At 49.8% G+C, this 71848-nt stretch overlaps 1 protein-coding gene, 1 long non-coding RNA gene and 1 other non-coding gene across 3 annotated transcripts; 2 read left to right on the top strand and 1 right to left on the bottom strand.

The window, feature by feature from the left end:
- Positions 1 to 18215: 18215 nt before the first annotated feature.
- On the bottom strand, positions 18216 to 20205 carry LOC117834148 (uncharacterized). Its single transcript, XR_011898993.1, has 3 exons — positions 19534 to 20205; positions 19256 to 19382; positions 18216 to 19152 (listed from the first exon to the last, which is right to left on the bottom strand). It is a non-coding gene; the product is annotated as an uncharacterized lncRNA (long non-coding RNA).
- Positions 20206 to 25800: 5595 nt separating this feature from the next.
- LOC117833462 (uncharacterized) lies at positions 25801 to 29363 on the top strand. The gene is made up of 5 exons (XM_034712966.2): positions 25801 to 26483; positions 26918 to 27024; positions 27489 to 28337; positions 28467 to 28619; positions 28753 to 29363. The coding sequence occupies exons 1-5, from the start codon at positions 26420 to 26422 to the stop codon at positions 29125 to 29127; spliced, it is 1548 nt and encodes a 515-aa protein (XP_034568857.1). The 5' UTR covers positions 25801 to 26419; the 3' UTR covers positions 29128 to 29363.
- Positions 29364 to 66053: 36690 nt separating this feature from the next.
- On the top strand, positions 66054 to 69188 carry LOC117866693 (uncharacterized). The gene is made up of 5 exons (XR_011899093.1): positions 66054 to 66383; positions 66818 to 66924; positions 67391 to 68238; positions 68368 to 68520; positions 68654 to 69188. It is a non-coding gene; the product is annotated as an uncharacterized protein (transcript).
- Positions 69189 to 71848: the final 2660 nt, after the last annotated feature.

The following is a 71848-nucleotide window of genomic DNA, read 5'->3' as shown; positions in this document are numbered from 1 at the left end:
TACTTCCCAGTTCCTGTTCCAGAAATATCAGCGTCAACATGAACGCTCAAGATCCCGGGAAGAAGCTATGCGGCGGCACGAAGATCACTGGAGGTGCCCATTCTTCATCCACTGTTGGGAAAGCAACCTCAGGCTACCTTCGGCCGATAATTGCCCAGAATGCAACGGCCCGTATCGTGGTAATCGGCCGTTCAACAGGTCTCGCTCCAGAGACGGAAGACCAGAACCGATCAGCAGGAACTGGCGCGACCAAGATGACCATTGCCCTCCCGTGCGTGATTGGCTGGGGGGCAGAAGTGACCGATATGACCGGTCAGAAGACAGACGCCGTGACAGACCGGGGGGCAAATTTGATCGACACGACCGGCCAGAAAACAGGGCCAACGTTCATAGTCGGCTTGAAGAGATGGCCGACGCTCGGGTGACAGACGAGAACCCTTTAGGACGCGAACCGGAGTGGGAACGCGCCAAGTCAGGAGCCAAACCAATAAACCCCAGGTGGTGTCCCGATGGATTGACCAAATCTCAAAAACGAAGGATCCAACGTCTCCGCCAATGGGAACAGCAGGAAGAGGAACAACAGAGCACAACGGACAAGGAAGGCAGGCCTCGGGTATGGCGCCCCAAAAGAAACAATAAAGGGGGCGATGAATCGGCGGGTGATGAATCGGCAGCCGATATCGGCATGGTTTTCATACTGCCGATGGAATTCATGACTCCTGCCGATCGACAGGATATGTCGGCGATAGAAGAGCAGATGGCACAGTTGGCTTTGGAGCCAATGACAGCCACGTTCGAGAAGCCCGAGGATGACAAACGACAACATCTGAAAGCATTGTTCCTCAAAGGGCATGTCAACGGTCGCCCCCTCACCAGATTAATGGTAGATGGAGGAGCTGCAGTCAATATCATGCCATATGTCATGCTCCGGAAGCTTGGAAAGAGCGATGATGACTTAACCAAGACAGACATGATGCTCAAAGACTTCGAAGGCAACGTGTCAAACGCTCACGGCGCTCTCTGCGTCGACCTCACCATCGGCAGTAAGACCCTTCCCACCACCTTCTTTATTATTAATGGCAAGGGATCCTACAACATGCTACTCGGCCGGGACTGGATACACGCAAATTGCTGCATCCCGTCAACAATGCATCAATGTCTTGTGCAATGGGTTGGCGACAACATCGAGGTAGTCAACGCCGATTCCGCATACAGCATCGCAGCAGCCGACACGCAGCAATGGAGCTGCGAAACTGTTAGGTGCATATCCGGCAGAGTATGGGAGACCGATTTCCTGAAGGTGACCAATTTTGGCCTACAGCTGATCCAAGCAGTCGGTTCTGAAGACTCAGAATAAATGGATCAGTTCGCCCGAGAAGATGGGAAGCTAGGGCACGGGTTCACGTCGGCCGATTCACTAGAGATGATAGACTTAGGCGATGGTACCAAACCAAGATCGACTTATATTAGTGCAAATTTAGACCCAGAATACAAATGTAATTGACAAACTTGTTAAGAGAATTTAAGGATTGTTTTGCTTGGGAGTATCATGAGATGCCCGGTTTAGATCGATCTATTGTTGAACATCGGCTACCCATAAAACCAGGGTATCGGCCGTACCAACAGCCCGCTCGGCGCTGCAATCCTAAAATTCTACCAGACATAAAAGCCGAAATAACTCAGCTAATCGAAGCGAAATTTATTCGGCAATGCCGTTATGCTGAATGGATCTCCAACATCGTACCAGTGTACAAAAAGAACAGAAAGTTACGCGTGTGCGTTGATTTCAGGAATCTTAATCAGGCCACACCGATGGACGGATACCCCATGCCGACGGCCGATGTGCTGATAGACGCTGCCGTGGGACACAAGATTATTAGCTTCATGGACGGAAATGTTGGGTACAATCAAATACTTATGGTCGAAGAGGACATACCCAAAACAGCCTTCAGATGCCCGGGCCACCTTGGTTTATTCGAGTGGGTGGTAATGACTTTTGGCTTGAAGAACGCTGGCGCTGCGTATCAGAGAGCCATGAACTACATATTTCACAAACTCATCGGCATTCTGGTAGAGATCTACATCGACGACGTCGTAGTCAAATCCAAAGGACACGAAGACCATCTGGCCGATTTGCGAAGAGTGCTGGAATGCACCAAGAAACATGGGCTGAAGATGAACCCCAATAAATGCGCCTTCGGCATGTCCGCCGGACAGTTCTTAGGATTCATGGTGCACAAGCGGGGAATAGAAATCAATCGGAAGACCATAGCGGCTATCAACAAAGTCGTGGCCCCGCAGAATAAAACTGAATTACAGTCTTTAATCAGTAAAGTGAATTTCATCAGAAGATTCATATCTAATCTGTCCGGGCGGATTCAGGCGTTCACGCCACTGTTGAAGTTGAAGCCTGACCAGGAGTTCATATGGGGGGAAGAACAACACAAAGCATTGGAGGATATCAAACAGTACTTGGTCTCACCACCGGTATTGGTTCCTCCTCAAACTGGTAAGCCATTTAAACTATACTTATCAGCCGATGAAAAGGCTATTGGGTCGGCTCTAGTCCAGGATTCGAAGGAAAGGAACGAGTGATTTATTATGTCAGTAGAAGACTTCTGGACGCTGAAATAAGATATCCTCCAGTGGAGCGGTTGTGCCTATGTCTTTACTTCTCATGCACCAAACTCAGGCACTATTTACTGTCGGCGGAGTGCGTAGTCGTATGCAAAGATGACGTAGTAAAATACATGCTATCACTGCCGATCTTGAAAGGACGAATCGGTAAACGGATCTTAGCTTTGTCAGAGTTTGACCTGCGGTATGAATCGGCAAAAGCCGTCAAAGGTCAGGTCATGGCCGATTTCGTCGCCCAACACTGCGGACCAGAGATTACCCTCGTAGAGCCGGCGCCTTGGACGTTATACTTTGATGGGTCGTCATGTGGGATCGGATCAGGAATCGGCATCGTTCTCATATCGCCTCGGGGGGCAAGCTATGATTTTTCTCTACCGATAGAAGCCACCGCCACTAACAATCAAGCGGAGTACCGAGCTGTGTTGAAGGCTTACAACTACTAAGAGAAGTCAAGGCCGATTCTGTCAAAGTCTTCGGGGATTCCATGCTCATTGTGGATCAATTAACCGGGAGGTCCGAATGCAAAGACAATGTACTAAGAATTTACTACGAAGATTGCCTGCAGCTCTTAAAAGAGTTTAAATCAACGATAATCGAGCACATCCCAAGGGATCACAACGAGGATGCCAACAAGCTCGCCCAGCATGCATCTGGATATCGACCAATTCTAGGCGCTATGGCTCTGGAACTCGCGGCCGATGATTGGCGGAAAGAAATTGCCGACTACTTAAAAAATCCGTCTAAGAAGGTGGAACGGCGAGTGCGTTTTCATGCTACTAAGTATGTACTGCTCGAAGATGACCTGTTCTACCGAACGATCGACGGTGTCCTACTCAAATGCCTGGGAACAGAGGAGGCTAAGACTCTAATGGGAGAAATCCATGAAGGGGTATGTGGAGCACACCAATCGGCCCATAAGATGAAATGGATGATCAGGAATAATGGGTATTACTGGCCAACGATCCTCGAAGATTGCTTCAAATATTATAAGGGATGCCAGGATTGTCAGAAGTTCGGAAATGTCCAACGTGCGCCTGCGTCGGCCATGAATCCCATTATCAAGCCATGGCTGTTCAGAGCATGGGGAATAGACCTTATCGGCCAAATTTACCCACCGTCAAGCAAGGGGCACAAATTTATTCTGGTGGCCACCGATTACTTTACCAAATGGGTGGAAGCAATCCCATTAAAAGCCGTAACATCGGCTATCATGGCCGACATTGTAAGGGATCATATCGTCTACCGATTCGGCATTCCCCAGACTATTACAACCGATCAGGGAACAATGTTCACATCGGGGGAATTCGAAGAATTTACAGCCGATATGGGGATCAAATTGTTAAACTCCTCTCCGTACTACGCCCAAGCCAATGGCCAGGCCGAATCTTCCAACAAAGGGATAATCAAGTTAATCAAAAGAAAAATAGAGGAGCAGCCGAAGAAATGGCACCTATGTTTAACCGAAGCCCTATGGGCGTACAGGATGGCTTGTCATGGGGCCACCAAGTTATCCCCTTATCAGTTGGTGTACGGTCACGATGCAGTACTACCATGGGAATCAAGGGCAGGATCAAGGCGCATTTCGCTCCAAGACCAGCTAACGGCCGATGACTATTCGTCACTCATGAAAAGGGAACTTGATGACTTGGCTGGCCAGCGATTGAGAGCTTTGATAAGCATTGAGGAAAACAAAAAGAAAGTAGCCAGGTGGTACGATAAGAAGGTCAGAGTTAAACAATTTTCCCCTGGGGACTTGGTTTGGAAGTTAGTATTGCCGATTGGGTCGAAAGATCCTAAATTCGGAAAGTGGTCCCCTACATGGGAAGGGCCGTATAAAATCGGCAAATGTGCTCCAGGAAATGCTTATATTTTGGAAACAATCGAAGGAGAAGAGTTTACTAGGGCTCTGAACAGAAGGTACTTAAAAAGATACAACCCTAGTATATGGGTCGGAGCATAAAAGAGTAGCCACAATACAATGCCCCAAGAAACACGTAATCGTCCAAATTGGCCGATGTATTCATTCGGTACGGACGGTGGGATTACACGGCCGACAAGGTACAAGTCGCCCTTAGAACAAAAATAATAATTAACCATTCTTCTTCTTGCGCTCTCTCTCAGCCCGGCCTAATTCTATCATGAGACGGATGTACTCTTCGTCCATCTCCTCCATTGGAGCCTCGCCACTCTTTTTCTTACGCTCTCTCTCCGCCCGACCTAACTCTATCATACGACGAATGTACTCCTCTTCTGTCTCTTTCATCGAAGCCTCTGCTTCGACTTGATGGGGGAGAGGGTGGCTTCGATCCATGGCCGGGCGCGAAGTTCCTGCCGCCGCATCTTCAAGGATGACCCGTGGAGGAAGCGGGTGACTTCTGTCGGCTTGAGGTCGTCGGCGGGTGTTGTCAGTCAAAAACTCCAAGACCCGACGGGCGTCTGCGAAGACATGGTCTTGAAGTTCGTCACGATGAGCCCTGATGAAATCCTTATCCTCTGACGACAACGGGTCATCAGAGTGCATGAGCTCGATGGCGCGTTCGAGCTCGGGGCTAAGACGCCGTGGCTGAAAGAAATAAAGATTAAAAAGGGGGGTCCTCTTCCAAAGGATTAAAAAGAAAAGAGAATCAAGGCCAGGGCTACACCTGGTTGACAGAGGAGGAGGAAGACGACGAAGACATGATGGAAAGTCGCGCCGATGAGAACGGGTTGAGAAAATAAAACCGAAGCCAAACTGGTGCTCTCGAAAAGGGGAGTCTAGGCCGGTATTTATAAGAGAAAGAGGCGAGGATATTTGGTAAGGGTGCAACCCATCGGAAGTAAGAAGGGCAACAAAAAAAAGGGGCGTCGCGAAGGACGGTCAAAGCAGTTATTAAATGTTCGTACAAAATAGTCAGTGCTTTTACAGATTACCCAGAAGGGTATCTGTTGGAGGTATGCCCTAGAGGCAATCATAGAGATGATGATATTCCATTTGTATCCATGATTTGTATGTTGTGTTCATTGAATATCCATTGAAGGCTACTTGAATTGATTTGCAATTATGTGAATTGTATGTGAAACTCTTTACTTGTATGGTTATTCTAAAGTTGTCCCTAGTCGGAGTTCATGTGTGGACACACATGAATATTAGACTAGCACATGTATTAGTTGATGACTATGTTTCACAAGTCATGGACATGGAGATGTTGAACTAATAATGTGGACACATGTGGAGACATGTGCTAGGACTAACCCAACACGAGAAGTAGTTCTGTCTTTAAACAACATATACGCTTTGTCCTTAGACCTGAGATTGTCGCATGTATTCTAGATGTGGATCGACCTACTTAGGGACTATCAAACGCTACGCCGTAACAGGGTAGTTATAAAGGTAGTTTTCGGGTTTGTCAAGAAGCATGCTATGAGACATGGTCAATCAAGATGGGATTTGCCCCTCTCTGATTGAGAGTGATATCTCTGGGCCCCTCGAGTGATCGGATCCGAAAATGCATGGCCATGCTACGTACGGTTAAGAGTTAACCTACAAAGGGATTCCGAATCACAGGATCGAGAAAGAGCGGTCGGCTTGAAGCTAGACCAAATATCGTGAGGCAAAAGGAATAGCATGTATATTATGTTGTGATGGTTCGTCTGATATGATCTTCGTGTGCGTATAGGAGTTGGCACGTCTTGCTAGAGGCCGCTACCGACTATTGGACCGAGTAGGAGTACTCGGGCCATGTCTATACGTATCCGAACCCATAGGGTCACACACTTAAGGGGCTAGAAGCCCAATTCGGATCAGATCCGAGTTGGATTAGGTTTAGAAGTACTAATGGGCCTCGGATCCAGAGGCCCATCAGGAACCTCTATAAATAGAGGGGTGGGGGCGCCCTAGGGTTTACACCTTTTTGGCGAAACACACCTGCCGCGCCTCCCACGCCCTCGCCTATTGCAACTCGCGGATCTAGCAGTCCGGCTTGCGACGCTTCCTCCCTGCACGTGTGGATTCCTTGGAGGTGTTGCGCCTGCAGCACTTGGACGAGCCGCCGACGAGCCACCGACGAGCCACGACGAGCCGACGACGAGCCGCGGCACCGGAGGCGATCTTGCTGGACGAGCTGCTGAGGAGCTGCTGGACGTGATCGACTACGTACGACTACGTTGATCGACTACGTACGACTACGTGATCGTCTTCACTGCATCAACGCATATCTACATCTTCCGCACCAGTAGTGCGTCGAGTGGTAATCCCGTGATCCTTATACGGCAGTTCTTCCTGGTTATACGCGGTAGAAATTTTGAATTGCGCTAGTGTAGCCTACCTCGTATCCCAACAGTATCGATAGCCGCAATCGCCCGACGCCGGATCTGATCGGCAGAGTCCAGGACCCGTTGGTCTTCATCCGCCGATCCGGGGACTTCTGACGCGCTACGGTGGAGCTTCAGGGCTTCATGGGCCAAGTGCTGCCTCTCTTGTTTCAAATCGGCAATGACAGAAGGGAGTTCTTGGAGCCTTTTCTCTTCGGCGCTGATTGCCTTGGTCACCTGCTCCATTTCCTTGGAAAGCTCTGCCCTTTGGCGTTTGAGGTGGTCTATCTCACTGACAATCCCTGGGCGGGAGTCCTCCAAAAAATGGATATGTTGGTGCACCTCTTGAGCTTGGCGTTTGAATGCATCCTCCTCTTCACGAGTCTTGGCCAGCTTGGCACGATCGGCCATGTGACGAAGGGCTCTGAAGACCGGGATCCTCATGGACTCGATAAATGCGGCCGACGCCAATGCTTCCTCCGCTTCTTCGGGCACTCGTCCGCTGACGTCGCCAAAGAGCTGCCGAATCGGCGAGGCATCTTCTACCAATCGGCCGATATCTCCTTGAAGAAGGGATCGGATGTTGGTAAGCTTGGCTCGGACGTCGTCAGGGATGGAGCTCAGGGCGATCTGGCGGGAGGCGACTTCTTCATCGTCAGAGAGGGCAACCGCAAAGGAGAAGAGACTGTTGTCAGGGGTGTCCTGTTCCTGGAAATAGTAAAGAAATAAATCGGCTGATGGTGAAAGCATATCGGCTAAATGAAGTTGAAAGATGTCTTACCTCTTTGAATCGAATCTCTTCAAGTTGCATTCGGGAAGCCGTTGTGCTCGGCTCAGGGGTTGGTACCATGGGTTCATCAGAAGAGGAGGACTCCACGATGATCGGCGCTGTACTTGGACCAGCTTCCCGTGAGGGAGCTAATGGTTGAGGAGCGCTTGGCATACCGATGACCTGTGTCAGAAGTTTGAGTAAGCATATTATTCAAATACTAAGGGAATCGGTGAAATTGTATTGTACCTCGACGGATGGAAGCGAGGGCGCGTTGATGGCCGATTGGGTTGCTGCCGATTGTTGTATGTCCATGGGGGCACTCTGTGCAGTCTAAGATAAGAAGGATTAATATCAAAACGACAATCGGAAGGATTAAACATAAGTTTACCTGTACGACCTCTAACAGCAGTGACGCGGCGGCTGCCCCAGCTTGTGCGACGACTTGAGTATCGATATCTCTGGTAGCCTGAGGGGGTGGCGCGGCCGAAGTCTCTGCCGATACAAGCATGGGAGGATCCGCCGATTCTATACGGGCCCGGACTCGGCGGCTGGTCTTCTTGGTAACTTTCTTTTGTGTCTACTTCGATCGGCCAGCAATCACGTCTACAGACGGAGCATCATAGCCGATGAGAGGGTAGGCGGTGTATGGATGATGATCTTCTATTAACCGACCACTCCGGCTATGTGTAGGAGGTACACGATTCTCAGCCTGAAGAAAAAGTAAAACATTAGTGTTCAACCGCGTTGAAAAAAGAGTAAAAATCGGCTAAGGAAAATACCTCGGCATTCGGGTCGATGTTGGCTGGATCCAGGAGATTGCAGTATGCCGATGCCGAATTGCAGAAGAGGAATTGTTTCCATTCGGCCCACCAAAGTTTGAATGGCTGGACAGCGAAGGGGGCTACTATCTAGTTGTTCAGATCAATAGTGTTGGAGTCCGGGATCCGGTCTCGTACCCGACTGTAGTCCAGGCCTGTTGTGAGCCCATCTCTGAACTTGACTCGGCCAACGAAATATACCTGAATCGGTAGCTGACCCATGCCGAGTTGGCGCGCTGCAGCAGAGGGATTGTAGAACTCGTACGTGGGGGCATCATTCCCCGAAAAGAAGTTGGCTGGCAGGATTCCTGGCTTGATTAACTCATCGGTGAGTTCTTCGTCGAATCGGCCAGTGGTCGAGTCGAAGCAGGTTGGGAGTTCAAAGATTGGGTCGTCCCGCTGATAAGGAAACCAGATGGTTGCATCTTCATTAAAGCCGTTGTAAAAGCATCGGAAGTACTCGGCCACTTTTGTAGCAGAGTACGTGCAACCTGGAAAGGCCGATGCCGCTTCGCCATAAGAGGTGCATCGGCGACGAGCGGTAGGATCTTCTGCCGATTCAATGTTGGGGAACATCATATGATCCACCCTCTGCTGAGTGATCTTGCTCATATAAAGGTTCAGCCATAAATTGATGAACCACCAGGGTCCGCCTGGATTTCCAATCGGCTCCCCCTTGGATAGTTTGATGCCGATTTGGTGGAGCATGTGGTACGCCGCCCCTAGCAAGTGTTTCCCGAGGGGAACAGGGGTTCCTGCCGATAGTGCTTCGGCTAAAGACTGGGTGTTGGTTGATGGGCCGGCTGCTCTTCCGCAAAAGAAATGTTTTTCTAACCACATCATTAAAAAAGCCGTGTGCTCCCTATTCTCAACAGACCCGGCTCTTTTGTTGCATCTGATGAATCCTTTCCACCCGCCGATTCCTCTTGTGTCCAGCCGATGTGACGTTGCGGCTAAGAGGCGGAAAGGTGTGTCCGAAGAGGAAATGTCAAGGCCGGTCAATAGGACCACATCGGCCAGTGTGGGAGTCATAGGTCCATGCCCAAACAAGAAAGCATTGAGGGCATCAGACCAAAAGTAAGAGGCCGCTATCACCAACGGTTCATTTCGCTCCATCTAGGACAAAGACAGGTTGATACACTGACCGATTTTGAGCTCGTCCCATAGGACCCTCTTCGGTTCGGCTATCCGTTGGTACCACTCCCTCCAACCTGGAATTTCATTCGACCAGGACCTAAAGGTACCCAACCAGTGATCCAGGTCCATGTTGGATTGTTTGAAGGGGATTCTGTGGGTTTCTAAATTGATGAGCTTTATTGGATCTGGGTTCCCCATGGGTCCGAGACAGATAAGGCCAGGATTTCCCGTAAGGTGGATGGTGATGCGATGTCTAACCGCCTAAAAAGGAAAGGGGGGTGCAAAAGTAAGAAATAGATCTAAAGTAAATGCATTGCCGATAGAGGAAGGATTCGGTAATAACCTCTGGGATGAAGTTCCTGGTAGTCAGCGTGACCGCCGGTGCAGCTGCGGAGGATGAGGCCGCAATGGGGATCGCCATTGGGATCTCCGATGAAGCTCCTTCTTCTGATGACGGCGCGACCGCTGTCGTCACTTCCGCCGGGGGCGCCGTTTCTGGAGCGTTGCGCGCGGGCGAGTTGCCTGAAGGTGCCGCCATTGGAGGGGAAAAAGAAGAAGCAACAGGAAGATGGCGATGAGGAGCTTCGGAGCTAAGGGAAAGTGCTGAGGGAAGAAGAAGGCGCGCGCGCTGAGGAAGAAGGACGTGAGCTTGAAGGTGAAGTGCGGGGTGAACTGCTATTTAAAGGGCGCCTGAAGAGGGGTAAAAATGGAATTTTTACCGCGCCGGCGTTTCGAGTTTTTCGGGAATAGTGGTTGTCGTGGGCGTCCGTTTCGAAAAGATTGCAATCATCAGCTGGAAGACCGCGAAACGGAAGGATATTTTCATTACGGCTGTTTCGGAGGAGAAGTTTAAAAGAATTTCGAAGTAAAAGACTATGTTTTACTCCGAAACTGGGGGGCATGTGTTGACGCCAGATTTCGTCACCAGTGGAATCGGCATCAAGAGAAGAGGAAATTGGAAAAGTACAGTTGGGAATCGACCGAATGGCGCTACAGTTCTAGATCGGTTGGTTGACCCTATAGTCCAAGATCGGCCAATGCTACAGTACGGGATCGGCCGATGACTTCTGCCTCGCTTAACCCCTGGGGTTCGGATCGGACACGCCAGGTTCCCGATCGGTTACCTTTTGCTGATAAGGAATCGGCCGATTAGAAGGATGGGATAATTGGGCCGGTATGGGCTTGGAAAGAAATAGAAGGATGAAGGGGAGATCAGCTCGTGAAGCGTATAATAACCAACCTAGTACGAATCGTGCTTGTAAATATTCGTTTTCTATTTGAATTAGGGATAGAGTTCTAGTCAGTTAAGGAGTCACCTGTGCGGGGCTATAAATAGCTACCTTTGTAAATCTGTAATCATCAACAAATCAATACAACCAACTACTTTTTCCTCGTACTTACTTTCAAGCAGGCGGCTTCGCCAAATACTTTCTCCTTTTTCACGAGTTCGTACGGGTTGGCAGGGCTGCATCAACTTGATCTCCGGCCGATCTTGTAAGTTCCGTTTACCGAGTAATTTCTAAGCTTTAACTTCGGGCGCATCGCTGTCGTTTCGTTTAGATTTATTCACTAGTTATCGATATTTACTAGAATCATAGGTTTTACCTGTCTTTCTAGTTTTATCACCAGTTATCCAGCTAGGAATCGGCAGATTCGGCTTTCTTTACATTCTGCTATTAAATTCGCTTATTTTACATATTGCCGATTAGATCTATTCCTAGTGTTGTTACTATAGCATTGTGTCGATTACTCCAATATTTTCTTGTCTACACGGCTACAGTGATCGGCTGCTTCATAGCCGATTTCTTTATTACGGCAAATCGGCCGATTCGCTGATAAGCTCCCTCGAGATCGGAAATTTAGCCGATCGTGATTTCTAGACCTGACACGTATTCTTCCTTGCCAATCAACAGGTCAGATTGGCTGGCACGCCGCGCGAACCGCACCAGGGCGATCACCCGAACAGGAGTTAAGCAGATTCTCCCGGGTCGTGTGTCAGACGCTGGGGATTCGGTTGACCGATTTCTAGCGCCAACATGTTGGATCATTTTCACTTCCTTAAATTTTGGGATTAAAGTTATTATCCTAAAATTTAAGCTGTATAATGGTAGATTACCTTTATGGAATTCTTCAAACATGGCCATCAGGTCATCTTTAATGAGACTTCAGAATACTTGGTAGAACTCCACAGGGATCCCGGAGCTTTTTTATGCTTCATTTGGAAAATAGCTTCTTTGACCTCCTTTTCTGTGAACTTTTTAGTCAGGATTTCATTTTCTTCTCTTGTTACTTGAGGAATGTCCTCTGTCAAGGATTCATTCATATAACAGATACTCCTTGATTGAGACCCAAATAAGCCTTTATAATACTTAGTTATGTACTTTTTGAGGTTATCATCCCCTTCTATGATGCCCTCTTCCTGTTCTAGTCTGAAAATTCTGGTTTCCCTGTGCTTGCCATTAGCTACCATATGAAAATATTTAGTATTATTATCTCCATTTAGTATCTTGTTGCTTTTAGCCCTTTGATACCATTTTATTTCTTCTTCTCTCAGCAGCTGAACTAGTCTGTCTTGAATGCACTACTTTAAATCACTTTCTTGCTGACTTAGCAGCTGTGATTCTGCCTTTTTATCTAATTCATTTGCCTTTGCAAGTAGTTCTTGTTTTTCTTTTTTGTACTCCCCATTTATATTTTTTGCCCATCCTCTCAGGAATTGCCTTAGCCTTCTGATCTTGTTTTGCCATTTCTGAAGGGAAGTGGACCCTTTTCATTCCTTGCTCCACACATCAGATACTAACTCAAAGAAGTATTTTCTCAATAGCCATCTTACTTCAAACTTGAACATGGGTTGCTTCCTGTTCCTCCCTTCCTGTCTAGTATTAAGCAGCAGAGGTGTATGATCTGAAATTTCCCTACTCAATGCATCAATCGTGGGTAAAGAAAATTTTTCTTCCCATTCTGTGCTGACCAAAATTCTATCCAGTCTCTCATATGTTGGGGTTTTTAAGGAATTAGCCCATGTATATTTCCTTCCTGACATATGTATCTCTTTTAAATTTAAGCTATCTATGATAGCATTAAAAAGAAAAGGCTATTTATCCTCGTACCTTTCATTATTTTTTTCACTTGGGTTTCTTATGATATTAAAATCACCCCAAGCACAATGGGTAAGTCCTCTTTACTGCATGTGTGAACTAGTTCAGTAAGGAAGGCTTCCTTAAATTCTGGTTGTGCTGCCCCATAGACAGCCACCAGGATGAAATGAAAATTATCTTTTCTTGTCCTTACTCTAAACTTCACATAGAAATCTCCTTCATCAATACTTCCTATGTCTAACTCGTCAAGGTCTACTCCTAGTAGGATACCCCCTGATCTTCCATGTGGTTCAGTCCAGTGCCATATGAAATTTTTCCCCCCACATAACTTATTTAGTGTGTCTTGGGTAAAATCCCTTTTTCCTGTCTCTAGAAGAGCAATGAAAGCTAAGTTCTGCTCTTTAGATGTTTCAGAGAGAAATCTTGTTTTAGCCAAGTGACTTAGACCTCTGCTGTTCCAGAAGATTCCTCTCATTTGGAAACAATTCTAATATTAGGTTTGGGAATTTTGACCTTACAAGTCTTTTTCTTTTGTGACTTAGCACCAGACTTGTGTTTTCCAAACTTAGAATAAAGTTCTAAATAGCTATTATCCTCATCAAAGATCTCTTCCATCCTGAAGCTCCAGTTCAGAGCAACTGATAAAAAAACCATTCGAATGCAGCAGCAAAATGGACTGAACAGAGCATGTTGTTTTTAGAAATGGCTTGTTAGTTTTTAGAAATTTAACAATAGCAGCAGCAACAATAACAAAAATGAACCTCAAAGTACTGCATGTTTATACACAAATCAGTAACTTGACTGCTCATTTCAGCAATACACATTTCATTCCTTGATACAAGCATATGAACAAAGGAGCTGATGAACATTTTAAAAACAATTGAGAAAAGTGCAACTGATCAATCATCAGAAAGGCAGCAAGCCTTGATCCTATTAAATAGTAGGAGATGATTCATTACACACTTTGCATCTGCATGATACTGGGTCACACTGATATGGTTGGTTATGATGGGGGGAGATGGATTGCAAAAAGGCCTCCCAAATCTTTGCCTCCGCCTGTCTTTTCTGCTACTTAACTGCTGTTACTGCAGCTGGAAGCATGAAATCAGCCAAGAAATACCCCCACTATATTCATCAAGAAAGAAAAGTATTTCCATATATCTAGTTCAATCCTTGGATCTGCGATAGGCGATGGCTCCCCCCTGCAACCTTCCCCCTCCCCTCCTCCCTACCAGCGCCTTCCTTCCCACCAGCCCCACGCCGGCTCCTGTTCCGGGTATGGCGGCCACCCTCACGGTCGTGGTAACTCCATGCCTGGTCGTCCACTCCCACCCAAAGCGTCGGTAGGAACCTCACGGACCTCTCTAGTGGTGGGGCGGTCCAAGGCCCAAAGGTGGAGCGATAGCTCCCCAGCTTCCTCAACTCCCGCTGGCGACGCGCGTCCCTCCTTCAAGGAAGCTCTCCTCGCTGGAACAACCTCGGCGGCGGCCTCGCAGGAAGTACCACGCAGAGAAACCCGGATTGTTCTTCGCCACGGTGAATGACGTGCGCTGGAGGCAGACCGAATTCCAAGCGCCGACGGCTGGACAAAAGTGGAGGGACATCGCACTCGCCAGGAATGTCGCCGCCTCGAGTTCCAACGCAGAAGGCTGGTTCCAGTGGACCTTAGGGGGTGCTATTTCAATTGCTTCGCTTCAGGTCATCGCGCCGCTGCCTGCCGGTCCAATCCTCGGTGTTTCCATTGCCAGGCTCTGGGGCACCGCAGCTACACCTGCCCCTGTCACCCTGCTCCACGACCGGCTGCCCCCCGTCCCTGGGAATTGGTTTAACGGCGAGTGTCTTCTTCACCCCGGTTCCCCTGGAGACCATGACAGGCCGCTCTGACCCTCCTGGTGAGGCTGTCGGGCGGAAGAAGCGGCGCCGGACTCACCGGCAACGTGTTCGGCGCCCTGTTCAATCTTCGGTTCCTAATCCTGAAGGAAAGGCGGGTGAGGGGACTGATGGCCCCTTTGCCATGCCGCCCAGCGAGGAGGATACGCCGGCTCCTGCTGTTCTTCCCCGGAAGCCCCGGTGTATCATGGACCGCTTGGCCAGTATTGCTCAGCGGGAAGATGATCTTGCTCGCGCCGTGGTCATCTCCGTGATCAATGGCACAGCTGATTCTGTCCTCTCCACCATTGCTGACCGGTTTGAGATCGAGGAATCGTCTCTGGTCCTGCAACCCTTTGGGCCATCTCGGTTCCTCTTGATCTTGCCGAGCATCGCAATGATGGAGCAACTCTACAATGGCGGCCGATCAATCATCACTTCATCCCACAGACTACATGTTATGCATTGGACACGCTTCCTTCAATCCTCAGAGGCTTCTCTATCTTCCTTGATTGAGGTTGATCTGCGGGGCATTCCGGCTCACACCTGGGACTTAGCAATGGCGGAGCAGCTCCTCAACGAGTACTGCTCGATCAGTGGCGTCCATCCGAACATGGCTGATCAGCGAGAGCCGAGAACTTTTTTGGGTGGCGGCTTGGTGCTCTGAACCTTCGTCGTTTCCGCCGGAGATTGAACTGGAGTTCGTCGAGCCGGCGGTGGTCGTGGAGGATCATCCAGTGAAGCGCACTGTAACCTACAACATCACAATCTCTGTCGTTCCCTTCATCGGGGGTTTTGGGCCGGAGGATCCTCCCTCCCCGCCTCCTGATGGTAAGGATCGGGGACGCCGTCGACAACCGCCGAGACAGGACTCGTCTTCCTCCTCCCCGGCGGTTGATGGGGCTGCTGCGGCGAACTTGCATTGGGTCCCCGCGCTTCGGTGCGTACGCAGCTGTGCCCACGTTCATGCTCGTCCGGCCACGTGACGCTGCTGTCCAAGATCCCACCGCCCCCGCCCCCCCACCCCACCCACCTTGGCGCGCTCCCCTGCGCGTGACACCTCGGCTTCGGCGGCGGAGTGCACGGTTGAACACAACTTCTCGGCTTCGGCAACGGGACTTGAAGGAGCGGCGGCTCCTGTGGGTTCTGAGCCGTTCCCCTGCCCGGTTTTCCTACGGAATGCAGGCGTCGCTGGCTTGACTGGAGAGCTGCCGAGCCCGGAGGGATTCGGTGCGTTGGCGGCGGCGGTGGCGCCCTGCTTGGCCCCTCGGGCTGCTGAGTCCTTAGGCCACGTTGTTTCTAATGGCCCAGATATGCATGTGGTCCCTGTTCCTTCCTCGCAGGCCGAGGTTGAGTTGCTGGATGCGGCCCCGGTGCGCAAGGATAATCAAGATGCTGATAGGCTTCCTACCGAGGCTAGTGCTTGGTCCCCAACACTTGAAGCCGTGTGGACATCTGAGGGCCCAGTCGCTCCTGCTACTCCCGTCCGCGCGCTGGCAGAATTAGGCAACGAGCCCGCACGCCCGCGTCGCAGTCGCCGCATTGCTGGGATTCACCGGAATCTCCAAGAACGGTGGCTCCCACAAGAGCCAAAAAGAAAGTGATGAGGGCCTTAAATGTCATTAGAGAATCAGAAGGGATTGATTAGGAAGCTCTGGATGAATATGGCAGCATGTTTGCCCGCTCTTCCTCACTTCACTACGGGAAAGCTAAAAATTGCCAAGTATATTTTTTTTGCCGAGTGTTTTTTTTCAAGCACTTGGCAAACAAGCTCTTCGCCGAGTGCCAAGCTAAAAACACTCAGCAAAAAAAATACACTCGGCAAATCGGGGCTTTGCCGAGTGTCAAATAAAAAACACTCGGTAAACTACCCTCTTTGCTTTGCCGAGTGTCAAAAAAGACACTCGGCAAAGAGGGGGGTTTGCCGAGTGTTTTTTTTGACACTCGGCAAAAAAATAATTTTTTTCTCTTTTCACCATGAAATTTTTTCTACTCCCCACATACAACATGTGGTACTCCATGTTAAAATTTGGTATATTTTTGGATTTATTTGCTATATTTATTTAATTAATTGCATTTCAAGGAAATTTTTGGTATAAGTCAAATTTGAACTGCAAGTGATTCAAATTATGGAACAAAATAAGTAGAAAAATGATATTCATGTTATTTGGCCCAATTTGAGACATGACCCATGAAATGAAAAGAAAATTTCGAACATCTTGTTCAGGAAACACGACCATGAACGTGTGGCAGTAGTATTTTTAAATTGTAAAAAAACAAGCAAAGTCTGAAAATCATGAGATTTGTCATGATGTGATGATATAATACGTGGAGGCTGTGGAAAAAAATTGGGAAGGTTTTGCACATTTCATCATGTACAATGATTACAAACCGAAGCATCTCAGAAGAAGAATAGTAACTTTGAGAGGATTCAATAAGATTTAGAGTCAAAGTGACGGTCGAGTTTGGTTTGACTACAAAACTTTTTGTATAGTCAATAGAGAACATATATTGGTTCGTGTGAAAATTTGGTATTTTTTTTGAAACTGTTGGATATTTTTAAATTTTTTTCAAAAAAAGTTTGCCGAGTGTCCTACGTGGGACACTCGGCAAAGGGCCAAACCCACCCGCGCCGAATAACAATTAAGACCCCCCACCCGTCCTCCGGCCCGCACCAGCCGCCCCCACACCCTCCCTCCGTGCGCACCCCCGGCCCCTCCCTCCGCGCGCACCCCCGGCCGACACCCCCCTCCCCCACCTTCCTCTCCCGCCGCCGGCTAGCCGCCGCCGCTGCCGCCCCTTCCTTCCCTCCCTCCCTCTCCCTCTCCTACCGGCGCCCCTCCCCCTCCTCTCCCCTCCTTCCTCCCTCGCGTGGCCGTCCCGCCTCTCTCCCCATATCCGGCCGGATCCGGCGGGGAATCTGCCCCTCCTCCCTGGATCCAGCGGGGACTCGCGTCGGGGGCCCCGGATCCGGCGGGGACTCGCGTCGGGGGTCCCGGATCCGGCGGGCGTGGATGGTGGCGGCGGGCGTGGATGGTGGCCGCCGGCGGCGGCGTGGACGGTGGCGGCGGCGTGGATGGTGGGCGGCGCCCCTCCACTCCCTCTCCTCCGGCCCTTCCCCTCCCGGCTGGCGGTGGTGGTGGTGCTGGCGGCTGGTGGCTGGTGGTGGTGGCTGGCGGTGGCGGCCGGTGGTGGTGCTGGCGGTGGTGGTGGCCGGTGGTGCTGGCGGTGGTGGCCGGTGGTGGCGGCGGCGGTGGAACAGGATTTTTTTATTTTTTAAAAAAATTGGATGCCAAGTGTTTTCTGGCCACTCGGCAAAAACTTTGCCGAGTGCGCGACACAAAACACTCGGCAAATACGTGTTTGCCGACTCAAAGTTTGCCATGTGCGGTTTCGCCGAGTGTTACACTCGGCAAATGGTTCGCGAGTGTATTTTGCCCTTCGCCGAGTGCCCGTGGCACTCGGCAATTTTCCTGTGTCCCGTAGTGCTTGCAGCTAATCATGTGCAGGCTATGGCTGCTCTCTTCGGATGGGCAACACTTGATGATGCAGCGATGGAAGATTGTGTGGAGACAATGGCGGGCATGTGATCTGTACTGTGCCACTCTCTGTTACTTGGTCGAAATCTGAAATAGTTTACCATGAATCCTTCAAACATTCTTTGTTGGAACGTGCGGGGCCTCAATTCGAAGGCTCGGGCTCAATTCGAAGGCTCGGCAAGATTCCGTCCGCACCCTGGTTAATTCCTCGAAGGTTGATGTGGTTTGCCTACAGGAAACAAAAATGACAGTGATGTCTCGTGAACCATCCTGTCCATGCTAGGATCTGATTTTTCCTATTATGTTGACTTGCCGTCTGTGGGAGCAAGCGGGGGGCTGCTTATTGCTTGGCATCATTGTCTTGGCCCTGCTACTGCCACTCGCGAGGATAATTACAGCGTCTCTGTCCAATTTAGCCCGGCTATTGGTCAAGCATGGTGGCTCACATGTGTGTACGGGCCTCAGGGAGGTGATAACAAATTACTGTTTTTACAAGAGTTAAGGGAAATAAAGTTGGGCTGTCAAGGACCATGGCTGACGCTGGGTGACTACAACCTCATAACAAATGATGAAGACAAAAACCAATGGGAATCTGAACCGAGCAATGATGGGCAGGTTTCGCCGCCTGATCAATGACTTGGGTCTAAAGGAGCTGCCGCTTCACGGGAGAAAATTCACATGGTCCAATCAGCAGGATTCACCAACTTTGGTCAAGCTTGATAGAGTCCTTTGCTCGGCAGACTGGGAACATCTTTTTTCCAAATTGTCAACTCCCAGAGCAGCGCTATAGAGGGGTCCGATCACCATCCGCTCCTACTTGACCTGCATGATGTTAAACCTGGTAAAGCTCGCTTCCATTTTGAATCTTTCTGGACCAATCTAGATGGTTTTCAGGAGGCAGTTGAGATGGCCTGGAATTCTTTTCTAGCAACCTCCTGCCCGTTTGACACCCTTGCTAAGAAGTTCAAAGCCACACTCAAGAGCCTGCAAAGCTGGAGCCAAAAAAAAATTGGGCATGTTAACTCTTAGCTGGAACAAGCTAGAGAAATACTACACCAGCTGGAAATTGCTCAAGATATGAGACCCCTTTCAAACCTGGAGACCTGGCTGTGTAACCAGCTCAAGATGCACTCCTTGGCCTCTTCACTGCAGAGGACAATTGCAAGAAGTCGGTCCAGGATATCCTGGCTATGCGAGGGATGCCAACACTTCCTTGTTCCACCTGCACAAAAGGCATCGCAAGAGGAAGAACTTCATCAGTAAGCTTCTAGCAGAAGATGGGCTAATTCTCACAAGCCATGAAGAGAAGGAAATTTTATTTTGACTTCTACAGTCTCTTTGGGGAAAGCTTGGAAAGATATGTCACAGTTAACCTTGATGAGTTGGCCATCCCAAGTTCTGATCTGTCAGACTTGGATGCCCCTTTCTCCTGAAGATGAAGTGTGGAAGACTATCAACATGTTGACATCTGACAAAGCCCCAGGGTCTGATGGCTTCACAGGAAGGTTCTATAAAACCTGCTGGCCAATTATCAAAGTGGATATTATGGCAGCCATTTCAGCTATGTGGAGCAGGAAGATGGGACATCTTGAGGTGCTGAATTCTGCTTACATCACCCTCCTACCAAAGAAAGAAGCCACAAACATCAGAGATTTCAGGCCAATAAGTTTGGTACACTCCTTTGCTAAACTTTTAACTAAAATACTAGCCAACATACTGGCGGGCAGGCTGGACCAGATGGTTTCCCTAACCAAAGCTCCTTCATAAAAGGTCACTTCATCGAAGACAACTTCACGTTGGTTCAGCAGACAGCAAGGTTCCTACATCAACAAAAACAGCCCCGCATCTTATTGAAATTGGATATCACTAAGGTATTTGATTCTGTATCATGGCCTTTTCTGTTGGAAGTCATGAAAAAGTTGGGGTTTGGGCCCATCTTGTGTGACATCTTGAGCGGGCTGCTAGCTTCCTCCTCCACTCATATTTTGCTCAATGGTATTCCCGGGGAAACAATTTTGCATCGGCGCGGACTTCGCCAAGGCAACCCTCTGTCCCCGATGCTATTCATTTTGGTGATGGATGTGTTATGCCTCATGGTTAAAAAAGCAGTGGAGGAAGATATGTTGCAACCCCTTGCTAGACAGGCTCTCCAACATCGAATTTCCCTATATGCTGATGATGTGGTTATTTTCCTGCACCCTTCAGCCTCTGATTTGGAAGTCATGCTTGATCTTTTAGAGCTCTTTGGTGAAGCTTCTGGGCTGAAAACGAATATGCATAAAAGTAGTGTTCTAACCATACAATGCTTGGAAGAAGACAAGGCAGTCATTCAGGAACAACTTCCCTATCAACTTTTGGAATTTCCTTGCAAGTATCTTGGAGTGCCTCTCTCTATCCACAAACTGACTAAAGCTCAGATTCAGCCAATCATTGATAGAATAGTAGATCAACTTCCAGGATGGAAAGCTGACTTGCTAACAAGGGCAGGGAGAAAAATTCTTGTACAGTTCGTGCTCACATCCATGCTGATTTACCTGATCATGGCCATGGACCTCCTAGCTTGGGCCCTCAAAGCCGTTGATAAAATCCGAAGAGCTTTCCTTTGGAGAGGTAGGAAGGAGATGAAGGGAGGCATTTCTTACTGGCTTGGCCCAAAGTTACAAGACCACCGGAGCTGGGGGGGTCTGTGTATTTCTAGCTTGCAACAGCTAGGTTGGGCCCTGCGAATGCACTGGCTTTGGTTGCAAAAAACGGAACCAGACAAACCTTGGGCTTCTTCCCCATCTAAGTCCAATCCTCAGTTAAAGCTTTCTTTTCAACTGCCATTAAAACAGAGGTTGAAAATGGAATGAATACTCTTTTCTGGACAGATAGGTGGCTTCATGGGCAGCGGCTGGACCAACTAGTACCTCACTTGTTTGGTGCTATCTCTGCTAGAGCAAAGAAGTGGACAGTTCATGATGCACTCACTGATCGGAGATGGGTTACTGATATTAGAGGGGCCCTTACGTTGGCTATTTTGACAGAATACATTAAGCTCCTTTCAGATGTTGTGCTCCAACCAGAGGCTGAAGATCTTCACGTGTGGCAATTCTCCTCATCTGGAATATATTCGGCAAAATCTGCTTATGAGTCCATGTTCATTGGAGCCATCTCCTTCTGTCCCTGGGAGAGAATTTGGAAAATTTTGGCTCCTGGCAAATGCAAATTCTTTATGTGGTTGGTTGCTCATAACAGATGTTGGACGGCTGACCGGCTTGCTAAGAGAAGTCTGCCCCATCCGAAGCGCTGTCCTTTATGTGATCAACATGAGGAAACAATTGACCATTTGCTAATATCTTACATCTTCACCCGACAGGTCAGGTTCAGCTTACTACAAAAAGTAGGGTTGCAAGCCCTAACTCCACAAGTGAGAGGTGTCTTTGATGATTGGTGGGAGGCAGCAAGCAAGAGAGTCGAAGGTCAAGAAAAAAGTCTAAACTCCATTATCATCCTAGGTGCTTGGTCAATTTGGAAACATCGAAATAGATGCATTTTTTACAGGATTTGTCCAAGCCTAAAGGAAGTTTTGTCAATTTTGAAAGAGGAAATGCAGCTGTCATTACATGTTTTTCTCAGAAATATAAAAAGTACAATGTTGAATCAGATAGTGCATCTCAGTATCTCGTGATTCTGGAAGCAGAGGAAAGGACAACTTTGGCCGAGAGAGATGGTCCCAAGTTTCACCAGGAAAAAATGGTCACGGCGTTACAATTGTGTTCCGCTGTAATCATGAACAGTAGTTAAATCATTGGCATAAGTTACTTGTGTCACACCCGGTTTTGAAACAAAACCAAGTGCAACCTATATGTATGATAGGATCTAGTTTCATGTATATAGTAACATCATCAGTGAATAACTGTAACAGTATCACGTAAATGAATATAAATAATGACTTACGAGTCTTTCAGAGATATATAGCTCAATCCTGAAAACGAAGGCTCCAAACTTCACAAGCAATCAACTGGGGGTTGCGTACGCCTAGAACTCAGCATCATCTTTAGAAAACTTCACACACCTTTCTCTTCTGAGCAGTAAGTAAGGATGAGTACATTTATGGTTGGTACTTAGCAAGGTCACAAGAAATAACCAGAATAACAATTTAAATCCATCTTCAAGTTTATTAATCATGTGAGGTCCAAGCCGCTCTTGACCGTAAGCACGGCTGATATATCAGTTTTACGCTCTGCAGAGGTTCTACACTTTCACCACAAGTCGCGTAAAAGTTCAAAAAAACATTAGACCCAACCATGCTGTGCTGATTAGGCACTCATCATACTACCGAGGTGTGACTGCATAGGGACGCTATGAGACCTTTACAAAGATTCCCTAGTAAATAGTAACCTTAGACCCTAGTAAATAGTAACCCACTAAGGTCCAAGCAGAGCATAAACCTCTCTCAAGACTGCGAAGTTACCATAGAGCAAATCAGCCTGAGGGCCGGGCTATACCCCATCAACACCTCCACTCTTGCCATTTTGATAAGATTACCACATACTAGAGTCTCTAACTAATTAGCCAAGATCAGAGACATGTAGTCCTTGTGGTTGCACTATTTTCCTGGGTGGTTCTCCATGTTCCAATTAATACATAGTATTCTTGTAAATAGGCATAGATAGAAGGATGGTTAGGGACACTTGCCTTTCTCCAAACGAAAAGTTACTCTTACTGCTTATCAGCTCTTGCTCTCTTGAAACTCTTAATCTTCAAAGCTTTCGAACAGCAATCCTTCTACTCGAAGCAATCATCGGCACGAGCATACAAAGCAAACAAACAAGTACAACTAAGAACAATACAACAATCAAACAAAAGCTTTAAAAGAGCGTACGAGAGGATAAGGCTTGAATCGGATAAGGCTTGAATCTAAGGTCATGCGAACACAAAAAACACCAGAAACAAAACTATGGTTGAAAAGAAACAATGTATTTTAATAAAGAAAAATATGTAAAGATATTTTAGATAAACATCCTTAGCAAGCTATATTTATATATGAAAAGATGATGTAGAACTTAGTCAAATTTTATTTATAAACATTCAAGTACAATTTATGCAAATTAAACATTTAATTTGAAAATAAAGTATACGTAAACATCTAAGCGCATAGTTTTATGATTCGGGTTGAAGTAACCAAATATAATTAAATACACATTTATATTCATATTAGTCAAATTAACATTTAATTATGAAAACCCGAGATATAACTTATGTAGCTTTTATTTAGAAAACAAATTGAATAAATATTAATCTATTTGAGTTTACTTATGAACAACCGTGGTGTAGCACTTAATTAGATTTTATTAATTAAAACTAGTTTAATATGTATTAAACAAATTAATATTTAATTATAAAAGTGAAATAAAGGTCTAATTAGCTTTTAATTAGAAACAAGTGCATAAGCAATTAATCATATTAATATTTTAAATAAATTTGAGAAACACAGAACATGATTAACATTCCTTCTAATACTTAGTTTAAGTCTACGTTGATATGAACCTAACGGAACAAGAACGAGCTCTACAGGAGCAAAGACGTGGAGCTTGGGGACTAAACAAGATTGAAAGGACCTAAATAGAATTAAGTATAGATCTGAAGGGTTAGCAAAGAAGGTATGCAAGACATAGTTAATAGTGCTTGCAAAAAGCCCAAAGGACAGGGTTAGATCTGTTAAAGATCATGGCTTGGGCTAGGTTGAAAGGATCTAATCTATTCAGGGGCAAGATATTACAGACTAGCTCAAGGTTCTACTTGCAAAAGCATAGGGGCTTGAAAAAGCTCTGGGAGCTTGCTCCCATGGCGGATGGTGGCTCGGCCGGCCAAAATAGGTGGCGCTCCGGCCGGCTATGGCGAGGCGGAAGCGGTGCGGTAGATAGAGGAGGTCGAGAGGGTGCTGGGGGTATGCTCACCGGTGGCGGGGCTGGATGCAGATGGTCGGAATTTGGTTGGTGGCGGCTGGTTCGGGTGTTCATGCGGCAGAGCTCCTCCGGCTGGCTTCATGATGCTCGCCGCGCCCTCCTTGTGCTCCGACGGGCGGCAACCTGGGCAAATCGGCCAGTTAAGATGGAGAACGGAGGAGGCGACGGCCGGCGTGATCTCCTCCGAGACGGGCGGCGCTTTGGCGAGGGCGGTGCTGCGCTAGACAAACGAGGGACGATGCGTGGTGGCAGCACGAGCAGCAGAGACCCTAGGGCTCGGGCGGTGGCTTTATATAGGGGCATGGGGGCGCAGCTAACTCGGCACAGAAGCCAAGGTTGGTTGGCGGCAGCGGCGCAGCTGCTGGCTGCCGGGCCTAGATAGGCCTGCCTAGGCCGACTAGTGGGCTAGCAGTGGACAGGTCGAAGCGAGATGATGCGGGTCGAGCCCACGGGCTTGGCCAAAAAAAAGATAGGCTTTGATTATTTTCAGAAATAATTTCTCGTGAAAGGAAAAATCCAGAAAAATCTAGATAGTTCGATTAAATCATGAAAAATACTTTTGAAAATCTCAAAAATTCAAGGAAAAATCCCAGAGATAGATTGGGATACGAGGAATCCAAATAAAGTACTTAGAGATGATGAAAAAGATTTTAGAGCCTTCTAATAAAAATATTTAGCTCAGGAAAAAATGAGAATAAATTTCAGAAAAAGCTGGAAAATTCTCAAAAGAACTAGTCATCTCTAAACGCATTGTAAACCTTTTTGCACTCATGAAACACCAGAATGCATCGGCAAGATGCAACACACAAAAAACAATTTTATTTAATTTAAAAAACAACCAATTGTTTCCCTATACTAAATTTTCTGTTAAGAAAATAAATGTTGGGAAAATTTTATCATGAAATCCAAAAATTTCAGATCGTGACTTGGCTACTACACGTTAATTAAACACCATCATTATATGAGCATGACATATCAATGCGGTTGTTTGCATTGATATGTTATAAAATTGAGCTTTCCATTTTTCCATATAAATTCAGCTTTCCTGAGGTGCTAGCTTTCTGGAAGGTATATGAGAAGTTTACTGTTTGTTTGAGCTTATGACTTTTCACGCTGAAAAGCTGCTAGAAAGCTCAAACAAACAGGCTATAGGCTAGCGCCAACGATGCTTGGGCGAAGATGTTAGAGTGTGGACACAGAACCTGTTTGCTACAAGGAGCAGAGTTGGAGTGGGTATGCTGCAGCTTGCTCATCGTCGGCGGCTCGGCGCTATCGATATCCTCCTATGTGAGATACTTGAGATCGCTTGCTTTGGCTTAAGGTTGGCACTTTTACATGGTTTGAGACTTTTGTTTGAGCTTCTTGGCAGTTTCTTATTGTAAAAAGTCACTAGCTTAAACAAACCGTAAACTTCTTGTGCAGCTTCTGAAAAGCTAGAAGCTCAGAAAAACTGAGTTTATATGGAAAGTTGGAAGCTCAGTTTTCTCAGCTTTTCGTAGCTTTTTGAGTCTAGAAAGCTAAACACAAAAGTTAGTATTACCTTTCTAAAATTAAAAAGCCAAGCCAACAGTATCTTTAAAAGTTCAAAAAGCTGCAGCTAAGGCAGGAGCCTTGAAGGTTGGATCGACTTCTGACTTCTCCATGCCGAGCCAGCTCGTTAACTTTACGCCGAGCCGAACCGGCTCGACTTCCAGCCGAGTCGGCTACTCGTCGCCTTCCCAAATCCCAACCCGATCCGATCCCCTCCCTGTCCGTCGCATTTCATCTCCCTCCCGCCGCCGCGAAATCCGTCGCCGCAAACGCAACTCCGCACTCCCAACCGCGGGTGGAGCCTAGATCCTTTGCCGCTCGTGCTCCGTGGCCTCCCTGCACTCCCAACCGCCGCCGGTGCTCTGCCGTCGCCATATCTGAGAGAGACGGCCGGACGAGGCCCTCCTCCGCGACATCTCGACGTCGAGAGGTCGATTCGGTGGCGGCCGCTGGTCCGCGGCTTCCAGCCAGGGCGGCGGTTTCCAGGGAAGGCTCATATTTTTTTTAATTTACTCGGTTCGATTGCTCTAGTGCCTAAATCGAACCTTTACTTGTTTATTATCCCCTCGGTTCGTTTTGCATCCACATTGGAGCTGCCGTTCTGGCACCGGACTCGGTAACCGAGCACCACAAAGATTCACCCAGCTCCACATATCCCTGCTACCGTGGCGTACCGATTCTCACGGCAGAAACCTGACCCGTGATTGCTGCACGAGCGGCAGAGGGGGCGAGGGGCCATAGGGTGCAGAGACTTGGCTTGGTTGTTGGGGCGACGGACATGGGGATACTGGAGCAGATGAAGGCTCTGTCCGCCGAGGGGCAGCCTCAAGTCCAGATAACTCGTAAGCATCCTGGTGTCTGTTTGCTCGCGTTACTTATCTGCATGATTAGTGAGTGCTGTCATATGAGATATCAATTATTATTTACAATTTTTCTACATCTGTTTCTGGGATAGAAGTAGCCACGGGACTGGTCGAATTAAGTAGATTCATGTGGCCTGGCTAGGTTTCGAACAAAGATCCCTCTACGCTGATGATTTTGTGCAGAGACATATGTTTGAGGTGATTGTGCGCATAAAGATATAATTTTTAGGTAACTTTGCGTATAAAGGATGTTCTTAACCCAACTCTTGGAACCTAGGTTCTGTCTGCTCAACTGTTCTCGAGCAGAAGTTTAAGCATCATCTAAGCCAAGTGCTGCGCATGTGCAATTGTGTTCGTGTTTGCTGTTTTCCTTGCCATTGTCCCTTCTGTCTCATGACATTCCTGATTTGCAGGTCATGGATCAAATTGTTCGGCATCTCAAATAATGGTATCGCCTAGTCTAGAAGGAGATATTTCGCATTGCGTCGAAACAATGGGATCACAGGTCCAGCTTCCAGAGGTATGAGATAATATCGTGTAAGTTATTAGGATGAATCAGTTTTTTCTCAGAGCACTATATAGCAAGTGATAGAACTAACCACCCCCACTGTCATTACTGCTAGCTTGGTGGTGGCATTTTGGATATAAGAACTTGGTAGTGCATCTGACATTCACACTATGAGGTCCAGGGTTGTACAATGGTCCATGGTTGATGTTTTTGAATTGTCGTTACCTTGCCTTATCATCTTATGATGGTTGTTGCTTGTGAATTTTTTTTTATGTTATACCTGCTGAAAATGAGGATACCCCCAGGATAGCACAATTCAATACTGTATTTTTTAAAACAGAACACATTTAGCTAATTCGATCGTAATTTGTCCATACTGCTCACTTCAGACAAGCATTATTACCACAACCATCTTGAGATTTTCGTTATTTTTCTCATGCTTTTTTTTGAAAAATTTCCCATGCTTATTTTCACAGGACATTCTTCATCAAATACACGCCCTCATGCCATTGCGAGATGCTGCTCAGGCCGCCTGCGTGTCTCGTGGTTTTCTGCGTTCTTGGAGATGCTTTCCAAATCTCATTATTTCTGTTGGTTCTCTAGGGATTAATGAAAACACATCTAATGATGATGAAATAAAAAGGGATTTCATATGTAGAGTTGACCACATTATGCAGAATCACTCTAGCATGGGAGTGAAGAGGTTTGTAATGGAAACCTACCCTTGTTCGAATCTCCAACCTAGTTATGTTGACCGCTGGCTTCAATGTGCCATTACACCTGGGATCAAAGAAATCTATCTATCAGTGTTTAGTTGTGGGATAAAGTACAACTTCCCAGGATTACTTTTATTTAGTAGGGAGATAAGAAGCTCCATCCAGACTTTTGTGCTTGGGGATTGTTCTTTTCGCTGTGCAGCCCAAGTTGGTTATATGAGTAGCCTGACAAATTTGGCATTGCATTCAGTACACATTACTGGAGAGGAACTATATGGTTTTCTATCCAATTCTTGTGCTGTGGAGCAACTAAGGCTTACCAACTGCAATGATATAATTTGCTTGAAGATACCTTGTCTGCTGCAGAAGCTTGATATCCTGCATTTGGTGGGTTGCAGTAAGCTGGAAATGATTGACAGCAATGCCCCTAACCTCTCCACTTTCTTCTTTGCTGGGCGCCCAATACATATCTTGCTTGGCGAAGCATTGCAAGTGAGAAAAATAAGTTTTTTCCGTGACTTTTCACCTGATGCGCTATATTATGCTAGTACCAAATTTCCATTCATCGCGCCAAATCTCCAAACTCTTGTGCTATCAACAAGTGATGAGGTCAGTTTTATCCATCCCAATAAGTTCATTGTTCTGGAAATGAAACTGATGGTAGAATAATAGTTTTATGTTTACAATACTCAATTACTCAGTCCACAATTAATCTTCGGGGGACATTTATTTCTTCAGACAGTCAATACACCAAAGGTGTTTGGCAAATTCATCCAGCTCAAGTACTTGGAGATAGTGGTCTCTACATTAAAGTTTTCCCAAGACTATGATCTCTGCTCTCTTATTTCTTTTCTTGATGCTTCTCCTGCCTTGGAGTCTCTTATTGTACGGGTATGACATCACTCTGACAAGTTACCATCTTAAAAACTTCATATTTAGGGTGAAAATCAGTATATTCAGTATAGTTGAAACTTTATGATTATTATTGAATATACACTCTGACATATCATGTATACCTATGCAGATTGCGCAGCCGACAATAAGGCGAGATTCAGTTATTGAAGACTCAAATGGCTACTCACGTCCACAGTGCCTTCAAGAACAGTGCCATGACAACCTCAAGAATGTGATGATAACCGGCTTTTGCTCTGCGAAGAGCATGATTGAGCTCACGATCTGTATTATCGAGAAAACAAAGGCACTGGCGTGCCTTACACTAGACACTACCCGTGGGTACGATAGGAGGCTTGTCAAGTTTGATAAGTGCCTGCAGCTGGGTAAGGAGGCACTTGTGGAGGCTAAAAGGGCCCGCGTTGCCATTCAGAGATACATCGAGGGGAGAGTGCCCCCAGCTGTGAACCTGAAAGTCATCGAGCCATGTAGCAAGTGTATATGGTGACAAATGTTAGGTGTTTTTCCTTTTCTTAAGCTATGATTCACATAGCTTTGCTACTCTCCCTCGTTTAGCTAGTGCTAATCTCCGTAATTCTGCCAGAAAGTATGGTTGTCAAATCTTTTTTTTTAATTTAGCATGTTGGAGAAGTTTTCCAAATAACCAAGTTCGGGGGGGAAATCTGCAATATTTCAATATTTTGTGGGTCCGATAAATCTATCTCATGTGTTAAAGTTGTGGTATATCGTCTTTTTTTTGTAACTTATGCAATAATTACGATGTGTGATGGATTAGGGATAGTTTCTAGTGAAATCCTGGCGTGCCAAAAAAAATTAGCAGTGATTGTAGTTGCCATTTTTATCATGGCCTGGAAGTTTACTACTCGGATGGGGTGGTATTACCGTTATGTTTCAGTGTTTCATCCGACTCTCTCCACCGAAATCGCTACCGAGTACCGGACACCTCCGTCGCTGCCCACCTCCTCCGTCATCCTCTTCCTCTCTTGGATTCCTATTTCGGATTTGTTCAATTAATCCCCTTCCCATGAGGATCGGAGGGGATTGAGGGGGATTTTGACTTGATTTAATCCCTCCGAATCCCTTTCAACCCTCTCCAATCCCCTTCAAATCGAAAGGTCTTCTTATTTATTCGATTACGTGCCACTAGACAAAACGGATTCGCAAGCGATGGGTCGGCTTGTTCCATCACTGGAATAGATGTTTCACCTCGTCAAGTGTATTGAAGGGACCATGGCACCCTAAGAGCTCGTTTGGCAGCTCATGCCAGAGCTACCTGGGCAGCACAACCCTCTCCGATAAATTAACGGAGCTGGGCACCCCCCCACCCCGTTTGGAGCTAGGACCTCCCACCCAAATCTTGTGTAAAAAGAATAGTCCACAATTCACAAATACTAAAAAAATCCAGAAAAATAGCAATGATAAATAAGGTCCGTAACATGTCTAAAAGATCAACAAGCAATATCAATCACCAAGTATTAAGGCACTGCAAGTTAAATAAATTCAGCATAGCACATCCAAGTCGCAGGCACCGCTGATTAAGGCACCAGATAATTATTGATCCATCAATTATTCTGTAGAAAATTTAGGTATATAGTTAAAATCTTGCATATAACATATGATCAGATAATTCAAAGATATGTATAGCTCGTAATATATGAATGCCAACTGAATAGGAATGGGGTCTACATAATGAGCAAAACATTTGTACATAATATAAAAAATTAAATGATCAAATATATACATATGCACATAGATATTCACATGAATACTCTTTTTGCTATTATTACTGGAAAGCCTGACCATTACATGCCACCATCTTAGAAGTTACAGTATAGTGGATGGTGTAATACTAGTATTGACAAGGTTAAAATTACTGTCAAGATATATTGCATATATCTGTCAAGATATATTACAGACAAGAGATGTGACAAGATATGTATTGCATAGACAAATGGCATGTATCCTACTGAAATGATAATTGATAAAAGAATACTTACAGGAACCATAACTAGGAATAGCTCGTTATCCTCTTCTTCCTCTAGCATGAATCTCCTAACTTCATCCTCCCAAGATTCCATTATCTCCTAACTCCTATAATATGCATATTCAAGGACAATAAAAATTGGACATGCATCAGAGTTTACTTAATACCGAGACATAAATGTACATGCACCAAATTTTTTTATTTTATTCCCAAGCACACCAGCAAGAGCAGGCAGCAATAGATGCAGCAGACAAGACAGTAGAGAGTCTAGTGGGTGAGGAAACAGCAATGTCACCTTCCTGATGACCAGCAAATGCTGAAGCAACTGAGATCCTCCCGTCCTTGGACTCCACAACTACAATAGAGGGGAAGATCATATATTGATTGTAAATGCAAGATTGAGATGTCAACTAGAATACACGAATTGATATAACATCAGGTTCGTTAAACAAAAAAAATTCAAGCACCACTGACAACGACTAATGCGAGCACTGACTAAAACAAATGTGCATATAGCCGTTCTTGTTCTCAATGCCTGTGTGCATTAGCTATGCAGATATGCGCAACAGCTATGCAGCACCGTTTTGATTGCAGCACACTAATTATTCAGAATTAGTCACAGTTTTGAATGGCTGTGTGCAACAGCTATGCAGCTATGGACAGTACAGGCGCACAGGGGCGGATCTAGGGCCCAGGCTGCCTGGGCTGCAGCCCGGGGCGAGCCCATGTAGTCCCTTTAACATATGTGGTATTTAGCTTAACAAAAGGAGGTTTACGAGGTAAGATTAGACTGTTTTGGCTGTGATTCAGCAACTTAGCCCGGGTGCATCTCCGTTTTGGATCCGCCCCTGCAGGCGCATACTTGCATACTTGCATACTAGCATCCTCATACCAGTAGTGTAGGATACTATAAAATCCCTCAAAAGTAAACTTGTTAAAAGTTGTAATTTTGAAGCTTTGTATTCTCTCCGGGATCACTTGTACTGAAAAGCTTAGTCAGCCATGAGTCGGAGAGATTTAGCAAGCACTTGTCTGAACTTGTTGTGCTAGATGATGTGAGACATATATTCAGTGCATCTTGATATACAAGATTTTATACTATGTTCAAATGTTTAGACTACACACAATGTTCAGACTACACACACCAAACATGTAGATGCATATATGACATAATTTGGCCAAGCTACCTGTACCTATCTGCTTGCTCGTGTTTAGGAGGAACCCAGGACAAGTAAACAACACTAGTTCTGAACAGTGCTGAGTGCACATTGTAATAGGGACAACACTAGTTGAAGAAACCAGAAATCTACAGTTCCCTGGGAGCTGGACCTACAGAAGCATGACTCAAATTTTTGAGCGAGAGAATTGGTAATCTTGGCACATAATTGATCACAGGACTGCAGGAAAGCAATAATCATATTTGGCAGTTCTTGAAAAGAATTGTTTGACAGGGCTGGGTCGCCAGGAAGAAAAGGCAGCGAGGACGTTCACAGGGGTGAGCAACGAGAGATGTGAACCGGGGAGACGGAGGGAGGATGAGTGGGAGACGGGGCGCAGCCGCGGCGGTCGCTAGAGTCCGGGGAGAGAGACAGATGAAAGGGACTAATAATGTTAAACGTTACATAAAATAGCACCCGGTTAGAATTTGGCATCAATAATGTTAATTTGGACTAAAATGTCCGTGGTCAGCACACGCACCAGTCATCAGAACAAACGCTAGCTTCTCCAATCTTTCCTTGGTCCAGACACCCAGCGGGCATGTCCCAGCCTCCCATGCTCCTAGCACGCGAGGAGCACATGCATGTAGAGCGCAAGAACCAGCATGGTGGCATACGCATGGCGAGCGCGGCCACCAGCAACACACAGCGCATCCCTGGACAAACGCGCGCAACAGCAGCACAGGTGTGCCCCGCCACGACCATCTCGTGGGCGGCCATGCGGCGGCTGGGCTGCAGAGGGGCGGGCTGAGCTCAAGGATGCGGCGCAGCTGGCCTTGCCTCGCGTGTGCGTTGAAGGAGACAAGCGCGGCCGACGGCGCGACGGAGAGCACGGTGACGGCCCTCGCGAGGACCACGGCTGTGAAGTTCGCGCCGCCAGCGATGGGAGGAGCCAACCTCGAGCGCCTCGGCGACCTAGCATGGCCTGCTACTGTAACAGGAGAGATGGAGAACGGTAAGGAAGAAGATAAGGAGTAGAAACGACAATGCACTTTGCGCTGTAGACAGAAAAAGGTTCCTGTTAGCCATAAAAGGTAACCCAATGGTATTTTCAGGAACGGTTCACCACTTTTTAATGGTGTTTTATGGAAGTAGTGATCTTTGAGGGCTATGAAACCAATTTTTCTAAGATAGAATTGGGAGAGGACGGCAGCTCAAGGCCGGGCACGCATTAGGGTTCTTCGCAAAATGGTCGGCCGACGGTTTTTTTTTTTAAAAACGGCGCAAAATCAGGATTTTCTCTTTTGATATTGAAATATTCTGAAACCTAGGGGCGTGTTGCAAATAAATCGAACATGTTTACTATAGGAGGAGGGCCTCCGTGGACCCCAAGACGATTAATGAAAAATTGGAGAGCTTTTTTGCAAAAAAATCACATGCCTACCTACTGCGTGCCTACCTACCTGCTCACGGAAGGACGGATTTACACGATCGGACAGATACGAATTCAGGCCGACATGGCCCGTGCGGTTGGGCGTGGCAGGACTGCCAGAAGAAGTGGTGTTGACTTTTAGAAATCTTACTTGTGAAGAGGATCAGTTGTTTGTTACATCCTGTTACATCCTTTGGCACATTTGGAAAGCAAGAAATGATCATAGGTTTCAACGTAAAGACTGCTCTGTGCACACTATCATTTACCAAGCAAAGGCTTCTCAAAAAGCTCAATATGAAGCGTATCGTATTGACCAAAGCATGAACATTCTGACCACATCACATTACTTACAAGATGATATTTATTTTTCACATCTTTTATCTAGCAACCTTTGCTGCAGGATTGACGCATCATATGTAAATCAAAAGGCTGGCTTGGGAATTCTCTTTACCAATGCTACAACGCACAAGCCACCCTTCTTGGTCTCTTCAAATCAGAGCCAAATGCTCAGCCATTTCTCCCTTGCAGGCAGAGGCGCACAGCCTCCTCTTAGCGATGAATGTTGCTTCCATCTTGTAGGTGCGTGGCTGTTACTTTCTATCTCCCTCTTGGAAATGGGAAGACATCAGCATGGACTTCATTGTTGGACTGCCCCTTATATCGCAGTGACATGATTCCATTTGGGTGATTGTGGATCGTCTTACCAAGACTGCCCACTTCCTTCCGGTTCACACCACCTACACGGCCAAGAAATATGCAGAGTTGTATCTTGACCGTATTGTTTCCCTGCACGGTGTGCCTAGGACGATCATATCTGATCGAGGTGTTCAGTTTGTAGCGCGTTTTTGGGAGCAGCTACAAGCATCACTTGGCACCAAGCTCTTTTGTAGATTTACTTATCACCCTCAAACCGATGGTCAGACCGAAAGAGTGAATCAGATCCTTGAAGATATGTTGAGAGCATGTGTCATCCACTATGGCAAGAATTGGGATAAGTGCTTACCGTTGGCAGAGTTCTCTTATAACAACAGCTATCAGACTAGCTTGAAGATGGCACCGTTTGAAGCCCTATATGGTCGGAAATGTCGCACACCGTTGAATTGGTCACAAGTTGGCGAAAGACAGACCTACGGCTGTGACTTAGTAGTAGAAGCAGAAGAACAAGTGAAGATAATTCAAGCAAATCTCAAGGCCGCCCAATCCTGACTGAAAAGTTACTCCGACAGGAGAAGGAGACCCCTGCAGTTTGATATTGGTGATCACGTATATCTTTGAGTCTCCCCGACTAAAGGAGTGCAACGGTTTGGAGTAAAAGGAAAATTGGCTTCCCGTTACGTTGGCCCTTATGAGATTGTGGAAATTTGTGGACCCGTTGTGTACCGGATCCAACTCCCAGAATAGCTCTCGGCCATTCATGATGTTTTCCATGTCTCCCAACTGAAGAAATGTGTCCAAGTCCCAACTGAGATCTTGGGATAGGAGCAACTTCAAATCGAGCCCGACCTAACTTACACTGAGTATCCAGCCAAGGTCCTCGACCGAAAGTAAAGACATACCCGACGGCAAACAGTCAAAATGTACAAGATACTATGGAACAACCACACAGAGGAAGAAGTAACCTGGGAAACAGAAGAGTATCTGAACAAACACTTCCGAGGTTTTCTTTTCACCCAAGGAGGTAAGGACTGCACACCCCCACTGGTTACCATTACACCCGAATCTCGGGATGAGATTCTTTTTAAGGGGGGTAGGCTGTAACGACCCTGGTTAAATCATCCGAGTTAATCCTAATCCAAGTCTCTAATTCCACTGACTCAGCTCCCCTGAGCTTAAGCGCTCAACATGCAGTTTCCGACCCCAACCCCTAAAGAACCCAACCAACCCCGTCGGTTCCTTCTGAATCCCAAAGGCTGTTGGAGGTATGCCCTAGAGGCAATCATAGAGATGATGATATTCCATTTGTATCCATGATTTATATTGTGTTCATTGAATATCCATTAAAGGCTACTTGAATTGATTTGCAATTATGTGAATTGTATGTGAAACTCTTTACTTGTATGGTTATTCTAAAGTTGTCCCTAGTCGGAGTTCAGGTGAGGACACACATGAATATTAGACTAGCACATGCATTAGTTGATGACTATGTTTGACAAGTCATAGACATGGAGATGTTGAACTAATAATGTGGGCACATGTGGAGACATGTGCTAGGACTGACCCAACACGAGAAGTAGTTCTCTCTTTAAACAACATATACTCTTTGTCCTTAGACCAGAGATTGTCACATGTATTCAAGATGTGGATCGACCTACTTAGGGGCTATCAAACGCTACGCCGTAACAGGGTAGTTATAAAGGTAGCTTTCGGGTTTGTCAAGAAGCATGCTGTGAGACATGGTCAATCAAGATGGGATTTGCCCCTCTCTGATTGAGAGTGATATCTCTGGGCCCCTCGAGTGATTGGATCCGAAAATGCATGGCCATGCTACGTACGGTTAAGAGTTAACCTACAAAGGGATTCCGAATCACAGGATCGAGAAAGAGCGGTCGGTTTGGAGCTAGACCAAATATCGTGAGGCAAAGGGAATAGCATGTATATTATGTTGTGATGGTTCGTCTGATATGATCTTCGTGTGCGTATAGGAGTTGGCACGTCTTGCTAGAGGCCGCTACCGACTATTGGGCCGAGTAGGAGTACTCGGGCCATGTCTATACGTATCCGAACCCATAGGGTCACACACTTAAGGGGCTGGAAGCCCAATTCGGATGTGATCCGAGTTGGATTAGGTTTAGAAGTACTAATGGGCCTCGGACCCAGAGGCTCGTTAGGAACCTCTATAAATAGAGGGGTGGGGGCGCCCTAGGGTTTACACCTTTTGGCGAAACACATCTGCCGTGCCTCCTACGCCCTCGCCTGTTGCACCTCGCGGATCTAGCAGTCCGGCTTGCAATGCTTCCTCCCTGCACGTGTGGATACCTTGGAGGTGTTGCACCTGCAGCACTTGGACGAGCCGCCGACAAGCCACGACGAGCCGACGATGAGCCGCGGCACGAGGGCGATCTTGCTGCACGTGGACGAGCTGCTGAGGAGCTGCTGGACGTTGACGTGATCGACTACGTACGACTACGTTGATCGACTACGTACGACTACGTTGATCGTCTTCGCTGCATCGACGCAAATCTACATCTTCCGCACCAGTAGTGCGTCAAGTGGTAATCCCGTGATCCTTATACGGCAGTTCTTCCTGGTTTTACGTGGTAGAAATTTTGATTTACGCTAGTGTAGCCTACCTCGTATCCCAACAAAGGCAGTGTTCCTTTCCATCTTGAGCAGAGGAAAAACCGAGACTGACTGGTGGACCCGCAAATCTCTTCCTCGGATCTACCGAGGCAGACGCGCTCGAGCAGCATGTGCCCGCTTTAGAGCTTCTCTGCCGCGTGGCTTGATCTCTCTGACGCTTGCCGCTTTGCCCAGTCGCCGACCGCGATAGGATGGATTCCCGCGCCCTCCTCCCCAATCGTAGCGGAAGCCCCTCTGCAACCCTTTCTGCATCGCCTCGTCTCACTCGCGCCCTCACCGGCCGCGCCATGGTGCCCCGTCGCCGCCGTGGCAGAGCTTTGCCGCTGCTGCGTCAGACCGCCTCGCAACGAGCGCCCATCATCATCTCACCGGATCCTTGGCTGCAAGACCCGATGCCTTCCGGTTTTTTTGCCGCCTCTCCACAGTCACGCCGCCCACGAACTCGCTACGCGACGATTCCTCCCTCGCCAACCCCGACTCCGGCAGCGACAGCTCCTTTTCTCGCCCCACCAGTGCCGTGCTCCGGCAATGCCACTGTTTCGTGCTCGACCGCGACGCCATTCGCCCTGTCTTCTCACCTGTTGCAACCTCGCTTGTAGCGCCTTTCTCCCTGTCACACCAATCAAATCCGCTGCTCGACGATGCCCGCCTCTGCCAAATCTAAACCCCGGCAAAACCGCGCCTGCGCCGCCTTGTCTCCAGTGCCCAATGACTGAAGACGCTATCTTCGAAGCCCTGTTCCGCCGCCCATCGCCGCTCAATCTCCGCCATGGCAGCGCACTCCATGTTTTTCTTCCCAGTCATCGTGCTGCTCGAAATCTCTCTCTTCCACGCCGCTATAAAAGGGAATGCCAGAGTTCCACCGGAGTTCCTTCGCCTTTGCTGTTTCGCCGCCCCTACTTTGAGCACACTTGAGCAATCCCACTGAAACTCTTGAGAAGTTCCCCTCTCCGCTCAAGTCCGCTTCTCCCCAATCCACCCAGCCGTTTGCTCCTCCGTGCTGTGCTAGAGCTTCCTTGTTGCCCACAAGAAGCTCCGCCACCGCCGGAGCACCACCGGACATCGCCGCCGCCCAAGCCTTAGTGCTTAAGACCTCCGCCCAAAGTTTGCTCCTTCCCGACCCCAAGCCTTCACCAGTAGACCTAAAGGTAAGCTGCCGACCCCCTTCTGGTTCGCCCGACCCCTTTTTCCGTCTCGCCCGACCCTGTCTGTTTCGCCCAGCCCCTTTTTCCGTCTCGCCCGACCCTGTCTGTTTCGCCCAACCCCTTTTTCCGTCTCGCCCGACTCTGTCTGTTTCGTCCAACCCCTTTTTCCATCTCGCCCGACCCTATCTATTTAGCCGACCCTTATCTGCCTCGCCCGAGGACTCGGTTGTATCCTTTTCCTTCACCCGAGAGTTTTTGTGTAAAAGATCGGGATTTCTCTGAGTTAAGTCTGAGGACCCCGAACACAGTTATCCCTTAAGGTTTAAGGGTTAGATCACAAGTTTATCCCCATCTGACCCTTTTATCTTGCTCTCCACCAACTAAAGTAAACTTCCCCCACTTTTTCTGTAGCTTTGCTACAAGTGTCCGAGCTTAAACTGCAAGTGTTGTTGAAATAACCGTATAAACACTAACTCCTGCATTGCATTCGTGTAGAGTTACATCTCACTGATGGCATCTACGAGCTACACCCGGCGCTCGAAGATGGAGTTGTAGCTGAGCGCTAGTTCCAGAAGCCGAAGCCGCCCTAGCTGAAGACCAGTTCTCCTCCCCTCCGCTTGAAGGCAAGCCCCGGAGCATGAACCCCAAATTTCTAAACTTGCACATGCCTTCCTTCTCGTGTTTGTGCATTTACGTATAGGAGTTGTTTGCAACCATAGATGCATGACATAGTTCCTTTGATTTGAACACTAGTTTGTTGGGCCGAGTAGTTGCTATGCTTAAATAGGAATCGGTAAAAGTCAAGTAATTTCCTATCACTCGCGAGTTATAGGAGTTGGTTGTTTCTGTTGGGATACGAGGTAGGCTACACTAGCGCAATTCAAAAATTCTACCGCGTATAACCAGGAAGTACTGCCGTATAAGGATCACGGGATTACCACTCGACGCACTACTGGTGCGGAAGATGTAGATATGCGTCGATGCAGTGAAGACAATCACGTAGTCGTACGTAGTCGATCAACGTAGTCGTACGTAGTCGATCACGTCCAGCAGCTCGTCTATGTGCAACAAGATCGCCTCCGGTGCCGCGGCTCGTCGTCGGCTCGTCGTGGCTCGTCGGCGGCTCGTCCAAGTGCTGCAGGCGCAACACCTCCAAGGTATCCACACGTGCAGGGAGGAAGCGTCGCAAGCCGGACTGCTAGAGGTTCCTTATACCCATAGCACTAGAGTCAATCTAGAAGGTACCTAATACCCATAGCTCTTACATGCGCATCATGCTTAGCCTGCGGGAGTGGTTTTGTCAACGGATCAGAAATGTTCAGATCCGTGTGTATTTTGCATATCTTGATCTCACCTCGGTTAACGAAGTCTCGAATGAGATGAAATCGCCGCATTACGTGTTTGTTCTTCTGGTGGTTCCTTGGCTCCTTTGCTTGCACAATTGCCCCATTGTTATCACAGTAGAGATTCAATGGGCTGGACGCATTCGGGAACACACCAAGCTCAATGAGGAAATTCCTTATCCAAACACCTTCCTTCGTGGCTTCCGAAGCTGCGATGTACTCGGCTTCTGTCGTAGAATCGGCCACCGTCTCCTGCTTGGAACTCTTCCAGCTAACAGCACCACCATTTAGCGTGAACACAAATCCTAATTGTGACTTTGAATCATCTCTGTCGGTTTGGAAACTAGCATCGGTGTAACCTGTTACAACGAGCTCCTCCTCACCTCCATAGACAAGGAACATATCTTTAGTCCTTCTCAAGTACTTAAGAATGTTTTTCACCGCTGTCCAGTGACTCTCACCTGGATCAGATTGGTGTCTGCTTGTCATACTTAGCGCATATGAAACATCTGGGCGAGTACTTATCATTGCATACATGATAGATCCAATAGCCGAGGCATATGGCACTCTACTCATGCGATCCCGCTCATCAGCAGTCGAAGGACACTGAGTCTTGCTGAGATGTATGCCATGTGACATAGGCAAGAACCCTTTCTTTGCCTCTTCCATGCTGAACCGCTTCAACACTTTGTTAATGTAAGTATCTTGGCTTAAACCTATAAGCCTTCTCGATCTATCTCTATAGATCTTAATGCCCAGAATATATGCCGCTTCCCCTAAGTCCTTCATCGAAAAACTATTTTTCAGTGAAGTCTTTACGGACTCGAGCATAGGAATGTTATTTCCAATCAGTAATATGTCATCCACATATAAGATTAGAAATACTATAGAGCTCCCACTAACCTTCTTGTAAACACAAGACTCTTCTTCGTTCTTGGTGAAGTCAAACCCTTTGACTACTTCATCAAAACGAATGTTCCAACTCCTAGATGCTTACTTCAATCCATAAATGGATCTCTGAAGCTTGCATACCTTTCCAGCATTTTTCGGATCGACAAAACCCTCGGGCTGTATCATATACACGTCCTCAGCTAGGTTTCCATTCAGGAAAGCTGTCTTGACATCCATCTGCCATATCTCATAATCGAAATATACAGCTATAGCTAGAATAATCCGAATGGACTTAAGCATCACTACGGGCGAGAAGGTCTCGTCGTAGTCAACTCCTTGAACTTGTCGAAAACCTTTTGCGACAAGTCATGCTTTATAGATGTGAACATTTCCATCCATGTCCTTTTTCTTCTTATAGATCCACTTGCACTCTATGGCTTTAACACCATCAGGTGGGTCAACCAAGTTCCAAACTTGATTGTATCCCATGGACTCTATTTCGGATTGCATGGCATTCTGCCATTTTTCGGAGTCTGGGTCCATCATTGCTTCTGCATATGTCGCAGGCTCATCATTTTCCAACAATAATATTTCCCACATTTCGCGGAGCCTTGCCGACCTTCGTGGTTGTGGCGGTGCTTCTCTTGCCATGGGTATCTCAACTTGTTCTGCTACATTAGCATCACTCATTGATTCTTGCCCGATCGGCTCATCTTGAACTTCTTCAAGATGCACTGTCTTTCCACCCTTTTCTCCTTTGAGAAACTCTTTCTCTAGGAAAACCCCGTTCCGAGCAACAAACACTTTGCCTTCTGATCGGTTGTAGAAATAATATCCCAAAGTTTCCTTTGGATATCCCACGAAAATGCACTTATCCGACTTGGGTGTGATCTTGTCCGATTGAAGTCGCTTGACAAACACTTCACATCCCCAAATCTTTAGAAAAGACAAACTAGGAACCTTTCCAGTCCATATCTCATATGGTGTCTTAACTACGGATTTAGATGGTACCCTATTAAGTGTGAAAGCTGCTGTTTCTAGAGCGTATCCCCAAAATGACAACGGTAGGTCCGACTGGCTCATCATTGATCGAACCATGTCTAACAAAGTTCGATTACGTTGCTCGGACACACCGTTTCTCTGAGGTGTTCCAGGCGGCGTAAGTTGTGGAACAATTCCGCAACTCTTTAGATGATTGCTAAACTCGTGGCTCAAATACTCGCCTCAACGATCAGATCGTAAGGCCTTAATTTTCTTACCACGCTGATTTTCAACTTCATTATGAAATTCCTTGAACTTTTCAAAGGTTTCAGACTTATGCCTCATCAAGTAGACATAGCCATATCTACTAAAATCATCAGTGAAAGTTATGAAGTATTGGAATCCTCCTCTAGCCGTCGTGCTCATTGGTCCGCATACATCACTATGTACGAGTTCCAACAAGTCTACTGCTCTCTCAGAAAATCCTGTGAAAGGCGTCTTGGTCATCTTGCCTAGCAAGCAAGCCTCACATGTCTCGTATGATTCAAAATCAAACGAAGTTAGAAGTCCATCAGAATGGAGCTTCTTAATGCGCTTTTCACTTATATGACCCAAACGACAATGCCACAAGTAGGTAGGACTCAAATCATTAGGCCGAGGCCTTTTAGCACTTACATTACAGACACGTGAACCATCAAGATTTAAAACAAATAATCCATTCACAATGGGTGCAAAACCCATAAACATATTATTCTTAGAGATCACACAACCATTGTTTTCACTCGCAAATGAATAACCATCCTTCATCAAGCATGAAGGAGACAAAATGTTTCGACTTAAACTAGGAACAAAATAACAATTATTCAACTCCATAATAAATCCTGACGGGAGGTGGAGTTGCATCGTCCCGACGGTCAACGCAGCAACTCTTGCATTATTGCCCACGCGGAAATCAACTTCTCCTCTTTCCACACTTCTACTTCTTATCATTCCCTGCATCGAATTGCAAATATGAGCAACCGATCTGGTATCAAATACCCAAGAATTAATAATTGTATCAGCGAGAAATATGTTGTCTATAACATTAACAACAAGCGTACCTGAGGTAGAAGTACTCTTACTTCCGCCATTCTTCAAGGAAGCTAGGTACTGCTTGCAGTTTCTCTTCCAGTGACCAAGTTCATGACAGTAAAAGCACTCTTTATCTGGAGCAGGTCCAGGTCCAGCTTTAACCTTGGGCGGTGGGTTTGGCTTGGACGTTCCAGCCTTGCCCTTCTTCTTCCAAGAATTGCCCTTCTTCTTAAAGCTAGGCTTGTTCTGTATAGCCATCACATGGCTGGTACTAGCGCTTTTCTTGATGTCAGCCTCTGCTGTTTTAAGCATGCCACACAGCTCATTCAGACCCTTCTCCGTCCCATGCATATGGTAGTTCGAGATGAAGTTCCCATAGCTAGGCGGAAGAGATGAAAGAATGAAATCAGTGGCCAACTCTTGGCCCAGTGGGAAGCCCAGCTTCTCCAACCGTTGAGTGTAACCAACCATTTTGATTACGTGTGGTCCTACTGCTACGCCTTCTGCTAGCTTGCTCTCAACAAAGGCCTTAGACACATTGAACCTTTCAGTCCTGTCCTGTGTTTGGAACATGTCTCTAAGCGCCACGATCATATCGTGCACCTCATGGTTTGTTTCGAACTGCATCTGCAGCTCGGGTTCCATGCAAGCAAGCATAAGGCAGCTTACTTCGAGGTTAGCATCACATGCTTTCTTGTAAGCATTCTTAGCAGCAGCGGGTGCATCATCAGCAGGTTCTTCTGGTAGTGGGTTGTCTAGAACATCTTCCTTTTTCTCAGCCCTGAGAACAATTCTCAGGTTACGGATCCAATCCGAGTAATTTGTTCCATTCAACTTGTCCTTCTCAAGGATCGAACGCAAAGCAAACGGTGTAGTGCTGCTAGGTGCCATTAATCTACAACAAACTAATGCAAAATACACTAAGACAAACGTATCCATGATAGAGCAAATCACATTAAACTATTTTAACAGAATCTACTCCCACTAATCAATATCCCTCTATTGAAACTTAGTGATTCAGGATCCAAAACTAACAAGTCCACTAGTGAGCTTTAGCATCACCGCTAGCAAACAAGGTAGATCGGTAAGCAACTTTTGCTAATCATATCACATATGACTCCTGTTGGTGGGTGACATCTCTATGTCTCGGCGCCCAACCTTTATGCCCCAAAGTCCTTAACCGTTAAGATGACCTTGTTAAGCAAACCAACCCTTATGCGTGTAAGTGTCCGACACAAACCCGTCTAGTCAAGGAAAACTAGTGGTACCCTAATTTCATAGACCCACCACTAACTGTACAAGACATGGGACGGTGCAAGTTTTAGTTGGGAGGGCATACTAACTTAAATTTTGTGAGGGATCGTTCTACTTCTAACATCACAGCATGCAGAAAGTAAAACATAAACAGAATAGCATTCACACAGTTGTGACACAGTATGGCCCGTTTTTATATGGTGATCTCCATCTCCATAGAACCTGTTCACCATGGTGATCTCCATCTCCATGTTCCATGTGCGCCATCCTCCTGGTGATGAGTCCTCCAAGAACTAGAACATCCTATTACGCCTAATAGCTAGTAAAGAATCTAGTAATGAAGATTACATAGTTGCTTGGATCATCACAGATTGGTACGCAGACCATTAAATACAATAAAGTGACAACACATATGGCTCCTGCCGTGTTACCGTACGCGCGACACGCAGGTCACGAATGAGTTACACACATGCATCACATACACAAGGGGGCCATACTGATCACAAGATACATACATACATCCTGCAAAACAGAGTTAGGCGTCCTAACGTTCCAAACTTCGGATGCCCGAAACTCCATCTTCCAAGCCGAATTTGGGAAATCTAATTTCGCCGAAAATGGCAAAGCCGTTGAATTTCATGTGTAACTTTTTCTGTAGATTAATTTTCATATATAATTCGCCCTGATCCGAGATCGTACCGAAAAGTTACGGCTGATTTACCGAAGCATATGCATACGGCAAAAATCCCGACCCCGGCAGTAGATCTCATCTACTATTGCACATCTAATGCGCCTGGCGTATGACCCTAGATTTCGAATCAACCAATCATATTGATCTTCACTCACTGCAACTGGATTTACGTGTATCACTTAACTCCGATGGCGGAAACCGACCGGTAGGAGTATGTCGTTACACTACCATTGCAGCAAGGGCACGAAACCAGGACATAGATCAAACGGAAAACTCGCATATCTCCATATGCACACATCCCGAATCCAAAACTAAGCAGCTACGGCTCTGATACCACTGTTGGGATACGAGGTAGGCTACACTAGCGCAATTCAAAATTCTACCGCGTATAACCAGGAAGAACTGCCGTATAAGGATCACGGGATTACCACTCGACGCACTACTGGTGCGGAAGATGTAGATATGCGTCGATGCAGTGAAGACGATCACGTAGTCGTACGTAGTCGATCACGTCCAGCAGCTCCTCAGCAGCTCGTCCACGTGCAGCAGCAAGATCGCCTCCGATGCCGCGGCTCGTCGTCGGCTCGTCGTGGCTCGTCGGTGGCTCGGCGGCGGCTCGTCCAAGTGCTGCAGGCGCAACACCTCCAAGGTATCCACACGTGCAGGGAGGAAGCGTCGCAAGCCGGACTGCTAGAACCGCGAGTTGCAACAGGCGAGGGCGTGGGAGGCACGGCAAGTGTGTTTCGCCAAAAAGGTGTAAACCCTAGGGCGCCCCCACCCCTCTATTTATAGAGGTTCCTGACGGGCCTCTGGATCCGAGGCCCATTATTACTTCTAAACCTAATTCAACTCGGATTTGATCCGAATTGGGCTTCCAGCCCCTTAAGTGTGTGACCCTATGGGTTCGGATACGTATAGACATGGCCCGAGTACTCCTACTCGGCCCAATAGTCGGTAGCGGCCTCTAGCAAGACGTGCCAACTCCTATACGCACACGAAGATCATATCAGACGAACCATCACAACATAATATACATGCTATTCCCTTTGCCTCACGATATTTGGTCTAGCTTCAAGCCGACCGCTCTTTCTCGATCCTGTGATTCGGAATCCCTTTGTAGGTTAACTCTTAACCGTACGTAGCATGGCCATGCATTTTTGGATCCGATCACTCGAGGGGCCCAGAGATATCACTCTCAATCAGAGAGGGGCAAATCCCATCTTGATTGACCATGTCTCATAGCATGCTTCTCGACAAACCCGAAAGCTACCTTTATAACTACCGTGTTACGGCGTAGCGTTTGATAGCCCCTAAGTAGGTCGATCCACATCTAGAATACATGCGACAATCTCAGGTCTAAGGACAAAGCGTATATGTTGTTTAAAAAGAGAACTACTTCTCATGTTGGGTCAGTCCTAGCACATGTCTCCACATGTGTCCACATTATTAGTTCAACATCTCCATGTCCATGACTTGTGAAACATAGTCATCAACTAATACATGTGCTAGTCTAATATTCATGTGTGCCCTCACATGAACTCCGACTAGGGACAACTTTAGAATAACCATACAAGTAAAGAGTTTCACATACAATTCACATAATTGCAAATCAAGTCAAGTAGCCTTCAATGGATATTCAATGAACACAACATACAAATCATGGATACAAATGGAATATCATCATCTCTATGATTGCCTCTAGGGCATACCTCCAACAAGGAGAAGGAAGACGGCTTCCCCAAGGTGGACAGCTGCTTCATGATTTTTGATGGCCCGACGGCTTACGACTCTAAGCACCACTAGAAGCTGGAGCGCCGTGAGGTCTACGCGGCCGAGCCTGCTACACCGGCCTTCCTCGACTGGTCGGGATCCGCCATCACCTTCGACTAGTCCGACCACCTGGGGCGCATCCTGCAGCCAGGACGCTACCCGCTCGTCGTTGACCCCGTCATCGGCACAACACGCCTCACCAAGGTGCTCATGGACGGAGGCAGCGGCCTCAACATCCTCTACGCCGAGACTCTCGACGCCATGGGGATCGACCGCTCCCACCTCCACCCCAGCAAGGCGCCGTTCCACGATGTCGTGTTGGGGAAACAGGCAATGCCTCTCGGGTAGATCAACCTGCCCGTCACTTTCAGGACTCCTTCCAACTACAGGAAGGAGGTCCTTACCTTCGAGGTGGTAGGTTTCTGTGGAACCTACCACGCCATCTTGGGGTGGCTGTGCTACGCCAAGTTCATGGCCAGACCTAACTACACCTACCTCAAGCTCAAGCTGTCTTGGCCCAACGGGGTCATCACCGTCGGCACGTCTTTCCAGAAAGCGTATGAGTGCAACGTAGAGTGCTGCGAGTACGCCATGGTCATCACCTTCACGGAAGATTTGGCGGTCTAGCTTGCGGAGGGCGCCGAGGACCAACCTGACTCCAAGCAGTTGGCCACCTCCTTCGAGGCCACCGAAGGTGTCAAGGAGGTCCCCCTCGACCCCAGCAACTCCGACGGCCGGACCGTGCGGATCGGCACTACCCTATCTCCCAAATAGGAAAGCGTGCTCGTCGACTTCCTCCGCGGGAACAGCGACGTTTTCGCGTGGAAACCCTCGGTCATGCCCGGCATTCCGAGGGAAGTCGCCGAGCACTCCTTGAACATCAAGGCCGGCTCCAAGCCAGTGAAGCAAGGTCTGCGCCACTTCGACGAGGAGAGGTGCAAGGCCATCGGCGAGGAGCTCCAGAAGCTTTTGGCAGCCGGATTCATCAAGGAAGTGTACCACCCTGAGTGGCTAGCTAATCCTGTTCTTGTACGAAAAAAGAATGGGAAATGGAGGATGTGTCTTGATTATACCGGTCTCAACAAGGCGTGCCCAAAGGATCCGTTTCCTTTCCCGCGCATAGATTAGATAGACGACTCAACCAGCGGGTGCGAAACCCTTAGCTTCCTTGATGCATATTCCAGCTGCCATCAAATCACGATGAAAGAGTCTGACCAGCTCGCTACCTCTTTCATCACCCCCTTCGGCCCCTATTGCTACGTTAAGATGCTGTTTGGCCTCAAAAACGTGGGGGTACGTTCCAGCGATGCATGCTCAAGTGTTTTAGGGACCTCATCGGGCGAACCGTTGAGGCTTACATCGATGACATCGTAGTCAAGTCCAAGAAAGGCGACTAGCTCATCCCCGACCTCGAACTAGCCTTCGAAAGGCTGAGAGACAAGCGCATCAAGCTCAATCCCAAAAAAATGTGTTTTCGGGGTTCTGAGGGGCATACTGTTGGGTTTCATCATCTCCATACGTGGCATTGAAGCCAATCCGGAGAAGATAGTGGCCATCAGCGACATGGGGCCGATCCAAAATATAAAAGGAGTCTAGCGCATCACGGGATGCTTGGCAGCCTTGATTCGCTTCATCTCGCGCCTCGGCGAACGGGGGCTCCCTCTCTACCGACTCCTGAAGAAGACCGACCGCTTCGAGTGGACCACCGAGGCCCAGGAGGCACTTGACCGGCTCAAGGACCTCCTGACAAAGGCCCTGATCTTTGTCCCGCCAACCGACAGGGAGCCCCTCCTGCTCTACATCGCGGCGACCACCCAGGTGGTTAGCGCGGCTCTGGTGGTGGAGCGAGAGAAGGAGGGACACGCCCTCAAGGTGCAGTGCCCGGTGTACTTCATCAGCGAAGTCTTGTCCGAATCCAAGGCACGCTACCCGCAGATCCAGAAGCTCATCTATGCCATCCTCATCACAAAGAGGAAGTTGCGCCACTACTTCACCTCCCACCCAGTGACGGTCGTTTCGTCGTTCCCTCTCGGCGAAGTGATCCGAAACCAGGACGCCACGGGAAGGATCGCGAAGTGGGCGCTCGAGCTCATGGACCAGGGCATCACCTATGCCCCCCGCACCGCCATCAAGTCCCAGGTACTCGCTGATTTTGTAGCAGAATGGATGGAGATCCAGACACCATCGACGCTGGAGAAGTAGGAGGACGATGTACTTCGATGGATCGCTGATGAGGGCCCACGCTGGAGCGGGTCTCGTCTTCATCTCTCCTCTCGGCGTGCGCATGAGGTACATGATCCGCCTCCACTTTCCTGCGTCTAATAATGTTGCCAAATACGAGACCCTCCTCAATGGGCTTTGCATCACCATCGAGCTAGGCATCCGGCGGCTGGACATTCGAGGTGACTCTCAGCTAGTCGTCAAACAAGTCATGAAGGAGTGGAGCTGCCACGACCCCAAGATGGCAGCCTACTACAATGAAGTTCGCAAACTCGAAGACAAGTTCGATGGACTAGAGCTCAACCATGTCGCAAGGCATTTCAACGAGGTAGCCGACGAGCTGGCAAAGGCAGCGTCCGGCCGAAAGCTTGTACCCGACGGTGTCTTCGTCAGCGACCAGTTTAAGCCCTCAATCTGTTGCCAGGAGCCGAGGAGGGTCGGTTACGCGCCACCTACCCCGGACTTGGGAACCGACCCGAGAGAGGTTGGCAACGCACCACCTGTCCTACGGTCTCAAGCCATGGATCTTCAACCGCCTCAAAAAGTTCGGCGGCCGATGAGTCACAGAGCTCCCCGCATTCGTGTGGAGCTTGAGGACGACCCCCAGTCGGGCGACTGGCTTCACCCCGTTCTTCATGGTCTATGGGTCCGAGGCAATCCTGCCCACTGACCTGGAGTATGTATCACCGAGGGTCAAGGCGTATGACGACCAAGGGAACCAGGCATCGCTCGAAGACGCACAAGATCAGCTCGATGAAGCACGCGATGTGGCCCTACTGCACTCGGCCAAGTACCAGCAGGCCGTACGACGCTACCACAGCCGCAAGGTGCAAGGCCGAGCCTTCAACGTCGGCGACCTGGTGCTCCGCCTCATCCAGGACAACAGGGGTCGGCACAAGCTGACCCCTACGTGGGAATGTCCCTTCATCATCGCAGAAGTACTGCGGCCAGGCACATACAAGCTGGCGACCCCTGACGGACAGATCTTCAGCAACGCCTGGAACATAGAATAGCTAAGATGCTTCTACCCTTAGTTTCTTGTTTCCAAATTCTGTACATAAACACTTCTGTAAATTGTCAATTTAATAGAAAAGTAATTTTGAGTCGATTCTGTTCAAGTTTCGTGTCGAACTCAGGGATATCCAACCCTGGCTCTGCCTTAGTGCCGCATATCCCTCGGGGACTATCAGGGGCTCCGGCCCAAGTCACTTGACATCTTCTCAAAACCCCATTTCTTTCCAAGCCGACCCTCTTCCTAAACTTTTGGGCGTGAAAAGGAGGGAGTGCGCGAACGTTGTTCAGGCAAGATTGATCGGACTACGAAAAAACCCACACCCCAGCGGCTACGGTGCCTTCGCCCATCAATGCTTAATGACACACCCGACCTCGCTCCAAACTTTCCTAAACCAAAAAACAAGGAAGAGGATCGAAATTTTTTTCGGCAATTCATAAAAAGGCCCCTGTGGCCATTACAAGAACAAGTTCAAAATCAAAACTAATGTATTTACATCCGGGGGCGCCAGCCTGGTACAGCTAACTCCTCTTGGGGTCTTCGGGCGGGACGGCCTCATCCTCCTAAAGCTTCGCCAAGGCGTCCACTGGGTTGAGCACCGACGCGTCGATCTCATCCAGCTCGGCCTTGGAGTAGCTGGCGGCATACCCCCGCTCATCCTGGCAAAGTTGATGCCGGAATAGTGGGAACCGAAGACATCGAAGGCCCGCCTCACGCCAATGCGGAGCACCTCCAGGGTGATGTCGCGGGTCCATCGGTATGTCCTGAGGACACGAGTCGCTAGCGAGCTTGTCCCCTCCCCCTGGATCACGCCAAGGCCATCACAGACAACGCGGACCGCGTCCCGCAGGCTGCCGTGCTTGGCGTGCTCAGTGTCGAGGACCTCCTCGAGCCAGGCGATTTCATCTATAAGGACCGTCTGTAGAAATCCAAGTCAGAAACCACCACAAAGCAATAAGAAAACAAAGGAGCGGAAAAAGCCTTACCCTCGGATTTGGCCTTCAGCTGGCGCTCCCGGTCAAGCCCCTGGTCCACGGAGGCCTGAAGCTCCTACACTTGCACCTGGAGCTGACTGACCTCCGCCCCGAGGTCAGCCGTCACCTTCTCGGCCTCTTCCTTCTGGGCTGCCTCGGAGTCCCGTTCCTACCAGGCCTTCTGCCGCTCGCGCTGGATGCGCTTGACGGTCTTCTGAAGGGCTTCATGCTCTCCCTTCAGCCGTGCGAGCTCCTCAGCGTCATGGCGGGCCTTCTCGATGACGGCCTGGAACTTGGCCTCCGCCAGCCGCGCGTCCTCCCGCGCCGCCTGCTCGCGTCCTCACAGGTTGTTGATAACTTGCTGGGCGGCGGCAACCTGCACGGTCAGCTTCCCGGTCCACTGCTTCTCCATAGAGAAGCGGTCCCAAAGCTCCCACTCAGTTCGGAGGAAGTCGGACTTCCCCGGCTACACTCCTGGAGGGCCTGCAGGATGATACATACTCAGCAACGAAGCGATGGGAGAAAAATAACCGCTAGGGAGAACACCATACCTGGCTACCAGGAACGACAACGCTGTCCAGCACCCCTATCGCTGAGGATAGGGCAGCGCGGACGTTCGCAAGTCCGCCCTACACCGCCTGCCACTTGCCCCACTCCTTGGCGTCATCCAGTGTGAAGAGGGGCCTATGCGGGTCGTCGCGGGACATCCAGTTCAAGGTAGTCCCACGCCACGCCTTGGGAATAGGACTGATCGAGGTAGGGGTAGAGACCGCCTCAGCTGCCCCCAGCGCCGCCGTCCCCAACGCCACCACCGGGACAGGCGCCGCCGCCCCGGATGCCGCCGGCCTCGCCGACGGTCCCAGCACGCGCGCCGTCGTCCTTGTTGAGGTCGCCGCGGACGTCGTCGACGCCAACACGCGTCCCGATCCGTCCGCCGCCGCCACTGTTTCCGTCACGGCTACTGGAGCGGGCGTGCCCGTCGCCGCCGCGTCCCTCATCGCGGCCACCAAGGCAAGCGTCCCCACCCCCATCGTGGCTTCCGGAGCAGGCACCTCCGCCGCTACCTTTGCCGCGGCTCCACGGGCGGATGTCCCCGCATCCGCCGCCGCCGCTGCCTTCATCGCAACCGCCGGGGCGGATGTCCTCGCCTCCCTTGCTGTCGCTGTCCCCATCACTGGGGCAGCCGCCCCCGTCTCCACCACCGCCGTTGGAGCCGCACGCTCCTCCTCCGCCTCGTCGTCGAGGTCTATCACCACCCCGGTCGGAGGGCCCCCAAGGGCAATACCCTGTCCCGTGGGATTGGCCGAGGAAGCAGAGGGTAGAGCAGGGGTAAGACCCTATCCCATGCCCGGCAACGGCGCCACTCCACCAGTTGCCGCCGCAGGAGCCACCTTCGTGGTAGGACCCGCAGTCTCCCTGGCGACACCGCCGCTCGCCGCCGGCGGGATCGCGGTCCGCCCCGCAGAGGTGGACGACACCCGTAGTGCCTTCTTCGGCGCCAGCGGCGGAACAAGGCCTCGAGGGGCTGCGCTGCCAAAAAAACAAACAACTATAGCAAAAACAACTCAATGCCTGGAAAGGAATGAGACTTGCGAGGAAATTCCACTCACACTCCCCCAGCGCAAGGACGGCGCGCGCGTATCGCCTCTGAGCCTGATGCCGACCCTAGGGCATCAGGCAACGGCCGCTTGCCGCTGCTCCACTGCTCCAGGGCTGCAGGCAGAGTGATGGGGGTCAGCTCCATCGACTCCCGAGGCACGCTCCACGCCGACCCCTGGGGCGCGGCCCCAGAGCTTTGCGGGGTTGGGTCCATGGCGAGCAGCCCGCTCGTTTTGTCCCCTGCGGTCATTTGGGAGCGCACCTCCCGGATAACGAGCACGCCCGATCGAGGGGTCAGAATGAACTCCTCCTCCTCTTCCTCGTCCTCGTCGTCGTCCTCCTCCTCTTCCTCCTCCTCATCATCATCGTCATCGTCCGACACGACCTGGCCTCGCCACCGCCGTTGGAACTCCCTGGCGGCCTTCTTTCTCTTCCTCGCCGTCTCCTTGTCCTTGCGTTGCTTTTGCTTCTCAGCAAGGAGACGGTTCTGCTACCGCCGCTCGGCGTCCTCTGGCACCAGCGGACGCGAGTCGCGACGTGGGCCATGTTGCCCTACGGACACAAGCGCTCCGCGTCAGAACAACAAACCAAGAGGCGCAGGAAAAAGAAACAGGCATGCACAGTCCTCACTAGGGCGGCGAAGTTCTCGTCCGGGCGCATCGGAGGGTGGTCGGGCACCAGGTAATCGGCGTCCTTGTCATCCAGCGCCTCCCGGATCCGCTGTCGGATCACGGAGGCGGCGAGCGCACCCGTCGCAAGGACGGTTCCCTCGGCCGACGTGCTGGGGGTCATCTCAGCGAGCGAGCGGACCCGGAGCATCAGCGGCGCCACCCTCCGAGCGTGGTACGCCCTGATGACTCCAGCTCCGGTCAGCCCCTTTCCCTTCAGGTACTCGATGGCCTGAAGCAAGCCGGTGATCCGCTTCTTCTCCTTCTCCACAAGGCCGTACAACCACACCTCCGGCACCACTTCAATGATGCGGCCGGTGAACTCCGGCAAGGAGGATTTGGAGTAGTTCTTCACGTAGAACCACTGCTGGTGCCACCCTTTGTGGGACACCGCGGTCTTCATCGCCATGTACTCCCTAGAGCGAGTGTGGCGAAGGTGGATTCCATCGCACCCTATCGGCACCGGGGTCGCCCGTTGCTGGTTTCCTCTCTTCTCGGCCTTCTGGTATAGGCTGACCGCGAAGAAGTACTTCCACAGCGAGAAGTTGGGCTCAATGCCTAGGAACCCCTCGCACAGTGCGACGAACGCCGCGATGTGCTGGATCCCATTGGGATTGAGATGCTGCAGCTCAAGCCCGTAGTAGTGAAGGAGCCCGCGGAAGAAAAGACTTGGCCGAGTCGCGAACCCCCTCTCGTGGAAGTAGGTGAACGACACGACGTAGCCGGCCGGCAGATTCGGCACCTCCTCCATCTCGGGGAACCGCCATTCATCCCTCTCGGTCCTCTCACAAAGGAGGCCCTTCCTCGTGAGGCCGTCGGCGCACGAGGTGACGAAGCTTGTGCGCGCCTAGGATCCCATCATCGAGGGGAGAAGAGCTTGACGGCGGACGGGGAGAAAGGTTGCGGCGCTGGGCCGAGGAAGATGAACGGCGAGCAAGAAAGCTAAGGATGTGTGGAGAGGCGAAAAGACTTGGGGGCAGACTGCGGGTGGAACCGGCGAGGCGGACACCCCATCTTATAGGAAGGCGCGTGGGAAGCAGAACAGGCGCCCCCGTCAAAATAAATGTGGCGCAAGGTACACCCCGTCACGCCCGCCCCTTTTTCGAAAACCGTGGCACGACCTGCTGCAGGAAACATCCCCTCCTCCCTCGATTCGCGGGTCGGTGTCTTCCACCACTTCGTCTCTCGGAGAGTGCGCACATAACATCCTCCACGTCAGAGTGCGCACATAACATCCTCCACGTCAGGCCTAAGGCACAAGCTCCTCCACGTCCGGCCCACGGCATAACCTCCTCCACATCCGGCCCGAGGCCCATCGAAAGGTAACAAAGGGATACGGGGCTGAAAACACCCCTACGGCCCATTACAGTCCAGGGGTTCGATGGCTTGCCCACCACGGGTTCGATAGCTGCCCCAAGACATCCCCGAGTGAGGGGTGAGAGGAGATGGGTCCACTAGCGACCATCACTCGGGCGCGCGACAGCCTAGGGCGTTCCAATCTCACACTCCAGTTCGGTCCGGCATCAGAGTTCATGGTTTTTCCCTGAAGAAAGGCAACGAGCCCCCGGATCCGACCGAATGGATCCGGGAACTATTGAACTGGCTGGCCAGAACCTGGGGTATGCCACCAGCTTGGCCCGAGCCGGACCCCCCCGAACAGGGACTGGGACCCCACTCGAATCGACCCGCTAGTAGCTCAATGAGCACCACGGTTCGTCCAGCGAGAATAACGTGGCACGGCTCACCCCCTCCGTCCCAGTGAATGGGTGCTTGAGGGGTAACGTACAAAAGTCGACCTAGCCTCCCGACCGGTCCCCTGCAACACGCGGGGGCTCGGGGGCTAGCCTCGCAACCAATGACCACGCGGGTGGTCATGACTTGAGGCCATTAGAATAGAAGGAAACAACAAGAAACCCTCCCGCGCCGAGTCGCCCATAGGACGCTTCACCTGATCAACCTCCTCGGCCAAGCGCACAAACAATGCCTCTCATCCCTGATTAACTGCGGCTTGCACGATGAACGGGGATCCCCTACGAACGGCAATAACAGCCTTTGGAAGAGAGTCACCGCTCCCCCACAGGCTTGGGGGCTACTACTGGGGGGGAATATTAACGACCTCCTAAAGCCCATGAAAACAACAATCATAAAGGCCCGAGCCTACCTAAGGAAATAAAGACTGCCGCCGGCCCAACATGGGAGGGGGGAGCCACGCTCCGCCTCGCCCGACCCAGTGTCCCGGGTTCGGAGGTTCCCGACCCCTTGAAGACCAAACTCCGCCTCGCCCGACCCACGAGCCTGGGGTCGGGAGCTCATGACCCCCCGCCGCAAGACTCCGTCTCGCCCGACCCAGGGCGCAGGGGGTCGAACTCATCCGAGCCCACAAGACAAATATCTGCCTCGGGCGCAGAATGGAAGATCAGGATGCGGATCTCGTGGGTCCCCTGTCAACCTCGCCATAAATGCGCTGTGGCTCTGGCACGCAGAAAGGCGCTCGCACCCCCGACGTGACCTGCCACAAGTACCCATGTGTGACCGTGCGGTGCAGGCTACAGTGGCCGCGGCTCCCTCCGATTCACTACAGGGCACTCATGGCCTGCGCCGCCCGGCAAAGGAGGAAGTCCCGCCCGTTCTCGCGTCCCGCGCATCTAGCGATAGGGATGCGACGTCCGTGTCCCATGGGCCATCAGCAAGATAACAGGACCAGCCGTCCTCCCCGACGGGCACACACGCCACGACCAAACATCATCATCATGCCTCGTGGCAACGGCCACCAGGGAGACCGTCGACAGGATCCGAAGGTGGCCGCCCTCTTCCGGCGGAAGCGCTGACAGGAGCCGGAGGCCAGAGCGAGGGGCGGCGACCTTGGAACTTGGTCCCTCTCCTTATGTTGGATTTTACTTAGGTAAGTTTATCTCTTTTACTTCTCCTCACACCCGGTCTCACCTGTAACCCCGGTGGCCTCCTTGCGCTATAAAAGGAGAACCGGGGGCCCTGAGACAGGGGACTCTCGGAAGCGAAAAGAACACACTCGTACTCTCCTTAGAGCATCAGTGCACACCCAAGAGACCTGGGATCAGCTCCCTCTCTCGCCCTCCTATAACCCCTACTACAGACCCCGCGTGGGCAACACGAGCACCACCCGATACTGGACGTAGGGCTCTTCCTTGCCCAAACCAGTCTAAACCCCGTGTCTCCCACGCCACCATCCAAAGCTTTACGCGCATAAAAGAAATTTACTAGTCCAAGTCTTGATCCGCTAATCCTGACAACGACACAAGGCCATTGGTGAGGAGCTCCAGAAGCTTTTGGTGGCCGGGTTCATCAAGGAAGTGCACCACCCCGAGTGGTTAGCCAATCCTATTCTTGTACGAAAGAAGAATGGGAAATGGAGAATGTGTGTTGACTATATGCGTCTCAACAAAGTGTGCCCAAAGGATCTGTTTCCTTTGCCACGCATAGATCAGATAGTCGACTCAACTGCAGGGTGCGAAACCCTTAGCTTCCTCGACGCGTATTCCGGTTACCACCAAATCGCGATGAAAGAGTCCGACCAGCTTGCGACCTCTTTCATCACCCCCTTTCGGGCCCTACTGCTACGTCACGATGCTGTTCGGCCTCAAAAACGCGGGGGCTACATTCCAGCGATGTATGCTCAAGTGTTTTAGGGACCTCATCAGGCGAACCTTTGAGGCCTACGTGGACGACATCATGGTCAAGTCCAAGAAAGGCGACCAGCTCATCCCCGACCTCAAGCTGGCCTTCGAAAGGCTGAGAGACAAGCGCATCGAACTCAACCCCGAAAAATGTGTTTTCGGGGTCCCGAGGGGCATGCTGCTCGGCTTCATCATCTCCATGCGCGGCATCGAAGCCAACCCGGAGAAGATATCGGCCATCGCTGATTCGGGGTCGATCCAAAACCTGAAGGGAGTGCAGTGCGTCACAGGATGCCTTGCGGGCCTGAGCCGCTTCATCTCACGCCTCAACGAACGAGGACTCCCTCTCTATCGACTCCTGAAGAAGACCGACCGCTTCATGTGGACCGCCGAGGCCCAAGAGGCACTTGACCGGCTCAAACAAGTCCTACGAAGGCCCCAATCCTAATCCCACCGACCGACGGGGAGCCACTCCTGCTCTACATTGCGGCAACCACCCAGGTGGTAAGCGCTGCTCTAGTGGTGGAGCGAGAGGAGGAGGGACATGCCCTCAAGGTGCAGCACCCGGTGTACTTCATCAGCGAGGTCTTGTCCAACTCCAAGGCCCGCTACCCCCAAATCCAAAAGCTCATATATGCAGTCCTCATCATGAAGAGAAAGCTGCGCCACTACTTCACCTCCCACCCGGTGACGGTCGTGTCATCAATCCCCCTCGACGAATTGATCCGGAATCAGGACGCCACAGGGCGGATCACAAAGTGGGCGCTCGAGCTTATGGACCAGGGCATCACCTATGTCCCCCGGATAGCCATCAAGTCCCAAGTACTCGTTGACTTTGTCGCGCAATGGATAGGGATCTAGATACCGTCAGCTCCAGAGAAGCAGGAGTACTAGACGATGTACTTCGACGGGTCGCTGATGAAAGCTCGCGCTGGAGCAGGCCTGGTTTTCGTCTCCTCTCTCGGCGTACACATGAGGTACATGATATGTCTCAATTTTCCCGCATCTAACAACGTCGCCAAGTACGAGGCTCTCCTCAATGGGCTTCGCATCACCATCGAGCTGGGCATCCGACGGCTGGACATCCGAGGCAACTCTCAGCTAGTCGTCGAGCAAGTCATGAAGGAGTGGAGCTGCCACGATCCCAAGATGGCAGCGTATTGCAACGAAGTCCACCGGCTTGAGGACAAGTTCGACGGTCTGGAGCTCAACCACGTTGTGAGACGCTTTAACAAGGCAGATGACGAGCTAGCAAAGGCAGCGTCCAGCCGGAAGCCAGTCCTCGACGGTGTCTTTATTAGTGACCAGTATAAGCCCTAGATCCGCTATAAGGAGCCAGGAGAGGTCGGCAACGTGCCACCTGTCCCAGACTCGGGAGCCGACCCGGGAGAGGTCGGCAACGCGCCACCTGTCCCGAACTTGAGAGTTGACCCTTCCGACCCCAAGGTTATGGAGATCGACACAGATCCAGCAGAGGGGGCCGACCCTCCGCCCAACTAGAGAGCCCTGTACCTCGATTACCTCATTCGCGAGTTGCTCCCGACGGACAAGACAGAGGCACGAAGGATCACCCGCCACGCCAAATCCTTCGTCATCATCGATTAGGAGCTCTACAAGCAGAGCTATACCAGCATCCTGCAATGATGCATCCTGATCGAGCAAGAAAAGGCGTTACTCCAGAACATCCACAACGGAGCCTGCGGACACCACGCCGCACCAAGAACCCTTGTCGGGAACGCCTTCCGACAAGACTTCTATTGGCCGACGGCAGTCGCCGACGCCACCCGCGTCGTGCGCACCTGCGAAGGGTGCCAATTCTTCACACGACAAACTCACTTGCCCGCCCAGGCACTCTAGACCATCCCCATCACATGGCCCTTCGCAGGTCTGGGGTCTGGACCTCGTCGGGCCCTTCAAGAAGGCACCCGGGGGCTTCACCCACCTGCTCGTTGCCGTCGACAAATTCTTGAAGTGGATCGAGGCTCGACCGATCACGTAGATCAAGTCCGAGCAGGCGGTGCAATTCTTCACTAACATCATCCATCACTTCGAAATCCCCCACTCCATCATCATGGACAACGGCACGCAGTTCACTGGGAAGAAATTCCTCAAGTTCTGTGATGACCACCACATCCGAGTAGACTGGTCGGCCGTAGCGCATCCCCGCACGAACAGACAGGTTGAGCGGGCCAACGGCATGATACTCTAGTGTCTCAAGTCATGGATCTTCGACTGCCTCAACAAGTTTGGCGGCTGATGGGTTGCGGAGCTCCCCGCAGTCCTATGGAACCTGAGGACAACCCCTAGCAGGGCAACTGGCTTCACCCCATTCTTCATGGTCTATGGGTCCGAGGCAATCCTCCCTACTGACCTGGAGTATAGGTCGCTGAGGGCCAGGGCATACAATGAACAAGGGAACCAAGCATCCCTCGCGAACGCGCAGGATCAGCTCGACAAAGCGCGAGATGTGGCCCTGCTGCACTCAGCCAAGTACCAACAAGCTTTCCAATAGTATCACAGCCTTCAGGTACAGAGTCAGGCCTTCAACATCAGCGACCTGGTGCTTCGCCTCGTCCAAGACAACAGGGGTTGGCACAAGCTGACTCCTCCGTGGGAAGGTCCTTTCATCATTGCGCAAATACTGCGGCCGGGCACATACAAGCTAGCGACCCCCGATGGGCAGATCTTCACCAACGCTTGCAACATCGAACAGCTAAGACCTTTCTACCCTTAGCTATTATTTCCAAGTTTGTACATACATACTTCCGTCATCTTTTAGTTTGTGAAAGAGGGGCTGTTTTGAGTCGCCTTCGCTAAAGTTTCGTCCCAAGCTTAGGGATATCTGACCCTGGCTTTGCCACAGGGTCGCATATCCCTCGGGGGCTGTCAAGGGCTCCGGCCAAAGACACTCGGCGTCCTCTCAAAACACCATTTTTTCCAAACTGACCCTCTTCTTAAACGTTTGGGAGCAAAAAGAGAGGACTGCGCGAACGACGCTCAGGTAAGACCAATCGGACTATGAGAAACCCACGCCGCAGTGGCTACGGTGCCTTCGCTCGCCGGTGCTTCCCGACGCGTTCGACCCGCACTATAAACTTTCCAAACCCAAAAAACAAAAAGAGGATCGAAAACCTTTTCGAAAAATTACATAAACAGAAAAATGTCTCTGAGGCCATCGCAAAAGCAAGTTCGAAATTACTTAACTTATTTACATATTTTTGGGCAACTTGGCCTGATATAGCTAGCTCATCCCCGGGTCCTCCAGCAGGATAGCCTCATCCTCCAGGAGCCGCGCCAAGGCCTCCGCTGGATTGAGCATCGACGCATTGATCTCATCCAACTCAGCCTCGGAGTAGCCGGAGGCGTACCCCCCGCTCATCGCGTCGAAGTTGATGTTGGAGTAGTGAGAGCCGAAGACGCCGAAGGCTCGCCTCACACCAACGTGGAGCGCCTCCCGAGCGATCTCACGGGCCCGCCGATACGTCCCGTGGACACGAGCCACCAGTGTGCTCATCCCCTCCTCTTGGACCACACTAAGGTCCTCGCAGATGATGCGAATGGCGTCCCGCAGGTTGGCGACCTCGACGTGCTCCGCATCGGCGGTGTCCCTCAGCCAGGCGAGGTCGCCCTCAAGGCTTGTCCAGAAAAACCCGCCAAGTCAGAAACCAGTGCAACGCTACAAGCAAGAGGACAACGAAAGCCTTACCCTCAGATCGGGCTCTCAGCAGATGTTCCCGGTTGAGCCCTTGGGACACAGCGGTCTGAAGCTCCTGCACCTGTGACTGGAGCCGACCGACCTCCGCCCCAAGGTCGGCCGCCACCTTCTCGGCCTCAACTTTCCGGCCCACCTCAAGGTCGCGCTCCTGCTGAGCTGTGTGTCGCTCATGCTGGATGCGCTTGACGATTTTCTGAAGGGCCTCATGCTCCTTCCTCAATCGTGAAAGCTCCTCGGCATCACGATGGGCTTTCTCAGTAGCGACCCGGAGCTTGTCCTCCGCCCTCAGCGTGCCTTACCGCGCCTCCTGCTCCCGCGCTCGCAGGTCGGCAGCATTCTACTAGGTGGCAGCGAGCTTCCCGGTCAGCTCCCCGGTCCACCGCATCTCCATGGCGAAGCGCTCCCAGACCCTCCGCTCGCACCGGAGAAACTCGGACTTCCCCCGGCTGCATTCCTGGAGTGCCTGCAGAACAATTTACGCTCAGGAATCGTCAGGAGAAAAAAGGAACGGAGAAATGAAAGAAAAATAACCACCAAAGAGAACACCATACTGACCGACAGGAACAACAACGTCATCCAACTTCCCCATCGTGGAAGACAGGGCGGCACGGACATCTTCGAGTCCGCCCTGCACCTCCTACCATCTTTTCCGCTCCCTGACATCGTCCAGCACGAAGTGTGGCCTCTGCGGGTCCTCACGGGACATCCAGCGCACAGTCGGCCCTCCCCACGCGTTGGGGTCACGACTAAGTGGGACGAGGGAATGGGAGGACTCTCCGACCAGCCTCGACGCTGCTGTCTCCATTGTCGTCGCCGGGGCAGGTGCCACCGTCTCCGGCACCGCTGCCGTCTCCGTCAACACCGCCGGAGCAGATGCCACCATCTCGGCCACCGCCGCCGTCTTTATCATCGCCGCTGGGGCAAGCGCCATCGTCTCCGCCACCGCCGCCGTCTCCGTCGTCTCCACCACCGCCTCCGCGACCGGCGCCTCAGACACTGGCGCCTCCCTCACCGGCTCCTCCTCTGCCTCGTCGTCAAGGTTTATCACCTCGTTGGTCGGAGGAACCCCAGGGGCAGCATCTGGCCCCGTGGGTCGGCTGCGGGGGCAGAAGGCGGGACAAGGGTAAACTCCGTTCCCGACTGCAACACCATTTCTTCAATTGCCGTCGCGGAGGCTACCTCCATAGGGGGCACCGCGGCCCCACCGACAACACCACCGCTCGACCCTGGTAGGGTCATGGTTAGCCCCGCGGAAGCAGCCGATGCCCAGAGCGCCTTCTTCGACGCCAGCGGTAGGACAAAGTCTTGCAGAGCAGCGCTGCGAGACAACAACAACTTCATCAAAAACAGCTCGATGCCAAGAAAAGAATAAGGTACGCGAGAACTTTCCACTTACCTCGCCACAATACGAGGGTGGCAGGCGCGCTTCACCCCCGATCTCGACGCTAACCCCAGGACGTCCGATAGCAGCTGCTTGCCGCTACCCCTCTGCTCGTGCGATGCAGGCAGAGGGCAGGGCTCAGCCCCGTCGATTCCTGAGGTGCGCCCCTCACTGACCCTGGGGCGCGGCCTCCGAGCCCCGCGGGGTCGGGCCCTGGGCGGGCGGTCCGCTCGACCTGTCCCCCTCGGCAAGTTGAGGGGGCTGGTCCCGGATGATGAGCACATCTGGTGCGAGGACCGAGACATAATCTTCCTCCTCCTCCTCCTTGGTCTCATCTTCATCATCGTCCCTCACGACCGCGCCCCTTCGCCGCATTCAGAACTCCTTCGCACCCCTCTTCCTCTTCCTCGCCGTCTCCTTGTCCTTCCTCCTTTTCTGCTTTTCGGTAAGGAGGCGGTTCTACTGCCGCCGCGCTGTGTCCTCTGGCACCGGTGGGCGCGGGGCTACGACCTAGTTCAGCTCGCCTTGCAGATTCAAAGACTCTGCGTCAGAATGGAGAACAAGGAAATGCACGAAAGAAGAGCGAGAGTGCAAAATTCTCACCAGCAGGACGAAGCCCTTGTTCGGGCGCATCGGAGGGTGATCCGGCACCGGGTAAACAACGTCCCTGTCATCCAGTGCCTCCCGGACACGCTGCTCGATCTCGGCGTTGGTGAGCACACCCATCGCAAGGATGGTGCCATCAGTCGCCGTGTCGGGAACCATATCGCTGAGCGCGCGGGCTCGGAGCATCAGTGGCGCCAGCCTCCGAGCGTGGTACGCCCCGATAACTCCGGCCCCGGTTAGGACCTCCGCCTCCAGGCGATTGATGGCCTGTAGAAGACCAGCGATGTTCCTCTTCTCCTTCTCAACTGGACCGTATGCCCAGTTGTCTGGTGCTACCGCGATGACACGGCCGGTGAACTCCGGCAAGGGGGACCACTGCTGGTGCCACCCCTTGTGGGATACCGCGGTCTTCATCGCCATATACTCCCCGGCGCGGTTCTGGCAGAGGTGGATGCCGGTGCACCCCATCGGCACCGGAACCGTCCGCACCTAGATCCCCCTCTTCTCGATCTTGTGATGCAGGCTGACCGTGAAGAAGTATTTCCAGAGCGAGAAGTTGGGCTCAATCCCCAGGTACCCCTCGCACAGCGCGACGAACGCCGTGATGTGCTGGATCCCATTGGGGTTGAGGTGCTGCAGCTCGAGCCCGTAGTAATGCAGCAGCCCGCGGAAGAAGTGGCTCGGCGGAGTTGCGAACCCCCTCTCATGGAAGTGCGCGAATGAGACGACGTATCCGTCATCCGGCTGCGGCGCATCCTCCCTTCCGGGGTACCACCACTTGTTCTTGGCGAACCTCTCGCAAAGGAGGCCCTTCTTCATGAGGCCGGAGGCGCGCGCGGTGCTGAAGTTCGAGCGCATCTAGGACTCCATCACTGAGGGAGGGGAAGGCTCAACGGCGGGGGCGGAGAAGGCTGCTGCGCTGAAGCGAAGGGAGGTGAAAAGTGCACAAGAAAGTAAGAAAGGCTAGAGATGAGTGCGGGGCGAAACCGGCGAGGCGGACTACCTTGTCTTATAGGGGAGCGCGTGGGAAGCGAAAAGGGCAACCCGATCGCAGTTATTGCGACGCTAGGTACACCCGTCACCTCCACCTTTTTCGGAAACTGTGCGCACGATCTCCTCCTGCTGTAGGGAACGTCTCCCTTCCTCATTTCGCGGGCCCAGTATTCTCCATCTCTCCACCTTCCTGAGGATGCACGCGCAGCCTTCCTCCACGTACGGCCCGGGGCCCACCAACAAGTAAAAAAGGGATACGAAGCTGAAATCGCTCCTACGGCCCATTACGATCTAGGGGTTTGAAGGCTGGCCCACCGCAGGGTTCGACAGTCGCCCCAGGACACTCCTGAGCAAGGGGTGAGAAGGGACGAGTCCGCTAGCGGCCACCACCCAGGAGAGCGAAAGCCAAGGGCATCCTGACCTCACGTTCGAGTCCGGATTGACGTTTAAGTTCAAGGTTTTTCCCCGAAGAAAGGCAACGAGCCCTCGGATCCAATCGAACGGGTCCGGGAACTATATGAATTGGCCACCTGGAATCTGGAGTACGCCACTAGCTTGGCCCGAGCTGGACACCCCCAAATGGGGACCGGGACTCCACTCGAACTGACCCGTTGGCAGCTCAACGAGCACCACGGTTCGTCCAACGAGGATAACGTGGCATGGCTCACTCCCTCCGTCCCAGCGAATGGACGCTTGAGGGGTAATGATCAAAAGTCGATCCAACCTCTCGATCGGTCTCCTGCAACGCGCGGGGGCTCGGGGGCTGGCATCGCAATCAACGACCACGCGTGTGGTCACAATTTGGAGTTTTGGAGCAGGAGTGGTCGTCAGAACGATAGGGAATCTTCCCGAGCCGAGCCATCCTCGGAACACCCTGCCTACCTAAAACTCTCTGGCCAGGCCAAACGAGCGAAGCTTTTTCTCCCTGATCAAATGTAGGCTGCAGGACAAACAAAGATCCTTGATGAACGACGAACACAGCCTCTGGAGGAGCATTTTTGCTCCACCGAAGGCTCGGGGGCTACTGTTGGGGGGAAATATTAACGACTTCCTTATACTCCTTAAACGACGATCATAAGGGCCCGGGCCCACCCCTAGCGATAATGACCTCCACCGACCTGGCACGACCGGGGAATATTCCACTTCGCCTCGATCGACCCACGGTCCTAGGGTCGGACGCGCCCGACCGCCCGAGGGCCGCTCCATATCCCCCGAGCGCCAGGGGTCGAACGCGCCGGACCCCTCGCCAAAGGATTCCACCTCGCCCGACCCCGGGCGCAAGGGGTCGGACGCGTCAGACCCCTCGCCAAAGGGTTCCGCCTTGCCCGACCCCGGGCGCAAGGGGTCGGACGCGCCCGACCGCTCGCCGAACGGCTCCGTCTCGCCTGACCCCGGGACGATGGGTCGGACGCGTCCGGACCCACAGGACAGAGCTTCGCCTCACCCGAGGACGAGCGCGGACCAGCAGATGAGGGCGCAAATCTTGTGAGCCCCTACTGATCTCGTCATAAATGCAACCGATGGGGCGCCCACGCCCAGAATACGGCTCTGACACGCAGAGAGGCGCCCGTGCTCCTCGACGTGACCAGCCAAAATTTTCGGGCGACGCACTGTAGCCACAACTCACAGGACTACAGCTGCACCGTCCTAACCCTCCCCTATGACATTACAAGCTGGGCCGAGCCGAACCGGCTCGACTTCCAGCGGAGTTGGCTACTCGTCGCCTTCCCAAATCCCAACCCGATCCGATCCGATCCCCTCCCTGTCCGTCGCATTTCATCTCCCTCCCGCCGCCGCGAAATCCGTCGCTGCAAACGCAACTCCGCACTCCCAACCACTGGTGGAGCCTAGATCCTTTCCGCTCGTGCTCCGTGGCCTCCCTGCACTCCCAACCGCCGCCGGTGCTCTGCCGTCGCCATATCTGAGAGAGGCGGCCGGACGAGGCCCTCCTCCGCGACATCTCGACGTCGAGAGGTCAATTCGGTGGCGGCCGCTGGTCCGCGGCTTCCAGCCAGGGCGGCGGTTTCCAGGGAAGGCTCATATTTTTTTTAACTTAGAGCAACTCCAAGAGGCTGCTAATTTTATTCCTAATATCTTCTTTTGGGAAAAAAAGAGAAAAAATGAACTCCAACAGTCCACCCAAAACTACCCCAAAAGATTAGCGACGTGAAAAAACACCCCACCACCCCGCATATTTTAGCAACGCGCGGTGTTCCCCCAATCCTCCCGAACTCCGTTCCCGCGCCCCCTTCCCGTGCTATTTTTTTTGGCGCGCTCTCTCCCGGCGGCAGCTCTCTCCCGGCGACAGGCGGCGCGGCCTCCTCTCCCGGCGCCGGCTCTCCTCTCCCGGTGACCGGTGAGCGCTATGTGGTGGCAGGCCGGGACGCGGATCTCCTCTCCCGGCGACCGGTGCCATTGACAGAGGTACCTCCGCCTCCTCGCGCCATAGGGGATTCCGATCTGCGGCTGACGCGCTTCTATGGCTGGCCGGATTCGGGAGGGAGGGCAAGAGGATGTCTAGGAGGTCGGTGAACCCGAGCCGGCAGGTGGCAGACGAGGGCCTACCGTCCGTCGATGGCCTGCTCCACCCCAAGTCGCGCGCGCCACCCGTGCTCACCATTGCCCTCGTCGTCCTGGTATTCCCCCCTCCTTTGACACTGACGGTTTAGCTGTTCAGGTCTGCAGGGTGTCATTCTCCTCGTCGCCTACTTCAATAGCAGCTCAGGTCTGTTAAAGGCTCTCGGTTAGACTCGCAAACTTGTTTTTCCTAATTGAGGTTGGATTGTGGAAAGTTTATAATTGCTAATTGGCAATTAGAGCTTGGCTTCTGACATCTACAAATTGAATTAACTGAATCAATACGTCATCAGTTGGCACCTATGAATTATGATTGAAATCTTATCCTTGGCTCATCTGATGGCCAATTGCATAGCCTCAATGGACCGGGCGGTGGCACAAATTTGCAGAAGGTACCTTTCGTCAACTCCAAACTTTTACTTTGCTTCTGTACTACTGCACAAATAATTCCTTGTCAAATCTTGCTGTTTTGTAGGATAATCTTCTCGAGTACAAGAACCTGCTAGCTTTCCTTAACTCAGAACAAGAAGATAATGGAGCTATCCTGCAGTCAAAGAGGACAACTGACAGCGTTGGCGCTCTTTGTGACATTGTTATGTGTCTTTGGAAGGTTATTGACAGTGCTACTGAATCTGATATATCCTCTGAACACTGTCCTTTAAACTTAGTAAACAACAAAAGAATAGCTAGCAGCAAGCTATAGGGTCTGGATGATGTTGCGATGGTGCGAGAGGACCAAATTTACTCGATGGCGTGAGGAAATCAACAGCGGCGACAGGAGGTTTCCAGCCGGCGGCGTGATCCTTTTTAAAGGGAAAAAACGAATTCTAAAATGGGTCCAATACGATGACGTGGACTGATTTGAAATATTAGGAGACTAGTTTTTTAGCATTCTGCTGTAGGCTGGTACATTTTTTAGGGAGGAATTTTTTAGCACAGTTCCCAATATCTTATTTTGGGGAAGAATTTTTTAGTATACTCTTGGAGTTGCTCTTACTCGGTTCGATTGCTCTAGTGCCTAAATCGAACCTTTCCTTGTTTATTATCCCCTCGATTCGTTTTGCATCCACATTGGAGCTGCCGTTCTGGCACCGGACTCGGTAACCGAGCACCACAAAGATTCACCCAGCTCCACATATCCCTGCTACCGTGGCGTACCGATTCTCACGGCATAAACCTGACCCGTGATTGCTGCACGAGCGGCAGAGGGGGCGAGGGGCCATAGGGTGCGGAGACTTGGCTTGATTGTTGGGGCGACGGACATGGGGATACTGGAGCAGATGAAGGCTCTGTCCGTCGAGGGGCAGCCTCAAGTCCAGATAACTCGTAAGCATCCTGGTGTCTGTTTGCTCGCGTTACTTATCTGCATGATTAGTGAGTGCTGTCATATGAGATATCAATTATTATTTACAATTTTTCTACATCTGTTTCTGGGATAGAAGTAGCCACGGGACTGGTCGAATTAAGTAAATTCATGTGGCCTGGCTAGGTTTCGAACAAAGATCCCTCTACGCTGATGATTTTGTGCAGAGACATATGTTTGAGGTGATTGTGCGCATAAAGATTTAAGTTTTAGGTAACTTTGTGTATAAAGGATGTTCTTAACCCAACTCTTGGAACCTAGGTTCTGTCTGCTCAACTGTTCTCGAGCAGAAGTTTAAGCATCATCTAAGCCAAGTGCTGCGCATGTGCAATTGTGTTCGTGTTTGCTGTTTTCCTTGCCATTGTCCCTTCTGTCTCAGGACATTCCTTATTTGCAGGTGATGGATCAAATTGTTCGGCATCTCAAATAATGGTATCGCCTAGTCTAGAAGGAGATATTTCGCATTGCGTCGAAACAATGGGATCACAGGTCCAGCTTCCAGAGGTATGAGATAATATCGTGTAAGTTATTAGGATGAATCAGTTTTTTCTCAGAGCACTATATAGCAAGTGATAGAACTAACCACCCCCACTGTCATTACTGCTAGCTTGGTGGTGGCATTTTGGATATAAGAACTTGGTAGTGCATCTGACATTCACACTATGAGGTCCACGGTTGTACAATGGTCCATGGTTGATGTTTTTGAATTGTCGTTACCTTGCCTTATCATCTTATGATGGTTGTTGCTTGTGAATTTTTTTTATGTTATACCTGCTGAAAATGAGGATACCCCCAGGATAGCAGACAATTCAATACTGTATTTTTTAAAACAGAACACATTTAGCTAATTCGATCGTAATTTGTTCATACTGCTCACTTCAGACAAACATTATTACCACAACCATCTTGTGATGTTCGTTATTTTTCTCATGCTTTTTTCTTGAAAAATTTCCCATGCTTATTTTCACAGGACATTCTTCATCAAATACACGCCCTCATGCCATTGCGAGATGCTGCTCAGGCCGCCTGCGTGTCTCGTGGTTTTCTGCGTTCTTGGAGATGCTTTCCAAATCTCATTATTTCTGTTGGTTCTCTAGGGATTAATGAAAACACATCTAATGATGATGAAATAAAAAGGGATTTCATATGTAGAGTTGACCACATTATGCAGAATCACTCTAGCATGGGAGTGAAGAGGTTTGTAATGGAAACCTACCCTTGTTCGAATCTCCAACCTAGTTATGTTGACCGCTGGCTTCGATGTGCCATTACACCTGGGATCAAAGAAATCTATCTATCAATGTTAAGTTGTGGGATAAACTACAACTTCCAGGATTACTTTTATTTAGTAGGGAGATAAGAAGCTCCATCCAGACTTTTGTGCTTGGGGATTGTTCTTTTCGCTGTGCAGCCCAAGTTGGTTATATGAGTAGCCTGACAAATTTGGAATTGCATTCAGTACACATTACTGGAGAGGAACTATATGGTTTTCTATCCAATTCTTGTGCTGTGGAGAAACTAAGGTTTACCAAGTGCAATGATATAATTTGCTTGAAGATACCTTGTCTGCTGCAGAAGCTTGATATCCTGAATGTGGTGGGTTGCAGTAAGCTGGAAATGATTGACAGCAATGCCCCTAACCTCTCCACTTTCTTCTTTGCTGGCCGCCCAATACATATCTCGCTTGGCGAAGCATTGCAAGTGAGAAAAATAAGTTTTATCCGTGACTATTCACCTGATGCGCTATATTATGCTAGTACCAAATTTCCATTCATCGCACCAAATCTCCAAACTCTTGTGCTATCAACAAGTGATGAGGTCAGTTTTATCCGTCCCAATAAGTTCATTGTTCTGGAAATGAAACTGATGGTAGAATAATAGTTTTATGTTTACAATACTCAATTACTCAGTCCACAATTAATCTTTGGGGGACATTTATTTCTTCAGACAGTCAATACACCAAAGGTGTTTGGCAAATTCATCCAGCTCAAGTACTTGGAGATAGTGGTGTCTACATCAAAGTTTTCCCAAGACTATGATCTCTGCTCTCTTATTTCTTTTCTTGATGCTTCTCCTGCCTTGCAGTCTCTCATTGTACGGGTATGACATCACTCTGACAAGTTACCATCTTAAAAACTTCATATTTAGGGTGAAAATCAGTATATTCAGTATAATTGAAACTTTGTGATTATTATTGAATATACATTCTGACATATCATGCATACCTATGCAGATTGCGCAGCCGACAATAAGGCGAGATTCAGTTATTGAAGACTCAAGTGGCTACTCACGTCCACAGTGCCTTCAAGAACAGGGCCACGACAACCTCAAGAATGTGATGATAACCGGCTTTTGCTCTGCGAAGAGCATGATTGAGCTCACGATCTGTATTATCGAGAAAACAAAGGCACTGGCGTGCCTTACACTAGACACTACCCGTGGGTACGATAGGAGGTTTGTCAAGGTTGATAAGTGCCTGCAGCTGAATAAGGAGGCACTTGTGGAGGCTAAAAAGGCCCGTGTTGCCATTCAGAGATACATCGAGGGGAGAGTGCCCCCAGCTGTGAACCTGAAAGTTATCGAGCCATGTAGCAAGTGTATATGGTGACAAATGTTAGGTGTTTTTCCTTTTCCCAAGCTATGATTCACATAGCTTTGCTACTCTCCCTCGTTTAGCTAGTGCTAATCTCTGTAATTCTGCCAGAAAGTATGGTTGTCAAATCTTTTTTTTTATTTAGCATGTTGGAGAAGTTTTCCAAATAACCAAATTCAGGGGGAAAATCTGCAATATTTCAATATTTTGTGGGTCCAATAAATTTATTTACCGAAACTCCATGTAAATAAATCTATCTCATGTGTTAAAGTTGTGGTATATCGTCTTTTTTGGTAACTTATGCAATAATTACGATGTGTGATGCATTAGGGATAGTTTCTAGTGAAATCCTGGCATGCCAAAAAATTAGCAGTGATTGTAGTTGCCATTTTTATCATGGCACTACTCGGATGGGGTGGCTGTCATGTTTCAGTGTTTCACCCGACTCTCTCCACCGAAATCGCTACTAGAGTACCGGACACCTCCGTCGCTGCCCACCTCCTCCGTCATCCTCTTCCTCTCCTAGGTTCCTATTTCGGATTTGTTCAATTAATCCCCTTCCCATGGGGATCGGAGGGGATTGAGGGGGATTTTGACTTGCAAGGGATTTAATCCCTCCGAATCCCTTTCAACCCTCTTCAATCCCCTTCAAATCGAAAGGCCTTCTTATTTATTCGATTACGTGCCACTAGACAAAACTGATTCGCAAGCGATGGGTTGGCTTGTTCCGTCACTGGAATAGATGTTTCACCTCGTCAAGTGTATTGAAGGGACCATGGCACCCTAAGGGCTCGTTTGGCAGCTCAGGCCAGAACTACCCTGGGCAGCACAATCCTCTTCGATAAATTAACGGAGCTGGGCAAAACCCCCCCCCCCCCCCCCCCCCCCCGAGCCAGGGGCTCCCACCCAAATCTTGTGTAAAAAAATAGTCCACAATTCATAAATACTAAAAAAATCCAGAAAAATAGCAATGATAAATAAGGTCTGTAACATGTCAAAAAGATCAACAAGCAATATCAATCACCAAGTATTAAGGCACTGCAAGTTAAATAAATTCAGCATAGCACATCCAAGTCGCAGGCACTTCTGATTAAGGCACCAGATAATTATTGATCCATCAATTGTTCTACGGAAAATTTAGGTATATAGTTAAAATCTTGTATATAACATATGATCAGATAATTCAAAGATACGTATAGCTCATATTGTATGAATGCCAACTGAACAAGAATGGGGTCCACATAATGAGCAAAACCTTTGTACATAATATAAAAAATTAAATGATCAAATATATACATATGCACATAGATATTCACATGAATACTCTTTTTGCTATTATTACTCGAAAGCCTGACCATTACATGTCACCATCTTAGAAGTTACAGTATAGTGAATGGTGTAATACTAGTATTGACAAGGTTAAAATTATTGTCAAGATATGTTGCAGATATCTGTCAAGATATATTACAGACAAGAGATGTGACAAGATATGTATTGCACAGACAAATGGCATGTATCCTACTGAAATGATAATTGATAAAAGAATGCTTGCATGAACCATAACTAGGAATAGCTCGTCATCCTCTTCTTCCTCTAGCATGAATCTACTAACTTCATCCTCCCAAGATTCCATTATCTCCTAACTGCTATAATATGCAGATTCAAGGACAATAAAAATTGGACATGCACCAGAGTTTACTTAATACTGAGACATAAATGTACATGCACCAAAATTTTTTATTTTATTCCCAAGCACACCAGCAAGAGCAGGCAGCAATAGATGCAGCACACAAGACAGTAGAGAGTCTAGTGGGTGAGGAAACAGCAATGTCACCTTCCTGATGACCAACAAATGCTGAAGCAACTGAGATCCTCCCGTCCTTGGACTCCACAACTACAATAGAGGGGAAGATCATATATTGATTGTAAATGCAAGATTGAGATGTCAACTAGAATACACGAATTGATATAGCATCAGGTTCATTAAACAAAAAAATTCAAGCACCACTGACAACGACCAATGCGAGCACTGACTAAAACAAATGTGCATATAGCCGTTCTTGTTCTCAATGCCTGTGTGCATTAGCTATGCAGCTATGCGCAACAGCTATGCAGCACCGTTTTGAATGCAGCACACTAATTATTCAGAATTAGTCACAGTTTTGAATGGCTGTGTGCAACAGCTATGCAGCTATGGACAGTACAGGCGCATACTTGCATACTAGCATCCTCATACCAGTAGTGTAGGATACTGTAAAATCCCTCAAAAGTAAACTTGTTAAAAGTTGCAATTTTGAAGCTTTGTATTCTCTCCGGGATCACTTGTACTGAAAAGCTTAGTCAGCCATGACATTATTAGTCGGAGAGATTTAGCAAGCACTTGTCTGAACTTGTTGTGCTAAATGATGTGTGAGACATATATTCAGTGCATCTCGATATACAAGATTTTATACTATGTTCAAATGTTCAGACTACACACAATGTTCAGACTACACACACCAGACATAAAGATGCATATATGACATAATTTGGCTAGGCTACATGTACCTGTCTGCTTGCTCGTGTTTAGGAGGAAACCAGGACAAGTAAACAACACTAGTTCTGAACAGTGCTGAGTGCACATTGTAACGGGGACAACACTAGTTGAAGAAACGAGAAATCTACAGTTCCCTGGGAGCTGGACCTATAGAAGCATGATTCAAATTTTTGAGAGAGGGAATTGGTAATCTTGGCACAGAATTGATCCCAGGACTGCAGGAAAGCAATAATCACATTTGGCAGTTCTTGAAAAGAATTGTTTGACAGGGCTGGGTCGCCAGAAAGAACATGCAGCGA

The sequence above is a fragment of the Setaria viridis genome, chromosome 8 (genome assembly GCF_005286985.2).
Source record: "Setaria viridis chromosome 8, Setaria_viridis_v4.0, whole genome shotgun sequence".
In the NCBI taxonomy this organism is placed as follows: Eukaryota; Viridiplantae; Streptophyta; class Magnoliopsida; order Poales; family Poaceae; genus Setaria; species Setaria viridis.
Note: the sequence above shows the minus strand (reverse complement) of the source record. Positions and strands in the feature narration are given on the sequence as shown.

Bases quoted from the DNA above. Each gene is read 5' to 3' on its own strand.
- LOC117833462 (XM_034712966.2), top strand. From the start codon at position 26,420: ATGGGGATACTGGAGCAGATGAAGGCTCTGTCCGCCGAGGGGCAGCCT. The intron at 28,338-28,466 runs GTCAGTTTTATC...TTATTTCTTCAG, and splicing joins TGCTATCAACAAGTGATGAG to ACAGTCAATACACCAAAGGT. The intron at 28,620-28,752 runs GTATGACATCAC...ATACCTATGCAG, and splicing joins TGGAGTCTCTTATTGTACGG to ATTGCGCAGCCGACAATAAG.